The sequence below is a fragment of the Thrips palmi genome, unplaced genomic scaffold (assembly GCF_012932325.1).
Source record: "Thrips palmi isolate BJ-2018 unplaced genomic scaffold, TpBJ-2018v1 HiC_scaffold_10, whole genome shotgun sequence".
Classification (NCBI taxonomy): domain Eukaryota; kingdom Metazoa; phylum Arthropoda; class Insecta; order Thysanoptera; family Thripidae; genus Thrips; species Thrips palmi.
This window is the reverse complement of record NW_023144621.1, coordinates 5,493,403-5,563,461: the sequence shown is the minus strand read 5'-3', so window position 1 is coordinate 5,563,461 and position 70,059 is coordinate 5,493,403. Positions and strand designations below refer to the sequence as shown.

Sequence of the window (70,059 nt, the reverse complement as noted above, 5' to 3'; positions counted from 1 at the left end):
GTTCCTGCTGTTTGCTGGCGTTGTAACTGTTGTTGTTGTTGTTTGGATTGGATATTTGTTCCTCCTTCACTTCACTTCGCTTCCCGACCGATGCCTCTATCACGGAGGCGCGAGACGAAGGGAAGGATTAGAAAAAAGAGAGGAGGGAAAGAAATGCGTCAATAATCAACAATCAATCAGGCCGCCAGCCAATCGCAGCCGCGGCCGAGTGCGGTAGGTAGACGAGCCGAGCGGCGCCGACTCAGCCCAGCCGAGCCTGGCGGGGACCGACGGCGCCGAGCCGGGGCGAGTCTATAGCGCCGGCGCGGCCAGCGCAGCCCCCCATGGCGGCGAGCCCCGCTCATTGCAGTCGCATCGAGAGCGGCCCCTTCTTCTTAGCGCGCTACGCGGGACTGGGGCCCTCCTGATGGGGTTCCAAGCGCCTCAGGCACTGGCCGGCATCAGGTTGCTGCGATCATCGAAGAGGCGTCAAATGGGGAGACTCCATTCTGCGCGTGTAAAGCCCAAGGTGGCCAAAGGACGCCACAACCCGAAAGTTCCAGTGCCAAGTAGTGCTCCTTGGGCCCTGTCACCAGTACCAGCAGCGTCTGCCCTGCCCGCTGGAGGCTGGCTCTGTAATGGAGTGTCGGTAGCGATCGCTGATCACCGGATCGGAAGGGCCAGAGAAGGGCCGGAGGAGCCCGGGCGGCCAGAAGGGCGCCCTTTCCTTATTTTGGACCTGTTGGGTCGTGCGGGCCACATTTGCACACGCTATTACGGCCGCAGTAGTTTGGGGCTCCCGTCAAGGGGCGGCTCGTGATGGGTTCAGTGACGCGAGCGAGAGAGAAGCTTCTGCTGTTGTTGTTGATCATTTCACTCCGCTTGGCCGAAAACAAATACCATCTCTCGAGCAATTGAACGCCTAAACGCCGCAAATGAGAAGACTGGCAATGAATACCGTACTTTGGAAAACGCCCCGATCTGGTAGGTAGCAGTGGCAGCGCCGCCAATGACCATCATTACTGGAAAACAAAAACAAAACAACATAAACCGTGTCGGGCGCCAGATTACGCTGGCTCTGTCTTTGAGACCTCTTCGGCGCCTCTTTGAGGCGCGGCGCGCGCCCGGGCAGGTGTTGCAGTGGTCTTACCTGGAGTGGGATGCCCCCTGCAGCGCACCCTTACCAGAGCACACACACACACACACACACACACGCACATATTGGACACGCACACCACGCGTTTCCTACCCACACAGCGGAGGACGTCCGCGGCGCTTTCGCACCCCCCCCCCCCCACACACACACACAGACAGACACACAGAGAAATAGACTCGCTGATGACGTGTCAGCAGGGCGAATGAATGGTTGATGATAACTCAACAGGTACGCGACGTATGTTTTATAGAGTTGCGGTGGATCCGGCGGCGCGTGATGGGATTGGCTGTGGTGACGACAGGCCGAAGCGGGGGGAATCACTGACCGAGAAAAACAACATGACGATCGCAGTGAGCAGCAAGAGTGTGTGTGTGAAAGTCTTATGGCGCAGTGTTGGCGCAGTGGAGGTCATGATGCGAGTGCAGAACGTTCACGCGCCCATTGTTATGGCGGGCAAAATGAAGCAAGGAAAACAACAAGGATGCAATTGTGGGAAGATTAAGCATCATGAGAGGGCAGTCGAACCGCGCCTGTATCACTTGGGGCATATCGCGATGCACGAGTCCGTCAGCAGCTCGACTGAGGAATTCGCAAGGCCTGCCACTACTTCACTGGACGAGGATCGGCAGTCTGCAGTATGTTGGGTGCGAGCTGAAAAGTGTGACGAAAGCCAAGAAGGTCTGTCTTGGGGTGCAAGTTCTACTTGGTTCGTGAAATTCTGGCAGTGCTCTGGTGGACGCGGCTGACTGGATCGCTCTGGTTCATAGCCAGGTAATACCTGCTATCTCTCTTCGACTCGTCCCTTTGCGTAAGAACGGGAATCAATGGAGAAAGGGATTGGCTAGGGCAGGGGAAGGGGAAGGGGGCTGCAGTGGGTTATGGTTCACGACTTGGCCGATAGGACTGCGCTCCTCGGGACTCTTCCCATCGCCTTTTGAAATCGTCGGGCATCGTTGCCCAAGAGCGAGGTGCACGTAAGAAATCTATTCCATTCGATCACTTTCAACTCTTATTGCCAGCCCAGCTTCAGAGGAAACCTTTCACGTTGCGTCCAGACCAGGACTTCAAATCTAAAGCGCAACGAAATCCACAAGAGCAAAAGCAACTTCTTTTTTTGCACTTGCCCCTCTCCCCGACAACTTGGAGGTGAAGACGGTGGCAGCGACCCTCTTAATATTCATGATAAATTAATGTCGGTCTGTTACCACTAATATGCACTGTACACGGAAAGAACCGCGGCCCATCAGTGGCGGCAGAGAGGTGACCAATCTCATTAACTCCTTTTTTTGCTTTCATGCTGTAATTAAAACCCTATTGGATTAGAGTCATGAATTCAAGTCCATTATAACAAGTGCAAGGAGACAAGGGCAGCCCTGCTGCATTTCGCCGTGGGCGTAGCGGAAAGGGAGGGGGACGGGTGGGGGTGGGGGAAACAGGGGGCTTTTCAGGCAGCCTAAACGGCCAACTTTGCAAAGTAACCTAGATCAGGCAGTACAGTTTTTCTTCTTACACAATTCCCCATTCTTCTGTAAATAATTGCCGTTCAATGTCTCTCGAACCTGTACATGACCGTTTTCCACGATATTGGCAACGTTAATGATGCCAGGTCTACCGGAAGGTAAACACGGAGCCAAATGCGGGGGACACAGCGTTGCGCCTTTCAAACCCAAATCGCCTTTTTTCCCTCTCTCGGCCCGAAAGAATAGAATCATCCGACGAGCAGTCAAAAAGAAAAGCGGGAGATATAAAAAAGGGAGGAATTAAGGCCCCGGCGACGAGGCCACCGCACGAGCGTCAACAAAAAGATGAATGGTGCGCGACAATGACAGACAATGAGGGAAGGGAGGGCCTTATTTATTTTCGACTTGATCGCATTGCAGGGCCCGTGTTTTCGTAGTTGGATTGACTTTGCTCCGGCAACAGGGGCGAAAAAAGTAGATTGAAACTTATCCGGCGAGGCGTTTGCCAGGACCGGCACCCGTTGAGTCGGGGTACCGATCGCTTACTCCAGGAGTCGGCAGGACGGACGGTTTCGGCAGCGGCAAATCTTACAGAATAACGCTAGGAAAATGTACCTTGTCATCGGCCGGCTCATAACCAGCCACCGCGCAGCGTCGCGGAGCGCAGCCACCCCCGCGAGCCGCAGAGCGACCATTGTGTTTGTACTTTCAGCGATTATCTCATTAAGTTGCCATCTTTCAAAAGGCCTAAATGTATTACCTTAGAAAGTGAAAAGGGAGGGTGTCGCGAAGGCAATGGTGACAATGCCCCTGGGGTGCCTGGCTGCCTGCCTGGCTGCCTGCCTGGCCGCCTGCCTTTCCGGCTGCACAGCCACCAACGCTGCGAGCCTCGAGACTCAAGGCGAGCCGGCCGCCACCCCCATGATTGTTTTTTCAGGCCTCCCCTTCGCGACGACAACTTTCGCAGGACTTTCGGTATTTTCCAAGTGGTTGGAGAAGTCCGAGGAGAAGTCGCACTCGCAAAGTGGTGTGCGTGTCTTTCCGAACAATGCAAAATGCCATGCAACTGCAAAATAAAAAAAAAACATAAACACTAAAAAAAAACCGCAATTGATGTGAATGCAAAGTACTCATTCCGCCAATAAATTAAACTTTTTTTCCGGAAAGGGCTGCCACCATATGGACGCTGAATTGCTATTGTCACGTTGCCGGCCCTGCGAATAACGACGAGGGCAATGTTGGCAGTGCTGCGGCAGTGCTGCCGGCGGCACTCACGCACGCCGTTCGCATGCAGCACGACACGCAGCGGCGCACGCAGCGCACTGTAGGGGCGCAAGTGCAGTTTTGTTAAGGGAACTCCTTCTTCCTCGGGCTTCCTTAGACCGCAGGTAAGTAGCTCTGCACACAGGAAAAAATGAAAAGACAGGAAAGAGAAAAGAAACACCGAGAGCTAAAAAGGGGAATAAAATTCAGCACTCACCAAATTTGGGCCGACCCTCGGGCCAGTTCGTTTCACACATATCTCACGCGTCGTTTTGGGCGCTGCTCCGGTCAGAATGGAACGAGAAGAAAATGGCAACGTGCAACAACCTTTGAGTGTCGGTGCAGGGCATAATTGCAGCATTACCCTCTCAATTACCATACATTACTGCAATGCGCAGTGTTTCTTTGGCCCGGGGCCCTACCTTGCCTTGCCGGGCCACGCCGACAGCACTGTTTATTCGTGTGTCTCGGCTTCGCGTAGGGCTGCACAGTGGGCCAGAAGACTCGTGGAGGCGGCCAAAACTCCAGACGCGTTTTGAGCTCGAACCAAACTGACCCCACCAACGGATTTCTCGCTCGAAGAGCAATCCATTGGTGGGGTCAGACGTTCGGTTCGAGTCCCATTTAGTGACTCAGGAGCAAAATTCATCTAGGATTTTGGCCGCCTCCACCGGTCTTCTGGCCCACTGTGGGCTGGCTACTCGCTGCTAATCGTTGGCCCAGGTCATCAACGAAATTACATTCATTACGCACGCGTATTCACCGGGCACTCACAGCGAGGAAAAAAGTAACAAACAAAAACAAAACGGCTGCGACATTAAACTAGACGTGACAAATGGCATTGCATTACCCTTAACAATTATCGATTAAAACAATAACCCCCTTTTTTCGTGCTCTGTCCATCCATCTCGCCGGCCCTCTTGCACTGCCCACTTCCGGTCGGCCGGCCAATGGGTCCGTTCCACTCCGAGATGAGCTGATATGCCCCCCTCCCAAACCCCCCTCGCCCGCGCCGGCCCGCGCCGCGGCGGTACGAGTAGTAGGGGTTAGGTTCGTGTCTCTGAGTGCGCCGCGCCCCGCCACGCCCCGCCACGCCCCGCGTACACGATTCCAAGATGGCGCGAGTGTAATGCGAGTAGCATGGTGGGTGCCGTCGCCCCCTTCCTACTCCCTGCCATGGCTCTGGAGAGAGACTTTCAATGACAGCCAGCGTGCTATGTACCGCGAACGTGGTGTATCACCAGGAGGGTCATTTATGGTACGTTCGATTGCATCACTCCTTGTGATTCAGACCAGTTTGGCTAAGGCTTTACCTATGTCCCTCACTCCCTCACTCCCTCACTCACTCACTCACTCACTCACTCACTCACTCACTCACTCACTCACTCACTCACTCACTCACTCACTCACTCACTCACTCACTCACTCACTCACTCACTGACTCACTCACTCACTCACGCACTCACACGTGAGTCAATGTCCTCTGGTGCACGTAATGTCCCTTTTATTTTTCCACGGACGCTCCTTCAATGCCAGACATTTTCGTTATTGTAAAGACTCAAATTGCCGACTTGCAAACGGCCGCGGAGCACGCCAACCACTCCCATTAGCCTGGCAATGGGAATGGCGGTGGCCCTACAGGTGCGAGAGAGAGGGGGACTGCTCTGTTCTGCTACCGACACTACTGCGGGCACCCGAGCATGCTGACGTCCTCGTCTGCCGGCCCAGCCCGCACCCTGCGAGCGAGAGAGACAACACCATTTACAGCCGTAATTGTCCACTTGGCGCCGTTAGGACTGCGTTACGTCGCCTCGTTAGAGGCAGAATGTGAGAATGAGTACAGTCTGTGCCACCTAGAGAGCCTGGTTGTGGGAGGCGAAAAGCTGGAGTACAACACGTGACGTGCATGATAAGGTATCCCTGGTCGGATTTTGAGGTTATGCGAAGCTTATGAAGGTAAGGATAGAGTGGACGACTGTCCAGAGGCACCATGACGGCATCAAAACTGTTTAATAAAAGTTTAGCGTTGGGTTGCGGACATGAAAAATATGGGTGATTCTAATACTACACGCTACGCATAGCATTGCACTGAGAATTTCACTTACCTGTTGTCTTTAAGGGGTCCAAGTCACGTCTTGGTGTTGTAACAAACGAAAACGCCTTCTAAAAAAAAAAACAAACGCTGGTCGCAAACGTGGTCACTCACTCACTTCGTTCCGCGCGAGGAACCGCGGAGACGTCGAGACGACGCCGCCTCGTGGAACGCGCCCTAATGTCGTTTGTCTCCATTTTGGATTCCTTTTCTCCGTCCTTTTTTCCCCGGCTGTAATTTCTTTTTTGAAATCCCATTTTCCCTTCAAATAACATCTCTCTCGCCGCCGCGTCCGCCGCGCGTCACAACGTAACGAGGCCCTTTCGGCTTTCCTTTTGGCCTTTCGGCTCGACTTGTCGCACTTCCGGCGGAAGACGCCACGGATGGACGGAGTTTTGGTGTCGAATGTCTTTTGAGGGAAACCCTACCTCACTTCGCGCCCGGCCTATTACACTAATCGAAGCGGAACCCCCTTTTTCGGAGGTTGCCGCACGCGCATTTTCGCAGAGTACTCGGAAACGTAATTTGGCGCGGCTCGGCGGCGTTTTTCGCGGTCCGTTCTCACGGCGTAGCGAGCACCTGAGTAATGGCTGGACGTCACCGGGCGAAGCAGAGCACACAGATCAATGCCTTATTACTATGGTAACCATGGCAACCGATGCAACCACGGGTACACCGTGCCGAGCAGTGCACCGGGCATTCATCAGGCGAAATCAAGCACGGCGATCTCAGACTGTCCGTCGCTAGAAAAGGACGGTACGCCTCGGAGGAAGTCCGTTTTGGGCAATTAATAAAAGTGGCCGGCTAATTTCTCATCCTTGCCGGGCATTGACTGCGAATAGCGCGCACGCTCTGCGGTCCTTGACTGCGAATAGGCGGCCGGGCTATCGCGCGGACATCAGCCGCACGCTTGTCAGCACAGGGCAACATAACCCTGCGCGCGTCGACTCAACAGCTTCTGTGTACGAAAATTGACGGTTTCCTGCCCGAAAGTTCCCATCTCTTTCGCTGAGCGCTGTGCGCCGCGCGTGTGGGAGGCCGCGGCTGGGTATCACACTGTTTCGCCGGCCCGGAACACCTTCGTGATGTTTTAATTTGTACAGCTTAGTAGCGCGTGGAAGACGGCCTGTGTATAAAAATCGTCAGGTGAGAGAGAGGGGAACGAACGATATGCATAATTTTTGGTCCCTTTGATGGAATCGCGCCCTGACATGATGTATGGCGCCCCCGGAGGATCGCATTACCCGATAAGGCAGCAACCTGTTCACAATGGCAGGCGAACATTTGACTGATTCATCTTTCGCCACCAGTCTGACTTCATTAGCCTCTGAATCAGCGAGTCTGCACTGCGGATAGTTCTCTGCGTTCGCCTGAGCCTTCCTTGTGAGTAAAATTCATTTTTACCAAGAAGCGTTGTAATTTTCTTTTTCAGCAACGTCTCTTTTATTTTCATACTTCTAATTTTACAGAGTCATGATTATTCATCTCAATATTCGAACTCCGTGCGCCGGCCCGCGCCTTTCGTCCGCTTCACTTTCGTCACATTTCCAACAACAACAACAACAACACGAACACCGCCGGCAGCAGCAACAACAGTTGACAGAGTCTCATCTCATTTGGCGACGCGTCACACTGAGCGGCCCCCGGCAAGTGGGACGTGGAAACGAGAATCCGATTGCCGACTGCTGCAGACGGCGTCGCCAGAGGCGCGGCGTGGCGCGGCGTGGCGCGGCGTGGCGTGACGAGGCCTGGCGGTCCGCTTAGCGACGCCGCTGTGCTTTTTGCGGTGCCGTCGGTTCTTCAGAGGCGTCGCGGAGTCGAGGTGGCGGCGTGGTCGGTGGGGTGCGGAGAGTTTCGGCGGCCGGGGTGGCCGTGTTGTCGGGACCGCTTCTTGTCCTTGTGTTTGGCAACCCTTTCTCGACTCGCTCGCCAAGTGTGTGTGTGCGCGCGCACACACAGGGGGACACAACCCTTCTGAATGTGCTGCTGCTGCGAGTTGAAAATATTCGTCCCTTTTGCGCGTCAAAGCGGAAGGGAAGGAGCGAAAGTTGCTTGTCATTCCCGATTCAGCTGGACAGTCCTAATGCATTGGAAAGGGGGTGACGCAAAAACGATGGGAATAGAGTTGTTTCTTGTTTTTTGTAGTTGATTACTTTCATTTTGTTTGTCTTTTTATCAGTTCTTGACATTGAACTGGCCCGACTGCTGTCTCATCAATTGTGCTGGCACCACGTGGAATCTCTGTTTGGACCATTCCACTGTGCACAGCAGTTATGTAGATTGGATGGCGAAAATAGTCAAATCAGTCGAATGTTGTAGGCAAATTGTTGTGAGTGTGATCGAAGCCGAAACAGCGAGTTTGCGGCGGGCGATTCATCAATCCGTCTATCGAAATGTGTCGCGGCGACGTCCGTAAAAAATGAAACAAAAGATAGCGTCCGGGCCTGGCCCTGTCCCCCTGCAGACGTGGATAAACTGCAAACAAGGCGTCACTTGCAACACTTGCTTGACACTTCCCGCAGTTTCGTGACAAATGGTTCTCGGGCTCCGCGCCTCTCCCTGCCACGCCTTGGCCCGTTTTTGTTTCGTTTCTCGTTTTCCGTGCGCGGCCAGTGTGCCGCAACAGCCTGGCCGCCGAGGATGTCCCTGACCGCTGTGATTTCCACCAGTAATGCCTCCTAGGTGGACCTTTCCCCTATCCTCACCCCTCACCCAACATCCTCTTTGCCTCGTCTTCTCCCCCCTCCCCCTCCCCCTCCTTTTCCCTCTCTGCCCGTCCACTTCTGCTGATGAGACATCGTCAATCGGCGCCGCAAACACACGGGGCCGTGATAGGTGAGGTTCCATATTCACAAACACAAACAGGGGATCATCCTGTTGACAGGCGGTGGTGCGAGCACGGACACAATGCGTGCTCTGTTTCTCCTCGTGTGCCGCTGGACTCCGGCCAATCGTATCGCAAAGCGCCCCGTGAACTGCCTGCCACGCTGTTGCTACAAATAATTTTCATGTGCTTGATTTTAAAGCGTATTATCAATGTCCGGAAAAATGGCAGAAAATTAGAATTGAATCTGGGGCCGCCCAAAATGGCTGATGAGGTGTCCATACTACTCAATTTCATACAGAGATACTCCAAACTGTTTTGTGAGTGAATATGTGCCGTTCTCGAGAAGCGAGTGGCGCCAGCTCTCCTCTGCAGAGACTAACGACGCATCTCTTAACGGCCGCCCCGTCGCTAAATCTCATTACAAACGGAACGATGTTGCAACTGTTTTACTGTCCACTAAATAATTGCCTTATTGTGTTTATATATAGTTATGATTACTCTCCGCGGAGTGGCGCATATCTGTACGGCCAGGGCTGAGGTGAAGGGGGAGGGGGGTCGGCGCTTCGCCGGCCACAGGTACGCAGGGAGGTGAGTGAGTATAAATTTCGTCCAACATTTTATTACACATGTAAAAGCAGCGGCGGCCGGAATCGTAAAGGAACTCCATTTCGGCCGCGCAATAACAAGCGTTTTGTTATACTTTTGTTACGTATTCTCGTTATGCTTTTGTTGCGTTTCGGTCGTACTTTTTCCCCGCCGAGCTCTGTCGCCATTTTAATCATCGGCCGTTTCAAAAATGCAGCGACTGTTGGCAGGAGTGACAGCGCCGAATGCGGTGACTGCGTGAACGAGCTGCAATAGGCAACCCGGAGCACTCCTGTGCATCGTGTGGGAGATGTTGCCTACCCTGCACGGCGCGCTGGCTGGAGCGTATAGGTTTCCACCTGAGAGCAGTTTCAGTTTGGAAATCAGACTTCGTTTCTTGCTTAACTAAAGTTCTTTTTTTGCCAAAACGCGTTGCAGCCTGATTAACACGCCGGCTAGTGGAACACACTCTAGCCAACTTACCGCGAGGGGGAGAGAGGTGCCCGCTGAAAGAATGACGAATGTTGCCCCGCTCAGGCCGTTGTTGGCTGCCCTGGGCGGTGCGCCGCCGTTTCGGTTGGCGAAACGGCGAAACTGGACGCAGGCTAGGCTACGCGACGCTGCCGGCGGATTGCCTGGAGCCCTTCTATGCGTGCCGCGGCGCGCCACGGCGTGCGCAAAATGCTAAAATGGCGCCCACCCTTGTCGTGCTGCTTAGCGTTCAAGGAAATTCCCCATCATGTCGGATCCGTGTCGCGGGGGCAAATCTGGCATGTGATCCGATAACGACCAGACATGCAAAATTTAAGGTTGTTCCTTTTTTCCCGCGCACTTGACCGAAATACGTGTGTTTGCGCCCCTGCAAACAGACTGACGTGCGCATCTGTGCGCGTCCGTTCTTCCCCTTCCGATCCGTATCGCTCTCAACTTTGGCAGCAAACGGAAAGCGATTTACAAATCAGACAATCGACATGCAAATTCTTTATTCATAGAGCTTCAAAGGAACGGCGTCTGTTATTAACTGGAAATAAATTCCATTCCAAAAGCGTTTGACTCTCTCGCCCTTATATGTATTTCGCGCATGAGGGCTGGAGGGAGGGATGAGCAGGGAGAGAGAGAGAGAGAGAGAGAGAGAGAGAGAGAGAGAGAGAGAGAGAGAGAGAGAGAGAGAGAGAGAGAGAGAGAGAGAGAGAGAGAGAGAGAGAGAGACCAGCGGAGTGGCAGCGCCGGCATGGGCGTGGAGAAAGGCAAGAGATGACTGCGCCTCTAACTCCCGTCGGCATCCTTACCGCGCGGCCCTACCCCTCCCCGCCCCTTCCACCGCGACCTCCATCTCTATGCAAATCCCCAAGTCGGACAAATAACGCACCGTGGAATAGCAATGAGTTTTGCCAATAAAAGAATGCTCTTTGATGCCTCCCACCGCGGAGACGTCATGCTCCTCTCAAAATGATAAATAATAGAGCGAGTCTCTCCGTGTGTCGCCTGCCTTCGTCAACAACACACTCGTTTTTATATTCCTTTCGGGAAATTGCCCCGTCCGGGTTACGAGCTCAAATTGCATGCCGATTGTTGTTTATTGCAAGAGGTGTGTATTTCAGGTGGACAGGCCACTACACGCTCCCATCCGCCTCTACACGCAGAAAAAAGGGGTGTCTTGGTGAACATTGTACCCGACTTGGCCGTCCGGACAATACTTGTTGATGGGCACACCTGGAATATGACTTTTGGGGCCTAGAAATTTCATTGAAACAATGCATAAGACTCAACAGATGAAGCGCACTCCTGATGCTTTGGAACAATGAATCGGACCCAAAAACTCATTCTTGTATGGGTGTCTCGGTGTCTGCTACACTCACGGAAAGGACGAAGATTTTCCTGCCCGCTGGCTCAAGCTTCTTCGCCAAAAGAGGAATATTTTTTTTTATGTTGCCGGGAAAAAATGATTCGAGTGTAGCTGCCACAGGAAACGCAACACGCGACGCGGACATAAAAGAGTTGCCTTTTCCGAAACCGCCTCTCAACATTTTACGAGGTTGTCGATCCGAATAATTGAAACGGACTCGCGCGGCGCTTCGGCGTTTTCACTCAAAAATTAGCCGGGATAATAAAACGGGAAATGTTGCAGTCGGCCGGCAGATGGCAGTGCAGTGCTTAATTCGACCGGCCACCGCGTGAATCAAACGAAGGACTAATAGGTTAGGCAGAGGCGGGTGCGAAAATCGGAGGCAGCGACCACCGTAACCTCATTCAGGCGGCGATTTGAGTCCAGTCACTCTGCGAGAAATCTTCTTTCGCAAAGTAAATCTGAGCAGCAATGCTCGAGGCTTTCGAAAATCAACTGTCTGTCAAATAATTTTTTTGAAAAATGCAGTGTTAGTCTTTGTGGAGGGCTACATAAAAACCACGCCTTTCGAACGTGTGCATCTCACTAAGTAAGCTTTTGCCCCTTTTTCTCGCTCATTTAAATCGCCGCCTAACGAGTCACTTTTTAGCGGAGATGAAAATAAATCCTGAAGCGCGCGGCGCGGCGCCGTGCCGTCCGGCCCGTACATCACCCCGCCAGTCGACACGAGAATGCAACATTCGGTACATCACAACGCGATAAGTACCAATAATTGACAATAATGATGATAGGGCCATTACTGCTCTGTCTGGCTCATGCAGTGTTACCAACCCCTTCCCGGCCCAGCGGCCCGAACCTTTCCCGGGGCGAAAACCATGCCAGACCGCACACGCAAAGAGCAAACACACACACTCGCACACGCACGCACACCTCCACCTGATGCTCCGTCTCGCTTCCTCTTTCTCGGCTTCGGCCAGGTAGAAAACCCGGGAGCTGGTTTTCGGAGGCGTCCCGGACCGTGCATGCCGAGGCGAACGCGTGGCCCTGCCCGAGCGCCCGGCGGTCTCCCGGCGGTCCGTCTGTGATGGACACCGGGTCGCCACCAATAAATCGATTATATTCTCTCGATCTCTCTCGCGCCGATCAATAATAACAGGTGTAATTTGTTGATGAGAGAGACCGACAATTTGGAAGGGATCCAGTCCGCGGGGCCGAGACGGGGCGGCCCGGCGCCGGGGCGGCAGCTTAGGCGGACCGCAGCCACGGAGCCATATGCTGCACTGCGAGAGCCAGCGACGATTAGAAGGGCCATTTGGATTCATTTGGAGGACTAATAGGGCAGGGTGAGGCCCCGGTCGGCACGCTATGCCAACTTGTGTGAAATCGAATGGGTACGCATCTCTTGGCGTATCATCACATAGCTCTGCGGACGCGGCAGAACGGCGACGCAGACGCTCACTCTCCCGAATTTCTCATACTTCTTCAATTTTTCTCAACTTCCGTTCTAGTTTTGCTCCGTAGAACCCCATTCCCTGCGTCCGATTTTTCCAATATGAAGTGAACGTCACTCCAGATGTGGCAACGCCGGGGCCGGTCCGTCGGTGTCGGTGGGGCCGCCCGTCCAATGGTTATCGGCGGGTACCTACACTGCAGGGGTACCTTCCGCGCGCGTGACGGGAGAGTAGCGTGCACGATCCGGCTGCTGAGGGAGAGGATCAAAGTGAGGAAAGGGGGGGGGGGGCACGGCAGCGACGGCAGCTGGTCCATATTGCCTCGGGAATGAGACAGAAAAGCAGTAAGACAGGCCTTATCCACAAGCCAAGAGAGAGGAAATTCTTTGAAGACTGAGCTTCTTCTTCTCCTTGTCCCTCTCCACCGTCGCCTTTCTCTCTTTGTGTGGCTCAGGGCGCCGCCAATGACAGGAAGGCGCATATTGCAGCACCATGCATTCGAAATGCGTTTCCGGCCGCCTCCCGCTCAATGAGGTGCGCCCATCTTCGTCCTGATCTTCATTTCACTCGAGTTTGTTTCAAGATTGCAAAAGCGACTGTCGCTGATCCGTTTTGCCCGCCTGACCCAAAGGCCCAAAGGCCAATGCCCATTGGACGGGCCCGACGGGCAGGCTGTGACAGTGTGGTCGTTGGATTAAAACGCTGTCGTCGTAATATGCAAATGGGGGCCATATGGACCCATTGTTTGGGCCAGTCCGTCTGTTGGTCTGGACACAATGGGGCTCTGAGCAGCCACGCCCCGCCACGCCCCGCCTACCTCTCCGACTTTTCTCCGTTTCCATTGGCTCCACCGGATGTCGGTTCGTCCATGTTCCCCCTTTCGAAACCGATCAAAATTCAATATCGATGATCGACGCCGACTGAGACGCCGAGCAGCGACAGTCTCACGACAGTGTGCCGTCAGACGGGCCGGGAAGTTCTACATAAAGTATTGACCACATCGGCTGGTAATTAGAAGGGGGGAGAGAGAGAGACAGCAACGACGCCCTTTCCGCAATTCTTTTGTTTTCTGGTGTAGCGGCAGTGAGTTAGTATGCGAACCACGCCACGTGGTTCTTCGTGTCTATTTTCTAATTCTTCTTTCTCCCTCTTCTTCATGGCTATTTTCTTTTCTTCTTCTTCTTCTTCTTCTTCTTCTTCTTCTTCTTCTTCTTCTTCTTCTTCTTCCACTTGGTCGATCGATGCAATGTACGCATTTTGTTGGAGTGTCCTTTCCACGTTTCGCACGCATCGTGATGAACATATGCCACCCACAAGCACGAGAGAGAGAGAGAGAGAGAGAGAGAGAGAGAGAGAGAGAGAGAGAGAGAGAGAGACGAGGGCACAACAATGCAGTGCTGCCACACAGCGCGCGGGGCGGTGCAGCACTGCGAGCGCTGCAGTCCGAATTATCTCCGTGTATCGCCATTGTTGGGGGGCGACGAGCTACTGGTGGCCTTATCAGTGCTGCGATAACAACAATCCGAATAATAACGTGTGTGTGTGTGTGTGTGTGTGTGTGTGTGTGTGACTGAGTGTGTGAAGCAGGCCTATTCGACCCAGTGCCTGATTAGCCATTGACAACAATCGACGCGCCATGCGCGAAGGTCATGGAGCGGTGAGGGGGCTTCACAGGGTTTGCAGGGCAGTACACTGCTAAAAATGCCACAACGAACCAAAAAAGTAGGGGTAGAAAATTTCGCTCATTGAACCAATTTGTTTCCAACACCAGGGCGGGTAACCTTACCGCGGACTTAATTACGTCAGAGTTAAAAGTAATTACAATATTGGGTTCCGTCGATTATGACGTGATGGGATGCTCGCACTGCCTTAAATTAATTGCCCCTTAATGGAGTCGTTCACACTGGACATGGTTCTACCCGTATTGTCCAGAAATTGAATTCCGCTCCGAAAGTCACTTTCCCGACACGCTCGTAACGCGCCGCCCGTGACAGCGCATGGAGGAATTATTTAAAGCACCGCCATCTCGTTTTACGACACTGTCAGGACGTGTGTGTTTTAATTTGCGCCGCTGCCCGCGCGACCCGCCGCGCCAAATCCACTGTTGGAAACGGGGAAAGGCTCGTCGAAGTCGGCGTGTCGGCGGGACTCCCCGGCGTACTCGTTTGAAGGTGGCGCGGCTGGCCGGCGGGCCCGGCCGCCTGGTTCGCCGCCTGGTTCGCCGCCCCGCCGCTAGATGGCGACTCGAGCAGCACGGCAGCGCCGTGAGCCGGCAGCCGCGCGCACACTCACACCACAACACACGTGTTTGACACGGGCCAGCACACGCACACTCACCGGCCGGTTTGCGTGTGAAACACGCGAACCGGGGAGCACACCTTTTCGGCTAGCCACCGCGGCGCGCACTCACTCAGCAGCTCAAACCCTCGTCTCCGGCTCCAGCGAGCCGTGCAGTCGCGCACAGTGGGCCAGAAGACCGGCGGAGGCGGTCGAAGTCCTGGACGCGTTTTGGGCTCCAGAGTCGCTAAATGGGACTCGAGCGAAAGGTGCGCCCCACCAATGGATTGCTTTCCGAACGAGGAATCCATTCGTGAGGCCACACGTTTGGTTCGAGTCCTGTTGTGATCCTGAAGCTCAGAAAGGGCCTGGAATTTTGGCCGCCTCCACCGGTCTTCTGGTCCACTGTGTCGCGTACGCCCCACCAGTGCGACACAGACAGACTGCCCAACCAACCGCGTAAACCTGGGCGCATTTCTGGGCGGTCACCTTCAGACTAAGTGTCCCGCATAGAGCCCCACTAAAGGGCCTCCGACAGGGCGGCACTAGGCGCCAGTAGGCGAGTCAGTCCACCAGGCACCGCGCCACAAAGTAGTCCAATAGAATGTCAGGCACTCATTACCCTGTCGGCGGCTAATGTGACTCCGCAGCCTTACTTTCCTCCTCCTCCTCTTCTTCTTCTCCTCCTCCTCCTTTTGCCTGTTGTCTGCACAGTGGCAGCACTATACCAGTAGTGGCAGCAGTCTCAGGAGTAAATTTTCAACGCTATGTTAGACACCCATAGAGTTGTTGTTGTTGTTGTTGTTGTTGTTGTTGTTGTTGTTGTTGTTGTTCTTCTTCTTCTTCTTCTTCTTCTTCTTCTTCTTCTTCTTCTTCTTCTTCTTCTTCTTCCCGTATACCTTGGACGGTATCTCCCCGCTCGCTCCAGCTCGCCCCATCCAACCGCAACCCCGTCCCCTCCCCCTTGAGCTCGGGGCGCCATTTGATCGTCAGCGCTTGGTCCCTATTGACACGGCGGGTAGGGCCGCAATGCGCTGCGCTGCAGGCGAGTGTGTGTCTTTCTCTTTCCCCCCTCGCTCGCTCTCCGTCGCTCCAGGTAGCGTTGCGGTCGCACGCAGTCACGGCCCGCTACGCGTTGCCACGTTCCCCCTCACTCGCCACATCAAGGCGGCGGTGTATCGCTTACTATGCCGGCCGTGTCGCGTGGCGGTCGCGGCGCCGCGAAGCTCGATTTTTCATACCGTCTCCTGTCACCGCGTCTTATTGGGTGAGCGTGATCGTCTCCTGCACTCGCGTTTCCCCGACACTGTGCAGCCGCACAGTGGGCCAGAAGGCCGGTGGCGGCGGTCAAAGCTCTAGGCGCGTTTTGAGCTCCAGAGTCGCTTTAGGACTTGAACCGAACGTATGATCCCACCGATGGACTCCTCGTTCGGAGAGTAATTCGTTGTTGGGGTCACTCGTAAGTTTCGAGTCCCATTTAGTGACTCTGGAGCTCAAAACAGCGTCCGGGGTTTTGACTGCCTCCACTGGTCTTCTGGCCCACTGTGCGCTCGCCGACTTACGTCCCGCAGATTCGAGATAACTTCGGTAATTCCCTCCAAGGAGACGGCAAGCCCTTATCACGACGGCGGGCTTTCCACAATTTTCCATTTTCCCGCCCCTTTCTGAGTGTCGTTTCGTTTCCATCCGCGGTGGTCGCCACAACTGGGCGAGTAAATAAGTGTGACCTTATCTGGAGGGAGGGGCAGTGGCTAGCAGTGCAGTGGCGGAGCGAATCAACAGAAGGAGCAGGTGCGTTGCGTGTCCGCGGCAATGCAAAACAGAGCGATTGCGTTCGGGTGGGCGGAACTGTGAGTTGTATTTTATGGTTGCGTTTGCGGTGGTGCGCGCGTCTCGGCGGTAATCGGCGCCCCGAGGGGCACGCCGAAGGACACACCGCCTTTTCCCGCCATTTCGGTGCGCGTTGGCGTGGCCGGCCGACAGCAGTTGGTAGCAGTGCGGTCACGAGATGGGCTGCAATGCGGACCGAGGAGCTGCGCGGTCTCTTTCGCCCTCGCACCCGCTGGGCGCCCCGTGGACGTGAGAGAGAGAGAGAGAGAGAGAGAGAGAGAGAGAGAGAGCTGCAGAGTCTGTGAGTAGTTTGGGCGGGAGGGAGGCAAGGGAATGCCGCCAAGCCAAAGAGCCAGCAGCGCCCCTGAGTACCTCCCCTCCCCTCCGGCCTCTTCTGCTGTCACTGTCTCTATGCGTAGGAGGAAATTTTCGTACCTCCTTCCCCTTGCGCCACCGCGCCACCGCCTTGGAGTAATTCAAGTTCTCATCCCCTTTCACCTCTCCTCAAAGGCGGTGACGTCTGTCCGGCCGCCCGTCCGGCCGTCCGCCGCAGCGCCGCGTCCGGGGCGAATGGCTGCTCGCGGCGCGGCGCGGCCGAGGCGGGCTGAGGCGGCCCGACCAATGACAAGCTGCGCCAGGCTCCGCGCTCTGCCGGCCCTGCCACGCTCCGCACCGCGGGAATGACATCTGGGGTTTCCCTTTGCTCCGTATTCCCCCCCCCTCCCCCTCCACCGGCCCGGCTGGCCCGGCTGGCCCGGCCCCCCACCAGCGCGACGCCCCCCTCCCGGCAGCGGCCCCCTCCACCGCGCCTGCCCCTCCCGCCGTCGCCTCATGACGATTATTGCATCCTCTTTTATTTTATCTTTCATGCCTTCCTCTCCGCTTCACCTCTGTCTGTGCGTCTGTCTGTCCCATTCTGTCCATTCTTCGTCTCGCTCCTCCACTTAGCTGTCCAAACACATCTGTCTCTGTTTCGCGCTCCCTCTTTTCCGCGACTCTTCTTCCTCTGCCGCCGCGGCGCTCTCCACCGCTTCCCCCCTTCCCCCTCTCCCGCTCTGATGTAATGTCCGCCCGGCTTCATGTTTGTATTCATCAGTTTTGCTCCTGCCGGGCAGCCAGCGAGTCGGCCGCGGCAGCGAGCGCGGGCAGGGGTACCAACGGGTACCAGCGGGTACCAACCGGTGCCGTCGGCCGGCCGCGAGGCGGTGCCAACCTCCAAAACAAAAACAACAACAAGCGGCCGGCGACTGTCAGCTGTCCACGCGTCGTCTGCTGCCTCCACCGCCGCCTGGCGGGTCAGACCGCGCCGGCAGCCCCGCAGCGCGGCGTCACCATTCGCTGAGTCCTGAGAATAACAAGATTGAACCTCAGAGGGCCCTACACTGCAAGGACCTTCCTCCTCTACTTCCGGCTGAACAATACAGTGTGTGTTTGTGTGCGTGCGCGCTCTCCGGCTTAAGACCAGGCCGTCGTCCGTGTGTGGATGTCAGCTCAAGGAAAATAGCAGGCCGGTCCGCCCCTAGTCCGCGAGGGCGCGGCGCGGCGAGGCAGGCAGGTGCAGCGAGGCGCCCCCTCCAGCGGCGGGCAGCTACCCCCACCGGCCGCGCTGGGCGCCACCCTCTGGCAGGCGCCGCCCCCGGCGGCATCGCAACCCCACCACTTGGGCGCTAGCGCCAGGGCGCCGGCCCGGCCCCGCCGCCCCCCGCGGCCCCCGCCGCCCCCACTGGCGCCCTCCGCGGCGTCCTGCCCCTCAGTGCGAGCCCCGCGGATGAGCCAGGCAGAGTCCGCCGCGACGCCCCTGTGCCGCTTGCCGGTCCGCCTGCCGGTGCCCTCGGCCGGCGCGGCCAGCCCGACGGCCAGCCCGACGGCCAGCCCGACTGGCAGACAGCCGGACCGCCACGTGCGCGCTATGATCATGGAGTGCGCCGTGGACTTCTCGTCCAGCGAGCGCGGCAGCAACGCCTCGTCGCCGCGCGTCGACGCCTCGCCGTCGGCGGCGCTCGGCAAGGGTGCCGGGCCTGCGCTTCCGCGCGAAACCTCGCCGCCGCACACGCCGCCGCGCGACGCCACGCCCAACAACAACAACAACAACAACAACAACAACATCAACAGCAAGGACATGGAGGGCCCCATGGCGCTGATGGCGCCGCACGTGCTGGGCCCCCACGGCCCCCCGCACCCCATGCCGCCGCCGGGGCACCCGCACCCCATGTCGCCCATGCGGCACCTCGGGCCGCCGGGACTCGGGCTCTTCAACTCGCTCATGGGGTCCCCGCTGGAGTTCATGGCGGCGGCCCAGGCGCAGGCCCAGGCCCACCACGGCCACCCGCCGGGCCACCCGCAGGGCCACCCCGGAGCCCACGGCGCCGGCCACCCGGGCGGCCACCCCGCCGGCCACCCGGGCCACCCGCCCCGGTCGTACAACAGCCCGCCGCCCATCTCCAGCTCGGACCCCACGGCCAACGAGTGCAAGCTGGTGACGTACCGCGGCCAGAAGGTGGCCGCCTTCATGATCAACGGCGAGACCATGCTGTGCCTGCCGCAGGCCTTCGAGCTCTTCCTGAAGCACCTGGTGGGCGGGCTGCACACCGTGTACACCAAGCTCAAGCGCCTGGACATTGTGCCACTCGTGTGCAACGTGGAGCAGGTCCGCATCCTGAGGGGCCTGGGCGCCATCCAGCCCGGCGTCAACCGCTGCAAGCTGCTCTCCTGCAAGGACTTCGACACGCTGTACCGCGACTGCACCACGGCCAGGTAAGACCACTTAGCTAGTTGCCCGGCGCTACTGTCCCAAGCCCACTGCCAGCTCACAGCGAGCTCGGCACGAAGGCAGCTTTGTAACAATAATTGATTCCGCTGGGATTCGAACCCACGGCTGTGCACGGAGCACTGCGCGCACGCGAGGCCCGCCCGGCCAGCCACCCGACCCCACCAGCTGATTCCCTCTTGTTGTTGTTGGAAATGTTGTTTGTGTTGTTGTTGATTGTGTTGTTTTATCAGGAAGCCCGTTTTTACGTTGAATGCCTAGGCAGCTGGTCATCCGCTACTCGGTGTCAACTCGGAAATAAAAGTCGGGCCAACAGGCGGCTGGCCTGGCACTCAATTAATAAGTCCCTTGTTTATTTTTCTCTAATTTATTGGGGTGTTTTGGGTCCTTTCCGACTCCGCCCCGCTGACCGGTGCAGGAGGAGGGTACTACAGTCCGCGCCAGGAACGAGACGGGCCCAAGGCGCGATGAAGGAAACTGGGGGGAACCAGTGTCTGAATTAATCAGGGTTACCAACTCACTGGTAATTAAATTCGGGCCGTGCGGCTCGGCGCCGCGGCCGAAAAAGATATGTGAAACCCTTGTTTTGGGATGAAGGAGCACCTTAATGATATCCCTAATTGTGTGTCGCTGCCAGTTCTACCAACGCGCCGCGGTCTCGCGCGGTCTCGCGCGCAACAGTAGTGCCAACCTGTGAAATATGTAGCGGCGCTCCAACTTGTGTGATGAGGAACCTTAGGTTGGCAGCGGTGTCACTGGCGCCATTATTTATGGAGCTTAATTTGTGTGTGCCGCGGCCGCGGTGAGCGGGAGGGGGAAGGAAGAGGAGGAGGAGGAGGAGGAGAAGGAGGAGGAGGAGAAAAAGAAGAAGAAGAAAAAAGAAGAAGAAGAAGAAGAAGAAGAAGAAGAAGAAGAAGAAGAAGAAGAAGAAGAAGAAGAAGAAGAGGAAATGCCGGAGCGCACCTGCGCGCTCTGGCGGACGGAAAGGACACTGACACACGATAAAAGAGATGTCCGCGGAGTGGCGGAGCGTGGCCGTCGCTGATGAATTTCTTTGGCGGCGTAGCAGATAGAGAGAGATGGACGCAGCCAAGCAACTCTAGTGGCGGCACCATTCAACCGCAACCAACCCTCTTTTTCTCTCTCACTGTCTCCCTTTCTTTACGGATATATTCTTTCCTTTCTTGTTCGGGCGGGGCGCTACCGTCTCTGGGGAGGGCGAGTGAGGGGTGGGGGAGAGAGGGAGGGAGGGGAGGGGAGGTCGTGACCCAGTCCGCTGCGTTTTCATTCGGGTGAGATGAGGGACGGTAACGCGCTGCACTCGGGGCTTTCCGTTCGATAACTCGAGGGGCGGCTGTTCGATGTCTCCCGTTCGATATCTCGAGATATCTCGATGGCGGGGCGCGGCGTGTGTGACTGCGAGTCAAACTCCCCCGCCGTTTCCCCCGGCGGTGCTGCAGCGCTTTGCAGGCAGAGGGAAGGAGATGCACGATGAGCATCAAGAAGTGCACGGGGAGGAGGCCAGGCCAAGTCGTGCTGATAAGTAGCATGAAAAAGGAGAAAAAATAACGAAGCAAAAAAAAAATGAAACAGGGAAACAAGAGCTCGGCGGGACAGCGCCGCCACGCTCCCAGACTTCCAGGCGATCGAGATCTTCGGAAGCAATCCCCACCAGCAAATCCGCGGGACGCGGTTCCTCGGGTCGTGCCGGCTGCAGGGGCGGGGTGGGGTAGGGCGGGGCGCGGCGGCGCGGGCGGGCGGGGGGGCGGGGCGGGCGGGGGGGGGCGGGGCGGGGCGGCGGCGCGGGAACGGAGAGCGAAGCGCCGGGCGCAAAGGTAAGAGAGAGGTGTTGCCCTTTTCTCGCTCCAAGACAAAGAGGGAGTCTTCGCTACGATATCCAGCTAGGCCTTGTTTATTTTCATTCTTCTCGTTTCGAAGGCGGGATACAGCAGAGCTGGGCCTTCCCCCTCCCCCTCCCTCCTTCTCCTGCCCCTAGCGCCCAACCTCCACCCCCGCGGGCACCCCGTCCGAGTCCCTACGACTTCCGACAAGCCAAGGCAGCAAAGGCACGAACAGGGGACCGAGTCTGGAGCTGCCACAGGGGTTGCCTACCCTTTGCGAGGCGGGCGTGCCCAGCAAGACACACTGTGAGCTTTCGTATTCACCGCGACCATCTCCCCTCGGCAGACTTAGCCTCACCAACACACTCACAAGCAACCGGAACCACACGAATAACAGCAGACTTTAATTAAAACTAAAACCCTGGTCGGAACTGTGTAAATCCGGGCGCATATGAGCAGGAGCTTTGCTGTGCGGATTCATCATATCATCTTCACGACGAGCAAACAAGAAGAGCAACAACAACAGCAGCAACACACGTGTGCAAAGTCACACACACACACACACGCACGCACGCACGCAGACACGCTCCTTAGAGATTCCATAAATTCTCCGCTCCTGTGCAGCTACACCAGGAAAAGCGCGCGCATTTTGGGTCCCGCGCTGCAATATTTTTGTTGTTGTTGTCGTCGTCTCGTCTACTCCTTTTTAACCGTGCGGTGCGTCGTTCCATCCCGCCGCCCGGAAAGAAAAATACGTGAAAATAAATCTTTGTCTGGTGAATTTAAAAATAAAACAATAACAGACCAAAAAAAAGGCACAGCCCGAGAAGTTTTGCGGTCGGTGGGGGTGCGGGCGTTCCTAATTCTCAGGGTGAAACCGTGTGTGTGTGTGTGTGTGTGTGTGTGTGTGTGTGTGTGTGTGTGTGTGTGTGTGTGTGTGTGTGTGTGTGTGTGTGTGTGTGTGTGTGTGTGTGTGTGTGTGTGTGTCCGCGGGCGAGAGGCGCCCGCCTCGCCGTTGCCTTGCCGTGATCACCGCCCGCTAAAACATTCACAGTTCCATTACTGAGGGAGACAGACGCGGAATCAAGGGTTGCTGCTCCTCCCGCTACACATCCACCTAGGTGCGTGTGGGCTTAGGATCACTCTCGCGTGGCATGGGGAAGAGGGAGGGGGGTAGGGACGACGACGCCGCGGGGCAGCGCGGGGCAGCGAGGGGCAGCGAGGGGAGGGTTAACCCTGTCACACCCTGCCGGCGGCCTGCCCTCGATGTGCGGACTTGGGGGCGCGTACGCAAACTGCGAGACGGCCGTTTAGCTTTTGGATAGGAAAGGGAGGGGGAAGAGCAAGTACAAGAAGAGTCACACCTTGAACAAGTGACGGTTTGAAACGAACTGGTGTATTTTTCCCCTCCTGCACCCTCTAACTTTACGACATAATCAGGAAAGTTTACCTGACCATATTTAACTCTAGAGAGCTTTTCTCTAGGAGCTCTTAAGATTGTTTTGTTGTTGTTGAAAGAAATCGTCTGTGGGAAATATCTCTGCCCGGAGGGAAATTCCCCCTCCCTCCCCGCGAATGGCGGGGCAAACTTCCCGCCTCCGCAGACGGAAAGGTGTCGGACTGCGGAGGACTAATCCTTCGCTATGAATATGCGCGCTCGCTTTGCAAAGTACGATCCCGCGCGTGTAGTCTGGCTGTTAATTTGCAATTATATGAAACTCACGGGGCTGTGTCCTGAAGCCCGTCCACTGGGGGTGATTCAGCAAACACACCCACACGCACGCACACACACCTTCCTTCACCTCACTCGCATACTCGAATACTTATGCCAACACACACACACACACACACACACACACACACACACACACACACACACACACACACACACACACACACACACACACGAGGACTTTGCTGACAAGAACTGAGCCGCTGCTGACAGCAATTGGACGTGCATAATGTCTGCGCTTGAAGGTTCCGGCGCGGCCGCTCGCCGGCGTGACTAGTTTGAATTGAAAAGTAAAGGAAACGGTGACGGTTTGTTTTCCGAAGCTTTCCTCTCTCTCTCTCTCGTCGTAGTGCAGTTGTTTTAACAGACTCGGTAATGTGAACGCGTGTTCGAGTTTTCGCTCGCGGCACTCTGTCATCGGCTCGCAACAGCTGTCGTCGCGTTGCGGCTGTGTGAGAATTCCTGGGAGGTGGTTCACACTCTGGAGTCGGTAATTGCTGAAGGATCGCGTCAGAATATGAAAGTTTATTCACGCACAATTATCAACCCGTTTGTCAGCCTTCAAGATAACGTGTGCTTTTTTTGCTATGCCTGCGTGTTTTCTGCCCTCAGTTTCGTAGACTCCAAGCAAACCGTCTATAAAGAGAACCGAAAAGTAAAAACAGCTTTTAGTGCCGCCCTCGCGCTGCGGCAGGCTGCGGCGTGCGGATAACGACTCGACGCGTTACGGCGCTCACACCTATCAGGAGGGATGAAGAAACGTTATTGGCAGTTGGCACCGCCTGTAAATAGAGACGTGTTATTTGCACGACGCCGCTCATAAAAGCACCGCCTTGTCGCAATGAAACGCAAGCAGCGCGTCTTGTGGGAACGTAATCTAGCGGGCGGTGACAAGTACACACAGCTACTGTTCCGCTATCAATTTACACGGTGAGAAGCGGCGCAGCACGTGGGCGCTTTTTTTTGTTATCTCGGGGCTGGATTTGGGAAGCAGGGTCCCGTTTTTAAACAACAGCAGCAGCAACAACACCAACAGCAACAAGGAGACGAAACAACATTTGGTGTGTCCACCCGGTGCGACCATGCCGGACCAAGAGTGTTGACCTCATTACCTATTGGAGTGGCCGGGAAGGACGGGACACTCCCCCAGGTCGGTTTGTCTTATCTACCATCAGAGCCTCCTTGTCCCACCATCGCGCTCCCCCCACCATCACCGCCACCACCGCCCCACCACCACCACCACCACCTCGACGCGCTTTCTTGATCCAATTTCTACGTGATGATTGCCAGCCTGCAACACCCTTCGGCCTTCGTCGCCTGAAGCAGTCCGCCCTCGGGCCAGCCGTCGGCCCAGCCCTTGGAAGGCCATTCACAGCAACTAGATGGACTCGGTGACACAAATTGGTCTGCAATTTCCGGCCAAAACCCTTTGTGGATCTTGCGAAAAGAACAACAACAACAACAACAATAACCTCCCCCAACACCAACACCGACCTACCTCTTCTACCTCTTCCACTTCATCAAACTCTTCTTTCTCTGCACTTCTTCTTCCTCAACCCCGTCCTCCTCTGCCCTTACCACTGCCACCACCACAGCAGTGATTGCGGTCAACGGCGTTTCCGGGATTCAATCGAACCTATCTTTGAACGGACGTGGGAGGCCTTGGACCCAATATCCCAGCGTCCCGGAATCGGAGCTAGATTTATGTCCCTTCGAGGTCCGCCGCAGCGCCACAGCTCCACTGCACTGTGATCCAAGCGGAAGGACGCGCGACCACAATAAGTCGCAGCCTTCTATAAATCTATCGGATGAAGGGTTCCCACTGCCAAATGAAATACAAGGCGCTGATATAGTGGGCAGAGGATGAGGCGGCACGCTATCTCTCTTTCTGGTGGCCTGGCATCGCCCGTGTCGAGGTGGCGTCTAATATGTGCGATATATGGGCAATTCTTTCCCATTAGGCCACCGTCGCGGGCAGGCCCAGGCCGCCCCAGCCGCCGAGGGCCCTGCGGGGGGCCGACGCCCACAGCGAGCCCACAGCGAGGGCCCCACTTGAGGCTTTCCTCATATCTCGGGCTGAGGGTGGCTAGCGACGCCCAGGGGGAGGCGGGCAGCCACCGTCTCCAGGCCAAATCCACCAAATTGTCCCAGCTTCGCCATCACCTGCGGCAACTAGATTGGAGCTTGACCCTGAACTCTCCACAGGCCACCCAAAGGCCACCAGACCTGGCCGAGTCGTTTCTTCGATCGAAGCCTTCAGATGGATTTCATCTTCCGTGCCATTTTTAACTTGACGACGATAAAGCTACTGTTCCCTGGAAAATAGAGTGTCTTCTATCTACATAGACCGGGCGTACTTTTTATCTTTCATGGTCTCCCCAAACGACGTGCGGTGTTGAGTCCGGTGACCAACCCCTTCGCTGCGCCCTGCTTCATTTACAGAACTGCTTTTGTTCCACAATCGCGGCTTGCCTATTTCCGCACGCAGCACGGTCGGTTCTTTCCCTTCCGAGGAAGTTTACACACGTAATCTGTCTTCCTCTCATTTCTTTTTATCTTTCCCCTTTTAATTTCCACCCCGCCTTCCGTCGTAATCCCTTCCTATTGTCGCGGCTCACATGTTTCCGCTCTGTTTATCATTCCCTCTCTTTGTTCTTCTTCTTCTGGCCGGTTAATTTGATCTAGGTGGGTGGGTGAGTTTAGCCTGGAGTGCCTTGAGGTTTGCTCAACGTACTTGAACCGGGAAATGTGAGTTGTGGCCTGAAGCATGAGGGTACGTACCTACATCTCGAGTTGTTCAACCAGGTCGTTTGAAGGACGGGTTTGGTCTAGATACTCAGATACCATACATGTTGGTGATAGCCGATGTCTCAGAGGGTATTGCTCAGTGCGCATGGAGAGGGTCCATAGTTTGCTCACCAATCTCCTCCCAGTGCTCTGCCTTCATCTTAAGCGGGCAGAAGACATTGCTTAATGCGCATGAAGCGGGTTCACAGTTTGCTTTTCCTTCCTCCGCCCCGCCCGGCGCTCAACAGTGCTCCGCCAGCCCCGGAAACATCCTCCTGCTTGTATTGCGAGGGTGAGCCAGCGCGGAGGGGAGAAGCCGGGGCTTTATCTGTATCTGCGAATGCAACAGTTCCAGCTTTGTGCGTGTCTCTGTGTGGGTGTGTGAGTGAGAGGGAGAGAGAGAGAGCGAGGGGCGGTGGCGGCGTGGGTGAGCGAGACAGACACACACACCTGTTGGCGCTGCTGGGGGAAGTGCCGGCGGCCAAGTGAGGAATCACAGATAAACTGGGGGATTGTCGGAGGGAGACTGGCTGGCTGGGGCCGCGCAGCAAATGGAATCCCGTGGGGCCTAAATGAAGTCAGCGTCACCAACTTGTCTGTCGCTCACGCCTTTCCCTACGCAGACTTGCCTCCGTCTAGTCTCCCCCATCGCTCCGCCCTGGCCGGCACACAATGGGCCAGAGGCAGCCAAAATCCCAGACGCGTTTTGAGCTCCAGAGTCGCTAAATGGGACTCAAAACGACCGTGTGACCCCATCAATGGATTGCTCTCCGAACGAGGAATCCGTTGGTGGGGTCACACGTAAGGTTCAAATCCTGCTTAGCGACTCTGGAGCTCAAAACGCGTCTAGAGCTTTGGCTGCCTCCACCAGCCTTCTGGCCCACTGTGGGGCAGCAGGCCGGGCAGCAGGCCAGGCGGTCGTGCCAACTTCCGGCCCAGTGTCTCCGCCAATTACATCCAACTAAGTGACCACGCCGGGCTGCGCCGGCCGGGCAGGGGGGACTCAGGGACGCCCTCTCCTTTATAATCTTTCCTTCTCTCTTCCTCCCTCGCGCGCATCAAATTGTTTCGCGTGCGGCTTTTAAAAAGTCCCGCAGCATTTCCCTCTCTCGTCACTCTGACTTGTTCTAAAACTGAAATGATTGCATTCACTTCTAGTGGTGCCCCCTCCCCCTTTTCCAGTGCAACGAGGCCTCCGCGACCTTTATGTTTTATTCATTGTTCTCGCACAACCGAAACAGAAAGCGGTCAAACTGCGCCGCGCCGGCCATGCCGGTGCAGTCCCTTCCCCTCCCTTCACCGAGCTGCCGTGCCCCCCGCTCATTTGAGAAACGAAAAAACTGATGCATTTCGTTGATAATTTTTGAGCGTTCGCGCGCTCGCTCGCTCGACGCTCCTCGTCGCTCTCAACACGAAAATGGCGGCTGGACGCACTGCCATGTTTCCTAGTCGCACAACACGGTGACAAGCGTTCACACGCGCAGAGACGGACTGGACAGGACGCGCCTTCTCCCTTCGCTGACGCGAACCACACGCGCTGGCGCTGCCAAGGCGCTGCCAAGGCGCTGCCAAGGCGCTGCCAAGGCGCTGCCAAGGCGCTGCCAAGGCGCTGCCAAGGCGCTGCCAAGGCGCTGCCAAGGCGCTGCCAAGGCGCTGCCAAGGCGCTGCCAAGGCGCTGCCAAGGCGCTGCCAAGGCGCTGCCAAGGCGCTGCCAAGGCGCTGCCAAGGCGCTGCCAAGGCGCTGCCGAGGCACTGCCAAGCCACAGCGCGGCCCATCCTAGGAGGGACTTGATTGGCTGCCTAATCATTTCATAACGGTAGAGAGCCGCATCAAACACCTGCTATTAAAGGCTAACGGAGAGTCCATTTGTCCGGCGGAGGGTCCAACATCCTGGCCGCGGAGCAGCGCGAAGGTCACCCACCAATTTCACCTCCGAGGTATCCACACAACTTTCCTGGCGTATCGTGCCAAAGCTACCGCGGAAAAAGAACCCAGTTTTTGTGGTTTTTTTTCGGGAAAGGGAGCTGTTTTGGCGGTGGTGATGATTTAATCAGGTCTGCAGCAAACGCGATTGGCTGTGTTTGGCGTGCGACAGTGACTAGGCCCCTTGCGTGTGCACGGCCAGCCCGGCCACGCACACTTTTCAACCCTTTTCCTTTCCTTCCCCTCGGGCGGCAATTAAAGATTGAAATGGAATAACTGCTGCGGCCCTCGAACATGGCCGCGCCGACTTGACGAATCCAGGAAAGGGGTGAAAAAGAACGGCGTGCAGTCGGCCAGAAGATCGGTTTAGGCGGACTCACCCTGGAAGTGGAAAGCATGCGCGATTCGTGGTCGTCCTTGGGGTTTGTAGAACAAAGTAGTTGGAATAAGTATCTCTGTGACGTGCTACCCAAGTAGACTTTGGGGCTGTGGATCTCAAAACGTTCTTCGAAGTCCACGTGATCCGCCCAGACTGATCCTCCGGGGCGTGTCTGGCTTTGGAAAATAAATACCGATTGCCACCGTGCAGAGTACAAAAAGCGTGACACTCCGTGACGGGGCCGCCGTGCGCCGGGTTCGACAATGGGCCGGTGAAAGAAAGATCAACACTTACTCTTGTTGTCTCGGAGTCCCATTTCGATCAAAGCATAACAGTCGACAATGAGATATGATATGATTCGATTCGACGCGACGGCACCGCCGCCATTGTCTGCCCCATTGTTGCGGCAATGGACTTGCTGCATTCCAGCAGCCATCATTACGCGTTCTGGAAACACAACCCTTATTCGCAGTCCGATCTGATTATTGGCAGGACGGCCGTGCGTATAACGCCCTGCGCGCGGGAGGCCCCGCCTCGGCATGCGGCGCACTATTCAGCCGTTAATTGATTTCGATGCTGGGTTCCATTATGTGTTTTCGTTGGATTGTTGTATGCCAAAGTGTCTGGGGTTATTAATGACGCCTATTGACAAGTCCTGACGGGGCGCCGCCACCGCCTTCTCGCAGGCAGTTTGCGTGACAAAAAAAGGACACGCGTCATCAAAGATAGAAGGCGCCGGTATCAATTCGATCGCAGGTGGTTTCCACATTCCAACACGCTGTTTTCCTGGCTAAATAATGTATGCATGCCGCTGCCACTATTCTGTCGAAGACTGTGCGTTTGCAATATCGCAAGTTTGAGATTGGTGTTGCGTGGATTCAAAAGCCGCCGCTCCCACCACAGCCTTTCGAAAGGAAGGCCGAACTCTGAACCCGGCGAGGCGTCATCGAGAAGGCGTCGGTGGAAGTAGGCCAGGGCGTGTTCGACTACTCATTAATAGCCGTTGCGGTGGGAGTGCGACGTGTTACATGTGTTTGTCCTTCCGGTGAAAATGACGATGCTACTGACGTGGGTGGGATGAAGCATCACAAAAAAGCCAGTCTCATCATCGGCCGATACGAAATGGTTTCCCTTTGTTGACGACTGGTAACTGGGCCCCTCGCAGAGCCCCTGATTTGTTTGTTTTCCACGGTCAGGTGTGAATAGCCACCGGAAAAGAGTAAAAAATAGTAGAAATTTGTTAAAAACAGTCTCTGTATGTAGGTCTCTTTGTTACTTTGACACAGTAGCCTCAAAATCTTGAACAGTGTCCTGCTCTGCAGACGAACTATACTAGAAACTTTGGGTAGTGACGGAAGTCAAGCTGGAGTTGGTCAAGTTACCGAGTCAACACTCTCGAGCGAGCGGTCACCACTGGTCGGTCTTTGAGGAACCTGATCGGCGCGCCGCGGTGAGAAGTGGAAGCCACCCGGGCTCGTTGTCTCCTGTAATTTTCTCGAGGCGGGAATGAATATTTTAAGCACGTGGGAGGACTTGGGTAAAATTATAACAAATCCCAGTCGGGATTCTTGCAGAGAGGCAACTCGGTGTCACGCAATTACTTTAAAAAAGGTAAAAAAAAGTTTCTACTCCGGCTGAACATGAATCCTGCAACACTGCGGGGTAATTACCACAATAATAACACGGGACACAAAACTACTGACCCTGCTTATCAACCATCTCTCTCCCTCCCCCTCCTTTTTATGCGTCCCTCTCTTTCCCTCTCGCTCTCTCGTTGCGACGAATGGCAGGGCAGCCCACGGGAGGGAAATAAAATGGCGCGTGTTCCAAGTGCGGCCTTTCTACATGGTGACATTTTCGCGAAAAAAGAAAGGGTACTCTTTGGGTTCGGCAGTCGAACTTCCTCAATTCCTCTTGCCTGTTGCTTTTTCCCGAGAGTGTACGGCAGCTGGCGTGAGGTAGCCTGATGCCTTGCCGCGCCGCCTGCCGGGCAGTGCCCAGCCCAGGCAGTGCCCAGGCAGTGCCCAGGCAGTGGAGCCAAAAGGCCGTAACTCGAACGACCGCCCAGTCAGCCGGCACCTCGCCGCCGAGCGCCGCCAGTTGCGTGGCTTTGCAAAGGGCAAGAGTTGCAGTGACGGCCGGGGCACTGCCTGGGCTTGGCTGCGCTGAACGCCTCTCCATATCGTACCGGCGTTGTTCCACTCACCAGGTTGATTGCCGACGCACTGTCGAAAAAAGTGGAGAAATGTTGCCGACTAAAGAGCCAAAAATGTTGTCAACTTTAAGAGGGGAGCTCAATTCCTTTGCCGTGTGCTGATTATGATGAGACGAACGGCTCTGATGTTTTTCGTCTTGGCGTAACATCATTCAGTACGCTCATGTCGTCTCTCAAATAATATTCCGTCGAAAAATTTAGGCATCTTCCAGTTGCGGGTACGCACAAGGCCGTTGCCTCCCTGCGCATAGAGCACGACAAAAGTATTCGCAGACGTCCACTACGACACTGCCGCTTTCACCGAACACCACTCGACGCGCCGCCAGCTCTCTTCGATATTCGCAGGCACGCCCTGGTGGCACGCCCGGCACGCCCCCGCCACGGTGCTATTGGCAGCCGCGCGTCGTCTGCTGGTGACTGCCAATAACGTTTTGGCTCGGCCGGTTTCGCATACCACTGGCTCGGCGCTCCGCTGTTCCGCTGTTCCAGCTAATAGGGAGTGTTTTCGCAGAACAGCGTCTGCCGAGCTGTCTGCCAGGCAGCGGAGACTACACAGCCAAGCCTCGGACGTTGACTCGCGTCGCTCCCGGCAGCTGGTCGGGCACCGGCGGCGTCTTCAAATATATTTGCCATAACTTTTTAACGCTCCTACCGGGTAGAGGCTGCTGGAAGGCTTGCCAAATCCTGAAATAATTGTTCAATAAATATTTTAAATCGTCAAACAATTTGGTAATTTATCTTTAAAATCTCGTTTTTATAGTTTGTGTGGTCTTCTTGAGCGTTACATTCAGACATGTTGCGGACGACAACACAGGATGCAGAAGGACTCAAAAGAAGGGACAAAAGTACTGCGATATTTTTTTGGGCGTGTAGCCGGGCGCTACGCCGGTACGGACTGCAGACGGGTAGCCCATAAATGGCCGCAAACACATAAACCTTGCGTTGTGTCCGATCGGGGCGCTTTGTTTAACCTTTAATACGTTTGGGAGCGAAGCACTGCACAGCCAAGCTGGCACCGCGAGAGGCTTCGTCTGTCAGGGACGAGCCGAGGGGGAGAGGGGGAAAAGGCATCATCGTACCGGCCGCTCAAATACCTCGCCAAGTTTCCGAGAGCCATTCACATTCAGGTTCAAAAGCAGAGGCCCGGTCCGCCCGATTCGAGGTCCCGCCAGTCCCGCCCGTTTACCACCTATCCACAGTGGGCCAGAAGGCCGGCGGAAGGCAGCCCAAACTCTTCACACTTTTTGAGCTACAGAGTCGCTAAACAGGACTGGAACCCAACGTGTGACCCCATCGATGGACCCCATGGGGTTACATGTTCGGTTCAAGTCCCATTTAGCGACTCTGGAGCTCAAAACGGGTCTAGGGTTTGGGCCGCCTCCACCGGTCTTCTGGCCCACTGTGCGGCAGTCCCTCGCGTTTACCGCCTCTCACCCAAATCACGCGCGTGTGTCCGACACGACCGTGTCTATTAATGTTCCTGTTTATGTGGGGCGTATTTACGCAGTCAGCTGAGAAAGGGGCGAGCCGAAACACCTCCGAAGAGAACGAGAAGTACTCTGCCAAAAATAGAACGAGTATAAATGGAAGCGAGCGAGTGTCGTCGTTACACCAATGACTTTCTTTCGTAAGGGCCGAATGTGAGGCTCAACAGTGTGACTCATGAGGTGTAAACGTGGGAAAAAGGCAGTCCTGCAGCGCGCGCGCTCACACACACACACACACACTCGCACGCACGCACACACACACCTGATAACTTAGGCGCGTATAGTCCATAAAACGCGCCCATTTGAAGAAGACATTCATTCACGGCGACATCGGCCGCTCATTCCCGCGTGGGACGAACACGTTAATCAGTGGCCGAAAGTGAGAAACAAGGAAAAGAAGCCGGTGGATAAGACGGAGAGGGAGCTACGGGGAAAGGGGGGAAGGGGGAGGGGGGAGATCGAAGGTGTAAACAGTAAAGAACTTTAGGCGCCGACAGGGTGGGTGAGAGCATGGATGTTGGCACCGCGGGGGGGCCGGCCGGTCGGCCGCGGCACCGCCTCATCATTTGTATCTTTCCGCTATTTATAAAACCAAAAAACTGTTGGGCCAGGCCAGTGGCATTGTTTCAGTAACGGAACGAATGTGTATTCCAATTGTTAATCACGAGATGTAGAATCTCAGCTCGAAGCTAGTAGTCCCCCCCCCCCCCACACACACACACACGGCAGTGGAGCTGCGGACCTCCCCGCGCCCCAAACATGCACACAGATCTATCACTGTCTCCAGAGTCGAATCCACGGTCCGTCCGATGCCACGGTCCGATTAAGGCTGTTGGTTTACACCTCAGCACACGTATCGACAGATGGCCTCACGTTTTTTTTTTCGTCTGCCTTCCCAGAGACGTGGCGATGCACTTTCCTGCGAGAAAACAAAGGAAATGAGTAAAAGTACGATTGCATAAGCAAAGGGAAAGGTTATCACATACGACATTGCTGTTTATTTCTAGTCTGACTTAAGGAAAACTTACGAAACTATTCAAAAATTCAGCAAATAGTAAATTTGACGCTCTGTTTTGTTCGCAGGTGCCTGATGTCCCAGCGGGCCCCGACGGACAGGTGAGAACCAGAATTTGAGTCAATATCCGAGTGTGTTTCGACCCGCTCGTAAAAGCAAAAGCCGTATAGGAATCTTGTTACGGCATTCTTGCAGATCGACGCACTATCGTCATAAATCCTGCCGGTTTCATTCCCATCGCAATATTATTGGTTTCTAACGCTTTCCCCCTTTTTTTCCCGCCCGAGTACCTGCGATGTGTGTTTTAGGCGACGGGGCGGGGGGAGCGTTTTCATTTTGAAACGTTTCCCCTGCGCGTCGCGCAAAAATATACAAATTAGAGCGGCGCCTTCTTTTTATTTGCGACCTAATTGGAAAATCCGCGCCGGCTGAGACGCGGGGAAGATTAGAGAAGGAGGGAGTGTGACGTCGGACAAGGAGGGAGAGACACCAGACGAGGGAAAGAGCGCCGGGAATCAGACGCGAGTTTATTAGTTGGGGGTGGCACGTAACGGGGGTCTTGTTGATACCTATGAAAATACGGAGTTATGCCCTTTTTCTCCCTTTTGCTTCTTTTTTTATTTCTAATCATCTGGGAATATCTTCCAAAGCGAAGGGAGCGGTAAAGGGAGCAGCGCCTCTTTGCTTTATGCAAACGAAGCGCCGGAACTTACGACGTTTGGATTCCGTGAGCAGTACGTAGTCATTCGAATCCACTCGACCCCTTACTTGACTGGATTTCAGTGGGGGTGACTCACCTCAGCGGTATACGGGTATACGGTAGTAGTGCACTCCGTCCCCTTTTTCGTCACTCTGCCAAATGCTCCCAGGTGTGTGTGTGTGTGTGTGTGTGTGTGTGTGTGTGTCTGTGTGTGTGTGTGGTGTCACCAAGGTGTCACTCGCGTGACGTGGCGCCCTGGCGTGCCGCCGCCGGTGAGCTGTCGCTTTTCGCACGTACCTACACCGACAAAGGTGGCGGTCTCCTTGCCGCCTTTGCCGCCGCCTCACTGTGTGTTGTGTGTGTGTGTGTGTGTGTGTGTGTGTGTGAGTGTGTGTGTGAGTGTGTGTGCGTACCTGAAGACCCCGTAGGGGGCCCGCGTGTTGCCGAAGATCCTCGGCTACTGCTGCTGATTTAGCGCGCGAGCTCTCACGAGTATCGAATAGGACAGAGATGAGCCAGAGAGATAGCCAGAAAACACACTGACGGACACACACACACACACAGACTCACACACACACACCACTGGTACACTGATACACACGGTGGCACGCGGTCCTTTTGACACCGTGCTAATCCCGATCACCGCCCACACGCTTTGCGCTAACATTAGTGTTGTACGCCGCTTGTCTCTCTCTCTCTCTCTCTCTCTCTCTCTCTCTCTCTCTCTCTCTCTCTCTCTCTCTCTCTCTCTCTCCGCCGCCACGCACGCACACTGCGTACCACTACCGTTTCCCTGGAATTTGGAACACGAATTGATTTTTTTTTTCGTCCGCGCTGGATGTTGCTCTGCGACAGACTGTGTGTACAAAGGGATTTTCCTCGCCTGTCTTACAGTGGCTGCACGGCCAGGCGCGGCCAGGCACGGCAGACGAAAGGATTTACCCCGCGACAACCGTTGCGGACCGATGCATGTGCGCATGTCAACATCATCATGGCGGCACTCCGTATTTCACATTGTATTGTACTTATTTTAGTCGCCGCTCGTTTGCCCTTCTCCTTTTTGCCCGGCCTCTCTGCGCCTTTCACGTTGCGTTCGATGTATCGAAGCGCAAACCGCATGCGACAGCGGCAGGGCACATCATGGGAGGTATACAGTCACGCAAAAGTCAGGCGACAGAGACGGAGGAAAAAGAAGCAAAGGGCCCTTGAGCAGTATTCGGTTTTGTGCGGTCGGCATCTTAACATTGGAGATTCGTGCTCAAGATAAAATAAGTTCAAAAGTTGAATTTTAAAAATAAATTCACCCGGTTTTTTATTTAACGCTAACGCTCAACGTTTTGGGATTATAGACACCCGAAGTTCGTGGCGCCACGGACTACCTGTTGGCCGTGACTGATGGTACCCGTAATGAGTCTGGCCAGCCGGGTCATTTATAATGAAACAATGCGTGGAGGGCGGTGCCATTGTCTAGATATGTGACAGGTGGTGTGTGATTTGACTGCCGTGGGGGCGGTGCCGGGCGGTGGCGGGCGGTGCCGGGCGCTGCCCGGCGTCTGTAGGTTCGCCTCCCGCCGCCTCTCGTCTCCGTCGCTCCCGTGGGATATGTGGTCCTGCGAGACGAGGAAGGAAGATGCTGCCACTGTTGTAATCGTATTCCCGACTCTGATTCGACCCGTAGTGCTGCCAACGTTACTCTGTGAAAAACGTTCCGGAGCGCACGTAAGCTTTTTCAAAAAGAGTTGTGCGGCAAAATGGTCCTTCGGGGAACGGCCTGGCGGTGTACTTTGGCGGCGACCTGTAGTCACACTCGAGCGAGAAGAGAGACAGACTAAGCTGGTAAGTCTGGCAAAATGATGATCCGACCGACTCATGCAGTGAGCAGAGCAGAAGGAATCCATCCTCACCCGTCAGTCACGGTTCGAGCCACGCCAGTTGGGTGTCACTGGAAAGAAGATCAAGAAGGAGAAGAAGGAGAAGAAGCGCCTCCCTTTATTCGGATTCGCGTGGGATATTTCGGGTGTCGGGGCCACGTATGAAGCTTCTTCACAGCAATGATGAGTTGCATAATTAACGAGGTATGTCAGTGCGCTGCCCGCCCGGCCCGCCACGCCCCGCCACGCCCCGCCACGCCCCGGCACGCCCCGCCACGCCCCGCCACGCCACGCCCCGCCACGCCCCGCCACGCCCCGCCACGCCTTTCTCACTCCGGCCGACCGGACACCCGGCCCGTTTGTACGCGCCCGTTTCCCTACTTTTTGAGCTCCCTAAAAGGCGGGGAGGGGGAAGTGTCGTATTTTATGATTCTCCGCCAGACAATCCAATAATTCATATATTTATACGCGGAAGCGCCTCGCTTCGCGCTAAAAGTTTGGAGGGAGCGTAATGGCGCAGACGCTAGAAGGCGGTGGAACGGCGCGGTAAGTCCAAATGGGCCGCGGCGGCGGCAGCGAGAAGGCGGTGAGAATCACAGCCCGAAATGAATCTTGACAGCCTCGGCCCCGCGCCGCCCCGCGCCAGTCGGTCACTTTAGCTGAGAGCTAGGGTGGCCACTCGCCACTCGGACACGGAATGGACAGGACTGCCAACCTCGAGTAATTGGACAATTCAATTTGATGCTCAGTCAAGCAGGGAACACTCATTGACGCGGCCCATCAGTCGCGGGTTCGAATACTCTGCAAAATTTCTTTTTCCTTTTTAATTTTTCCTCTCTGTCGGAGCGAAAGTAGCTTGAATGACAAATCAGACAGCAGGGCCCTTGGAAGAAAATCAACACTAATCAAGGACCGAAGGGAGAGGCGCGGCTACACGGCCCTTCATAAAACACGGAGCCCAGGTGAATTTCGTCTCGGAGAAGAAGGAGAGAGAGAGAGAGAGAGAGAGAGAGAGAGAGAGAGAGAGAGAGAGAGAGAGAGAGAGAGAGAGAGAGAGAGAGAGAGAGAGAGAGAGAGAGAGAGAGAGAGAATAGAATGGGCGAGAGACCGTGTTTCCCACTAATTATGAAAGAGACATAAGCCCCGGAATGGTCGGAGGAATACGAGACTGGCGCCGCGGAGTGCCCAGGCCTTGGCCGCCTTGGCCCAGGCGGTCGCTCTGTCTCACTCGCACTCATCGGCCCCGCCGCACGGGTGCGAGAGAGACAGCGTCTCTGCCAGGCAGTGCCCAGGCAGTGCCCAGGCAGTGGGACGGAGTGCCCATTAGCAGGCATCAGGGGTGCCAGCCATCGCCGCCTCGCCAAATTTAAATGAAGGGAAAGGAGGGAAAAAAGACTAGACGGCTGCGGGAGGCAGAGGCGGGCAGAGGCCTCCCGGCGGCCCGCGGCCCGCCCCGGGTGACAACCCAATAATAGCGGAAGCATTCTTCGGAATCGCCACCCGGCCACAAATTAATTATGTTCCTCGAGATACGAAGGAGGAAACAGAGAGGGAGAGAGGGAGAGAGGAATGAATCGACTCGGAATCGGGAGCCCACGATGCGTTTCCTCTCCCCGTTATTGCAGTGTAGCCAACAGCCAATCAATGGGGCGCTGCCGTGTTGGCGCTGTTTCGTGCACGAATACTTCTTAACCGGAAACTATACGCAGATTGCGTTTCAAATTAAACTGACTGCGCTTCCGATCGCCGCCCCCTCCTTGTGTTCGTTTGTCTTGTTGGTTCTTATTGCGTTCCACCCTCGCGAATGCTCGCCGGCTCAGTCTGTGCAACTTACAAAAAATTTGTTTTTCGTTACAGGAATTTTTTAAAAGTCTCTTCAATTTTATTTCTTTGGAAAAAGTATGCGCAGGTGCTTTGAAAAGAATAGTACTCTCATCATTCAATTCAGTGTCAATAGCAAAATTTCTGGAGGTTCGTGACAACTTTTATTTTCTTCGAGCTGACTACACTTCAGGCTACGTGTGGCAAACTGGACATCATTGGCTGCTAGCAAGAGGGGGAGGGGGGAGTGTGAGTGAAGGGGTGAGTCAATATTCAGTCGCGTTTGTTTGGCAAAGAGCGGCCAGTCACGCCACAGAGCGCCTGGCACGCGAAATGATATTCCGTGTCGAGTTGGAAAATGACTTCTGTTATTGGCGGAAAACGAAGGTCCGTAATGCTAAATTACTCGAGGACACGTGAAGGGTTTTGTTTGTCTGTCCGTCAGAAGGGCCTTTACGATACCCTGCTGCAGACACTGCTGCAGCAAATGCCTCAAAATTGAATTACGGCCGAAAGTGTCTGGTGCGCGCTGCCAGGCGCTGCCAGCCACGCAACGCGAACGCTCCTACAACTTTATAACATTCATGTCGCAGAAACACGTATGCGTCATCGTGTACCTACAAATGTAAACAAAAAATCATTTATGGGAATCGGGAGAGGCTTATTTATGGGTCGGTGCATCTTGGGTCTTAAGTTACGGGCGTGCGAGTTTGTTGCCCGCAGGTTGGCAGTCTTATTGGCGCGCGGGCACTGCCAGGCACGCCATGCAGCCGTACCAACTGTCCAAAACTTTGCACCCGGTTCAGTTTCGTGGGCCACTTTCCCCACCGAAGGTGCGGTTTGGTGCGGTGCAACGGAAGGCCGTGAAAAGATCCAGCAAGTTCTCCCAGTGATCACTTCGCCCTAGGTTGGCAGTGGTGACACATTCAGGGAGTCTATCTCGTCTTTCTACTCAAAAATTATTTGAAAAGTTATTTCAAAAATATGTGGGAATTCCCTGAAAAGTGCGTTGGAGTTTTTGAGATTTTTGAAAGTTGTGTGGCAACTTCGCCCCCACAAATTCTCCAGGAATTTCCAACATATTTTTTCAGCAGTGTCGAGTTGCCGGTCAGGGGAAAAAAGACTATGGACGTCGGCAGCCAGCGGGACTCGAACCCTGGTCCATTCACTTCGGGGGCCGCCTCGGTAGCCCCGGCGTCACCTCCCATGCACACAAGTAAGAAATCCTGAGGAGCTTTGCCAGGGCTCTGCCAAGTGGTTCCCCAGACGGGCAATAAGGTGCAGGCTCTGCTCTGCACTCACTGACACGCAACCGATATTTCTCATACCTGCCAATAAAGAATTCCCACGGCGTGTCCACTCCGGTTCCATGGCGAGTTCATCACAGCGCCGCTATATTTCTCATACTCCACGACGCGAAATGAAAAAGAAGTCACGGAGGAGAGAGAAAAGACGTGACCTATAAAGCAAAACCAGAATTTTCTTTTTTTCCCTGGCACCTCCAACCGCAGCCAAGTACAAACACAACTTTGTTGAGGTCTCGCCGACTGTCAAACTCGAACACGAGGGAGGAGCCGGTAGAGAGAAAGAAAGAGAGAGGCCAGGGGGGGGAGTGACCGGCTTGAGGAGCGTCGTTCGCTTCTTTGCACAAATAAAAAAACAAAAAAGGTCAGTCTATAAAACCGCACGAAAAATACGCAGACATGCAGCTGCATAACCCATCTTTCCCCATTCTGTCCCACTCTCCGCATCCCTTCCGAAGCCACCCCTCGCGAAAGTACGACTACAAAACGAAACACAAAAAGCCGAAAAAAAGGGAAGCCACTCGCGGTGCTCTTTATGAGGTAAACAGAGCAAAAAGAATGAACGCCGCGCGCCGCCAACTGATATCAATAAATATATGGGGGTTTGAGGAGGAAATCGCCGTTTTGGGCTGTTTAGAGGCAATCGCACGCCCGACTGACTTCGTAATGGGGGAGTGAGCGAGTGTGTGCGACTGTGTGTGTGAGTGTGAATGTGTGTGTGAAGTGGCGGTACTGCTGGTGGTGTGTTTGCCCTTGCCACCATTTTCAGCTCGTTGCTCCGACTGTTTGCAACGTCTCTTGACCCACACTCGGTGGACAGTTGCGACACACTTCAACCCCTGTTTTAGGGTTTTGCAATGTGGAGTGATAGCCGAAAAACTATAGAAATCTTTTTTCGAGGTGTGAAAGGGTATGTATACTTCATAGCAACTTTGACATTGATGTTGGGTTTAGGACAAAAGTATTTCATAGGCACTCAAAGGCAGTATGATGAGATTTTTAAAATAATTTTTTAGCTTTTTCACAGAATTTGAAAAGAAAAAAAAAACTTGCCTGTCACGACGAACCTTGTCTTCCCTCCGGCTGATGACCCCTCCCCCTCCCACGGTGGTGGCCTCCTCACCCCCAGCCACCCCCGCCGCATCGCACACTTCGCCCACGCGCCGAGCCGGATGAGAGAGAGAGAGAGAGAGAGAGAGAGAGAGAGAGAGAGAGAGAGAGAGAGAGAGAGAGAGAGAGAGAAGAGAGAGGGAGAGAGAGAGAGAGAAAGAGAGAGAGCCGTATCCGCAAAAGGCGTGCGAAATCATAACGCTCCCTGATTAGCGCGTGGAGACGAATAATCAACAAAAACAACAACAGCAAAAGCACAGCGCGATCCTCATTACACACTGGAATTTTTTTCACCCTTATTTTTCATCCTTCCCTTGACTTGATGCACGTCGTCTTGTTGTTGTTGTCGTCGTCGTCGTCGCCGTCTCCCCGCACACCTTCGCACCGCTCCGTCTCACGACCAACCCCTTCTCAGTTTCCTCTCCTTTTCCCCACCCCCGCAAACAGCCGCGTCATCGCCATCAGAAGCAATAACATATCCTATTTCAATTGTCCTCATCGCCCGACGTCCCTCGCCACACGTCGTCTCTCTCTCTCTCTCTCTCTCTCTCTCTCTCTCTCTCTCTCTCTCTCTCTCTCTCTCTCTCTCTCTCTCTCTCTCTCTCTCACACACACACACACACACACACACACACACACACACACACACACAGTCAGAGTGGAGACCGCACGGCGAGCGTCTTTGCCGCCAATTACCAAATTGGTCGGAGCGTCTTGGCGCCAATAACCGTAAACTTTTACGCGGGCGATTTTGGACTGGTTAGTCGGCGCTGTGAGGCGGCGCGTGTCCCCGTAACGGCGCGAGGCCCGGGCCGCAGTTGGCAACACTTGGCTCTCGGACTGTACAACCCTTTCCCTGTAATATGACACTGTGGAACAGCGCCGCGGAGGGCGCACAGTGGGCCGAGGGCCGGTGGAGGCGGTCAAAATCCTAGCAGCGTGTTCAGCTCCAGAGTCGCTAAACAGGACCCGAACCGAACGTGTGACCCCACCAATGGACCCCACTCGTTCGGAGAGCAATCCATTGGTGGGGCCACACGTTCGGTTGGAGTCCTGTTGTTTAGCAACTCAGGAGCTCAAAACGCTTCAAGGGTTTTGACCGCCTCGGCCGGTCTTCTCGCCCACTGTGGGGCGGCTGCGGCGCGGTACAGTCCTCCCCAAAAAGGGCTGCACGTAGCAATTTAAAAGAAAAAGATGGCGTGTGACGAATATCTTGTTTCCGAAAGGTGCGGCGACGTCTTACTCTGCGAGCGTGACGATTGAAAAATAATAAAAGGGATATTGAAAGGCATTACGACAACTCACCCCCAACCCCATCGCGTCGCGTCGCCGCCACCCCAGCATGAGGTTGCATTGCTTTCTGCAGTGAAATGTAAGATAAATAATAACGAAGGGGCCGCGCTAAGCCTTGCGACCACGTACTGCACCCTGCCAGAAAGAAAACACGAGTCGGCCCCGTCTTTCTGGCAGTGTTCCACATTCGTCAGAGCCGCGCTTGTGTATCAAACGCGCGTTTACTGGACCTCTGAAGAAGCGCAGTGCCGCCACTGTGAAGTTTCGCAGAGATTATTTAGAGAGGCGTGTCCATTCCAAATGATGTTGAAACCCACAAAGTTGGAGATGAAAGCCATACGTCGAGGGCAATCTGAAAGGAATCGCCCTGTTCGTCTTGGATTCAGTCCAGAAGCCGACCAGCAGTGTTATTACCGCTGTCTGAGCCCGGCTCACTGCTCGAAAAAGAAAGAGAAAGAAGAAACCAAAAAGTGCCGCCTGACTTGGGTTCGACTCCCGCCGCCTCCAACTTTCTTTTTGCGAATTGTTTTTTGTCTTGTTTAGGGTTGTCCTGCTTGTTTGAAACTCACCGCCCGCCAGTCCTGACCGGAAATGCCCCTTTCTGTTGCAGTCGCGCGGGGCGGCCGCCCAAGCGCCTCCCCCTGGGCCTGACCCTCCCCGCCAGCCTGCAGGGCCACCCCCAGCTCAAGAAGCACCGCCTGGAGAACGGAGACTTCGCGCCCTTCGAGAACGGCCACCTCGCAGGTAAGACAAGGGCCTTTTTGGCGCACGGTGGGCCAGAAGACCGGTGGAGGCGGTTGAAACTCTCGACGCGTTTTGAGCTCCCCACAATCGCTTAACGGGACTCGAACCGTACGTTTGACCCCACCAATGGATTCCTCATTCGGAGAAAAATCCATTGGTGAGGCCACACGTTCGGTTCGAGCCCCATTTAGCGACCCTGGAGCTCAAAACGCGTGTACAGTTTTGGCCGCCTCCACGGGCCGTCTGACCCACTGTGCGGCTGTTCAAACCGCACCTCAAACAGCCACAGGGAACGCGACGTGCGCGTCGGAGAGGTCTGAATAAGCCTTTCTAAAAGGGCGGGCGCTAGAAGGAGTTGGTGTTCTAATCCTGCCAATCCGATCGTGGAAGAGGGTGGGAGGGAGAGAGGGGAGGCCGCACCTAGCCCGTGCGTGCCGAAGTCAAGTAGCTGGTTGGGGTGGCGCGCTGCCGGCAAACCGCACACAGACAGACCGAGCGCGACGCGGCGCGACGCGTGCAAGCCACTTTTCCCTTTTTTCTGCGGCACCCAAAGTCGAAAATCAGATGAAAACACTTGAAGGGATCGAGGAGGCGCCGCGTATTTGCCCAGCGCGTCTCCCTGCGGGGCTGTAAAGACGCCCTCGGGGCGAGGGAGGCTCTCTCTCCGTCTCTCTCGCACCCTGCCGGCCGGCCCCACGCGAGCGAGAGAGACGGAGAGCGGTGCATGAGCGGCCTGGGCGCGAAGCCGCGAAGCCGCCAAGGCGCCAAAGTGCAAAAGCCACTCGAATTCGGGTTCGAGGTCGCCGACGACAGCGATCGGCTCGACGCGGACACTGCAACAGTCCGGGGGGCGGAAAGGGGTTGGGTGCATAAACAATGAGATGTATTCCATCAGTCGGCCATCTGTCCGGGAACTCACGTGGAAAGTGTCCTCAGCGACTCCCTTTGAGACGTTGTGGCGACCTGTTCCAGGCTCCGACAAGTCCCCCCTGCTGTCCAACGGGTACAACGCGCCGCCCTCGCACCTCCAGGCCATGCAGCAGTTGTACCAACACCCGCTGCTGTCGCCGGGGCTTCCGCCCCTGGCGCCCCAGGCGGGGCCGCACCCCAAGCCCCCCGCGGGGCTCCCCGGCATGGAGGCCATCGCAAAGTGAGTGTGTTGCCACTTCTTTTTTGGCCCCCAGTGTTGCACTCGCCCCCTAACCTCATTCGCCTTTCGCCGCAGCTGGGAGAACTGCCGCGCGGCGTACGAAGACATCGTCAAGCACTTGGAGAGGTGAGTCTTTCTTTTTCTCTGCCTTTAGTTTGGACGCAAGCTTTCCCACGTCAATCACACTAAAATGAAGTTTTTGTCACTGTCCCCGGCGGTGCGCAAGTGACGCAATAATTTTGTTATTGGCCAACCTGGCGGGGGCGCCGCGTTGTGTTGGGTTGGCAGTGCTTCATGCATTCCGCGGATGATTGCGCGGGAATTCAAAAAGGGGAGTGCAAAACTAAAAGCAAAGCCAATACGTTATCGCGGTCGGCTTGTCAATGCGCTTTGAGGGTGGTCACGCAGGCCGCGGCGCGAGTTCAACTCCCGCCAGGATCCGCAGATTTTTTATAAAATGTTTTGTTTTGCGCTCGCTCTTTGAGTTAATTGCAAACGAACGAACCTGTTGCAGGATGCAGCACGAGAGAGGGGACCCCGACGGCCTAGACAACCGGCCGCGGAACCTAACCTCACATAACGGTGAGTTTTCGTCGTACACCGGAAAACTGTGGAAATTGTGGGAATTTGGTGACGAGACGTGGGTGTTCGACAGGCTCCCCCAACGGCCACAGCCCGGTGCTGAACCTCTCCAAGGCGGCGGGGGGCGGCCCGGGCTCCGGCGCCGACTCCAGGGGCTCGGGGGCCGCGTCGCCCGCGGACCAGTCCGACAGCGACCCCGGGGTCTCGGACAAGGACGACGACGAGGATGACGTCATATCGAACCCCGAGGACGACGAGGAGCCCCGACCCTCAGGTGAGAACCAGGCAGTAAACGGACCCGCAGGGTACTTTTGCCGTCGCGGAGATGTAAATGTAAGCCTTTTTCTTTTTGCTCACTTCCACTCAGTGTGGCGACCGTCTCTTCCAGACCTGGCCGACGGCCACGCCGCCAGGGTGGGCAGCTCGCCGCCGGCGGCGTCCCCGCCCCCGTACGGCTCGGCGCTGGGGGCGGCCGCCGTGGGCACCGCGGCCGTGGACCTGGCCGGGGGCGGCCGCGGGGACAGCGACGACGAGAGCGGGGGCGGCAGCGGCAGCGGGGGCGGGGGGGGCGCCCTGGGCACCACGGCGCTGCTCCGCAACATCCAGCGCCTGCTCAAGGTCGCCGCCGAGAACGCGCGCGCCCAGGAGCAGCAGGTGGACCTGGACAAAGGTGAGTGTCATCGCGGAGACCTAAACGCAAGGCAAACGCGCGAAAAAAATTCTCTCCGGGCGGGAGTAGAACCCGCGACGCCCGCGCGCCACTTGCCAGCCGCATGACAAAGGACGCGCTGACGTTTATGGCGCTGGACCAGCATACGTCGACTGCAAAGCGTCCTGGCCGCGCTAGCCGCGCCGTCCCCGGAGGCCGCTCGGAATACATCAGGGGAGCCACCCTCCAGATCGTATCACAGCCACCCCCGTTGACATCCGCGTCGCGTCGACACCCCACGCCGCCCCGCCGCCCCGCCGCCCCGCAGACAGCGTGACCAACATTTTTGTTGTTGTTTTCATACGTTTTAATTTTTTATGTCCGGTTGGATCGGCGGTGACTCAAAGCGGTCAACAACAAGTTCAAAATTTTCACTCCGCCACAGTATTTTGCAATTATTTTTTTTCTAACAAAACCGTCGGTAATACAAGTAGTATTGTCACGCCCGTTCCAATGGACCTTTGATGACAATGTCATAGATTTAGAGGTAAAAAGGCGGCTTTCGATTCTCTCGATGTTCCCCCTCGGCATCGATATCTCGAATCGGCGCTCCAATTTAGCGCCTTCGAGTAGCGTCCGGCCCGACACCGCCGAACACGGACCGCGTTTCAGCGTCCGAGAAATACGGGCGCCGTCGCGACTTTATGGTGTGGGGGTCAGGTCGGCGCGTGAGAGCGTCTCTCTCTCTCTCTCTCTCCCTCCCTCCTCTCTCTCTCTCTCTCTCTCTCTCTCTCTCTCTCTCTCTCTCTCTCTCTCTCTCTGTCTCTCTCTCTGTCTCTCTCTGTCTCTCTCTCTCTCTCTCTCTCTCTCTCTCTCTCTCTCTCTCGCTAATGTGGCACGGGGCGTACTCTGCGCTCCATAACCGTCCGTCTCCTATGTCGGTTGCTAAGCGATGCGCGCCCGCCGACACCTGTGTGTGACCATTTTGCGCGCCCCTTCTTTTGCTCCTCTTGGTTTTCGTTTGTGTTCCGACACCGACAGCGACTTTGTGAGTGTGAGTGTCTGAGTAAAGCGTGTGTTTGTGTGTGAGAGTGCGTGTGTCAGTCTGTCTATATGTCTGTCTGTCTCTGCTGAAAAGTGCTGAAAGAAAATCACGGACGTGTAATTTCGAAATGCCGCAGAAAAAGTCCTCTCCGCGCCGCGACACGCCGAACGGACTGAGTGGCAACCCTATCTTGACCAACACACACACACACATACACACACACAAGTCCATATCGGGTGACAGTCGAACAATAAAGGGCAACCTTTTAGCGGCTCCGATGCGGCCCTGACCACTGATGGTCGCTGCGGACCAGAGAAGCTGGACTTCCCCCTCCCCCTCCACCCCCCTCTCTCCCTCCCCCTCTCCAGGCCCCCTTTCACGTGTGCGACAAAGGGCCTAACTCAACCCGCTGGAATGCGAGGCACACGCGGCACTCCGCGCGATTCGTGTTGCGCTCGCCGCGTTTTATTGTTATTACTATTGTTTGTTGTTGTTGTTGTTGTTGCTATTTTTGTTGTTATTGTTGTTGATGGTTGACTCATGGTTGCGCTGGCAAACACGGTTCCCGGTTTTCCTCAGGTAGCCTGTGGCGATCATTGGCTATTTCCATGGGTTTCCAGGGAAAACCAGGAACCGTTTTTTACCGTAGTCTAGCGGAAAACAAAGCAGTAGCGGTCAGTATTTTAGTACTAGGAGTAGACGAGTGGCATTCGTTCAGGTAGTCGGCGAAACGAGAGAGGGCGAAGTTAGAAAAGGGAGGGAGGGGAAAGAGGGGGGGGGTACTGGGCACTCGCCTGTATTGCACGGGTAGCGCGCTTTGATAGCGCCGAGTGAGAACTCGAGTACCTGTGCGAGTGTCGCTCGAGCCATTCGGACACGTGCCTGCCCGTCTGCCCGTCTGCCTGTCTGTCTGTCCGTCCGTACGTTTGTCGGCCGGCCAAAGCAAACAAGCGAAACATGCGAAGCGCGCGCGGCCCCCCAATTTATTACAATTGTTTGTGCAGGACGCTGTCACTCAGACGGTCAGTGTTTACTCAGACGTTCGCGGCCTCGGCAAATAGTTCAACCCTAATTAAAAACGCCGCTCATTTTTAATCGAACGCATTCTTTTTTTGGTTGTTTCTGCGGTTATCTTTTTTTTTCGAAAAATTTTGGTTGTTTTTGGGTTTGCTTTTTAGTAATAAACTTAAGGTGTGTGTGTGTGTGTGTGTGTGTGTGTGTGTGTGTGTGTGTGTGTGTGTGTGTGTGTGTGTGTGTGTGTGCAAGAAAGAGAGAGGGATAGAGGCCTGAAGATGCACGAGAGCGAGGCAGGCAGAAACATTGAGAACAACGCGTGTGTTCCAACGAAGCAGCAGTAGCAATTCGTCCAACCTCCCGCTCCCCCCTCCCCTCCCCACTTCACACATACACGCACACACTCACACACTCGCACGCAGTGGGCTCGTGCGCGCGGCACTGGTGTCAGCTCCGTAAATCCGTACAAAGTGCTCAAGTAAATCGGTCCAACGAGGACCGGCAAGGCTCCTCCGCTAAAGTGGTACCGTCTGTCTCAAAAAGGTAGTCGACGTTTTTTTTTTCACCGCGCACCAAAGGCTGCAAAAAGTTCGTGATTTTGTCTTTTTTTGTGAGGGTGGGGATCTAAAGTGTTTTTTTAGTTTTTTATTATTGTTGTGTTTTTTAGGTCTTTTTTATTATTTTAAAGTTGTTTTTTTTTTAAAAAATTTTTGTTTTTGTTTAGTTTTTTTGTTTATTTTTGCGTAGTGAATGTGAATGACACTGCATTCCTAGGCGCCCGTTCCCATAAGGCCTGTCCGCTTCTCCTAACGGCGCGTCGTGCCTGATTACTTTCATGTATTCATTAACGGACGCGAGTATCATTTGCCAGGCGCATGTTGCCCGCTGCTTTCCGTTGTTGGAAGATGATTTGTTTAATCAGCCGCGCTCGGCCAATAAATCGAAAGGCTTGTTCGCTTTCCAGTCCGGGAAGGAAAGGACTTCTTTTATTGATGCGAGATTCAAATCAATTAACCACTGGCCGGGGCATGGAGACATCACCTGTGGGAGAGGAAGCACCCACAGCCAGCGCTGCTCTCATAGCCACAGACATTAAACTCAAATGCAAATGCCCTTTTGCACTGGCCTCGCACCAACCTTGGGCCAGCCTTGGGACGGACATTGCCTGGAGAGAGACCGAGTCTGAAACTGAACTAGGGCTTGCGATACGTAAAAATAAAACTCAACAGTCGCAGCTGAAAACTAAAAACTAACGTTTGGTTCATTTCAATTCGTGGATTAAGATCTGCAGGAAAAAAAACCCTGTTGGATTTTGCAGTACCCGCGATCCATGACCCGCCAGACCTTCACACTGCCTCCCTTGAATGACTGGCGCCCCTCTGACCCCCCCCCCTTTTCCCCCCTCCCTCTCGCTTCCTCCGCCCGCCCCAGCGATAGGCTGTCTTTGTGGATGATCGGTTTATCTACAGTGGGGCGTTGCCGAGGAGAAACTGTGTGTCCGTTCGGGTGCATGTTGCGTTTCCCGCTTGTCGTCGGCGTTGTTGTTGTTGTTGCGGCTGCTTGTTGTTGTTGCCGGGTCGCTGCAACACTGACTCGTAAAGCGATGGCTAGCGCCGCGGCGCGGCCGAGTCCGCCACGGCGGGGCACTCAACTGCAAATTTTATTCGCGCACAGACGTGTTAAGTTGTTCAACTCCCGCACACGCAAAGAAGCGCAGACAAAGCGCCTGCAAGTGTGTAAATGCGCTTGTGTGTGTGTGTGTGTGTGTGTGTGTGTGTGTCTGTGTGTGTGCGCGTGCGTGTGTGCGCGCGTGTGTGTGTGTGTGAACGTGGGTTACTGAGTGCGTCCAAGTTGCATGCAAAGTGCCACACTTTGTCCATCCTGTTTTTCGTTATTTAAAAAAAATACAATGCTCACATATTTTTTCTTTCTTTCTTTCTTTCTTTCTTTCTTTCTTTCTTTCTTTCTTTCTTTCTTTCTTTCTTTCTTTCTTTCTTTCTTTCTTTCTTTCTTTCTTTCTTTCTTTCATTTGTTTGGGAACATGATAGTTTTCTGAACGATACTCGATGCGACGTGCAACGACATTTCTAGCTGAGTGACTGACTGATTACATCTCTGCCGTCCGGCGCACGCTCAGACTTTTGACTGCACATTGATCGGAATGGACATGCAGACAGACAGACAGACAGACAGACAGACAGACAGACGAGCAGAGCGACAGGCAGGCAGACAGACAGACAGACGGCACGGGTGCATCTGCTGCTACCTGTTGTCGGTGGACGCGTGGCTGGCGTGGCTGTCCAAACAGGTGCCCGGGCCACGCCTTCGACGGGGACGTCAAGGACACACGCTCTACAAATTGGTGGTGCTTCCCTGTGTTGCAGCCGAGCTCAAGATGGACGTGCTGCGCGAGCGGGAGCTCAAGGAGAGTCTGGAGAGGCAGCTCATGGACGAGACGAGGACGAGAAGTGAGTACACAACTTCTCAAAATTTGAAAATCTCGCATATCTGGTTTGTTTTTTAATCGAATCGGAGCAGCCTTGTTTCGATTCGATTCCGTTTCAAACGATTGACAAGCCTGAAGTCTGCGCTCCAGCGCTACTCGCCTCGCGAAGCCGCGAAGTCCGCCTTTGCAGTGCAGTGCGGCGTGTTCGGACGCGCCTCGCTTTCTCTTCCGGTGTGCGTACAACGCGTGTGATTGGCCGCGTCACGCCCCATCAGCCCATCGGGCACACTGCTAAACACGGGGGTCATCTTCTGGCAGACTGATTCTGTAGCGGGTCGCCGCCGTGGCGATACCGTCCCGTCACACAGAAGTGCCGCCGGGTTGCCTACCCTCGCCACGGCAGGGGCGCTAGAGCTCGGCTGAGCTAGGCTGGTGCCCAGTGGGCCAGAAGACCGGTGGAGGCGCTCAAAATCCCGGACGCGTTTTGAGCTCCAGAGTCGCTAAATGGGACTCGGACCGAGCGTGTGACCCCACCAATGCGGATCGCTCTCAGGACGAGCAATCCATTGGTGGGTCACACATTCGGTTCGAGTCCTGCTTAGCGACTCTGGAGCTAAAAATGCGTCTGGACTTTTGGCCGCCTCCGCCGGTCTTCTGGCCCACTGTGCGGTGGTGGGAAACCCGAACCGTGCCGTGCCGCGGTCTCGCACATCTCCCTCCTCTCCGTCGTCGCGCTGCGTGACCACCGCCTTGCAGGAAAAGGTTCCGCTCGGGCGGCGGCAAAAGTCGGGGTTGTTATTGACCGTCGAGGCAGCCAAGGCGGCGCTGCCCGGTCTATTTCACTGTAGCAGCGCGCTGGCCGCGCCAGCGCCTTCTCGTTTAAAAGCACCCGTCATTTCCGCAGTCTGTCATAGCGCATCCGGCTGCCGTTTCAATATCTTTTTGCCACCAAAGTACCAAAGGACACCGACCTGGACGACTTTTCTTCTGTCTCGTTAGCCGCAACGGACCACATCTCCAAGCCGAGATGGCCGCCAAGTTATTGTTCCGTTTTTCTGCTTCCGGTTTCGATTCCTCCGATCTACACCTTTTTTTTTCGGGGAAACATAACGGACGAATTGATATGTCATTTTGGACGGTTTATGGCAGTCACGCAAATTAGGCGGCGGGGCCCAGCAGACGACATTTCCGGAAAAGGTCGCGATGGCTGTCTCAGAACTGTTGTTGTTTTCGTTGCTGTTAGTTGTTGTTGTTGTTACCTCTCAGGTGCCCGCGGAAGATAAGGCGCAGCACGTGCTTAAAGCGCACAAGACCATTTTCAATTCGACGTGTGTTGTGTGTGTGTGTGTGTGTTGTGTGTGTGTGTGTGTGACCGAAACGCGCACTAAACTCGTGTTGCTGTGTTATCGCCGGTGGACAGACAGACAGACAGACAGACGGACAGACAGAAAATCAGACCTAAACAGCCAGCCAGCCAGACAGACAGACAGACGGACTAATTTCCAGGCGACACTGGAAGGACAGTGCCGGGCCGGCCGCTCCCCCGGGACGGCCTGGGTCTCGGTCTGCATGTCTTAGACGGCGCTTGGTCGCCGCTACGCCGCTACGCTGCTAATCAGCGTCTGGATGTGGATTTCATGGCGTCCCCGGGGACACACTGCACAATGGCCTTCCCCTTCGAGGTCTTCCCCGACGTCCCGGACTACTGGCTCCACTGACGCGGTTTCCTAATGGCGTCGCCCAATCTGACCTTTCAGTCCCAAATGCCTTCAGTCCCTTCACCATATTTCATTCCGGCCGGCGTCTGCAGGGCGGCGTCGCCGTGGCCGCGCGGTCAACGACGCAGACCGCGGGGCCGAAAGGTCCCGGGTTCGAACACCCGCGCCGCGCGGACCACACGCAGTGCCGCGACGCGCGCTTAGCAACGTTGTCACACTCTCACGCGTTTAGCGCTAATTTGCGCGTCTATAGGCACGGTGCGTTCCCTACCAATTCGGTGTCGTGAGGCTGCAGACGCCGTCGACGGGCACTGGATGGCCTAGCTTTCGCACCGAGAGGAACGATGCTTCACGCATAAAAATCCAGAGCTGGGAAGACGCCTCCCAGAAATATTAGTTTGGATCGGATAAAGTGCGTTGACGCGATTTCTGACCCAAGTGATCTTAGAGGTTGCCTTGCCCGCCCCAGGCCCGCCCCAAGACAATGGCGTGCGGCGCGGCCTCGCCCCTTCCAGGGCCCCTTGCAGGCCCCTTGCAGGCCCCGCGCTAATGCGAACCCGAATCCGAGTCAGCTCCCGTTTCTCCCCCTGGATTTAATTAAGTGCGATTGCCACTAAGAAGCGGCCCGAGACTCGGTCCAGTTTACGACGGACAACAGACGCAATGCAAAGGGAAGGGCTGCAGTCCGAGCTCTCTATCTCTCTCCCTCCCTCGCGGCCCTGCGGGACGCCCCGTGGGTGCGAGAGAGGCGGCCCGCCGGGAGGCGCTGTCACCGGACACCGGGGAGGGCTTGGCGGGGTGTGTTGCCGGCGTTGCTGTGTTCCTGCTGGTGGCGCGGCCTTCTCATTGTCGAGATGATACAGTCCGGGCGACTCGGGGCTTAGGGGGCTTTGCTGGACCAGCGAGCATCAATATTCCAAGTAACCAGTTGGTCCAGGCTGTCGTGTTTGCTCCTTGTTTCCCCCTGGATTTCAAGGGTATCATCATTTCTCCAGGCACAGTTCAGCACTGTTTTACAACTTTGAAAAATTACTAGTGGTGTTAGAACTTAAACTTTTGGCGGTAAAACCAACAAGAATTGAGGCAATTGCAACGCCCGGTTGTTGTTGTTGTTGAGTGACCGTGACGCGTCCTTCCGTTCCCCTTTCCCCACCACGCTTCGCAGCTGTTGCCGCCAAAAGCCAGCATCCCGCCAGTTTTGATAGCTCAGGCGCTAAGAGTGTGGGTCGGAGACGTTGAGTGCCCGGGTTCAAATCCTCCCAAACTCAATGTTTTTTTGTTTTTTTTGTTGTTGTGACGATTGTGACGACGGCGTGACGACGTGACAGCGACGTGACAGCGACGTGGCTGGCGACACGGCGGGCGACACGGAGGGGCGACGTGTGACGAGGCGCATTCGAAACCGGATCCCCTTGGCCACGACCGATGTGTAATTGAATTAAAGAATCACTCAGTCAGTCGAGAGCCGTTCCGGAGAATCGTTATTCCGTCGGCCCGTCTCTCTCGCGCGCTCACGGGGTTGTCCCGTATGGGTGCGAGGGAGACAGAGTGACGACACGAGTATTTCGGAATCAGTCCGCAGGCAGAGCAAACGCGGAGGGAAAAAGACCCTGCTGTGTCAAATCAACAATCCTTCGATCCAGCCACACAGAAAGCCGGCAAGCGGACTACCTGACATCGCCCCGGCTGGATCGAATTTAAATGTCGTCTGCGAAACACCGAGCACTGTAGGGTGTTGTTGTTGTTTTTTTTCCCACTCCGAGCGGTTTTTCTGACTTCCTCCGTTTTCCGTGTGTTGCAGTGTTGTGGCAGAAGCGACTCCAGAAAGAGAGGAAAGCCCGGCGGCGCCTCCAGGAGCAGCTGGAGCTGGAGATGAAGCGGCGCGCGCAGCTGGAGGACGCCCTGCGCGGAGGCAACGGTAAGGACCTCTCTCTCGCACTCACGGGGCGGGACGGGGCGATTAGAGTCAGTCTGTTGGAAGGCATGCAGATGCAACCTACGTTACGTTCGGTCACAGTGCCCCCCGGCAACCCGACGGCAACCTCACGCACTCCCCGTGCACCCCCGCCCCCAAGTCTGCTGCAACTTGAGCCCCAGTGGCCTTGCACGCCGTTCGGACGCTTCGGGACGCGGCTGATCCGAGGCGACGGAACAGAACCAAGCCTGTCATTCCAACTCGTCTTTTCTCTCTCTCTCTCTCTCTCTCTCTCTCTCTCTCTCTCTCTCTCTCTCTCTCTCTCTCTCTCTCTCTCTCTCTCTCTCGTTACCTCGCCTCATCAATCAGAGTGTACTTTTAGTCGATCACGGGCTGCATTGGCGCAGTGCGGTGCAAGCGAAACCCGATCCCTCCAGGGCGATTCCGCACAGCGTCGCTCTGTCTCTCTCGCACCCCCGCGGGTCTCGCCACGAGTGCGAGAGAGACAGCGGCTACGCCTTGACCGTTTTGTCCGAGACACTAAGCAGAAATGACCGTCATCAAAGGGCACCGTAAGGACCAGCCTTGCCCTTTCTGGTAATGATACTCTTTTCAAATTGCCCGCCGACCGCATATTCATTTTGTGTCAAATTGTATCGAAGATGGCGGCGGTGCTCTGTAATCAGCCGGGACGGTACAGCATGGCCGCGCCGTATGGTGACATGGAAGGCACTGCGAAAAAAATGGTTAAGGAATTGGATTGTTACGCTAAGAGCTGAGAAGGAGTTCCCCCTGCGGTCATCCAATCGGTGGGGGGCTTGCGGCCGTTGACCTTGCACCAGCTGTGAGTTTGCACCGTTCTGCACACAGATGTCGTGCCGAGGGAGCTGGACCTGGACCGGAAGTCGAAGCCTGGGGACCAGCAGAAGCTGGAGCCGCAACCGGAAGTACCGAAGCAGGGCTCGCCGTCGCCACAGCCGCAGCACCACCAACTTCACCACCACGGCCAGCACCAACAACAGCAGCAACTGCAACAGCAACATCAGCAACAACATCAACAACAACAGCAACAGCAGCAGCTTCAGCAACAGAAACACCAGCAGACCTCACCTGTGCCCGACAGAGAACGCCAGTCGCCCGCTGTGCTTGGTAGGTGTGGTGTGATTCGAGTTTGATATTCGGTCGACTTTATTCGACATTAACGTTTCTCTTTCGCTTTCGATTCCAGATTCGCGGGCAAGCTACTACAAAAACTCGGTGCTCTTCGGAGGGGCGTCGTAAGATTGCCCAATAAGAAACCCGTTTTCCTTCTCTAGAAAACTAAGCCGGTGTAATTTAGTGAACGGAACTGTTGGTATACGTGTGTAAATACGATGGCTTCTTCTTTCAGTCGTACCTAAGCTCCATCTTTTATAACTTATTTATAGAGAGCCCATTTTGAGGGTGATTGAAGACAAATTGTACAAAGTAATTTAAGTGTGTACAGTGTAGATGTAAATATAATGTAACGATCCAGTGTTAACTGTACAGTTTTCGTGTGCACTGGCATAATTTATACCCGTTCCCATATCGCCTAGCAATGCTACATTTATGAAACAGTTGAACCAATTGGTTCATAAAAACCACTAAAACTACAGCGTCGCTTCCGTCTTAGTCGAGCCAAACCTTCCCACCGAAAAAAAATGCAGCTCTTCACTCAGCAATGCACTGCCCAGTTTGTGTTATTCGATTTGCGAAGTAGCGATCGTTGTCAGTAATCGTGTACATGTCGCAACGGAATGATTTTAAGTATACTAGTAGCTATTAACGTGGCTCGAGAGCCCTTTACACTTTAAGAAATTTTTGTGATACTTCATGTGAATTATATATTATATCTAGCATAAGCGGATCGTCGTAGAATCGTTGGCATAAGTCAAAGCTTTGTTGATAACGCCAGAGACCTCGCCTGCTTCAACAAACTTTAGGTCACTTCCTTTCGCTCCCAACGAGTAGCGCCGTCACATTGTTCTTAACCCCTTTCCTTGGCATAATTATAGTAGCTTTGGGAGCCCTTTTTACATTGAAACTACAAGCTCGAGGCTGTCGGGCGAAAAGTCTCAGCAGTTTGATGGCGTCTTTGAATAAACCTGTACCTTAAAAAATGAGTCTGTGTTGCTGTTCTTCTTTTTTGTAACCCCAACAGACCAAAAATGGTTCTGCGCACTCTTTTCCTCCACAACGTGTTTGCTGAGAGAAATGGTAGACACTTCTCCTTCCAAGGGGGCGATCCACTCCAGTGCCGAAATGGGCGGTGACACTGCGTGGGGCGTGGCGGGGCGGGGCGGGCGGGGCGGGGTGGGGCGCCTCGAGGGGCGTCGTGGCGCTGCCGAGTGGAGGGGGCAAACAGACAGACATTCAGACCAATGCGCGGGCAAAGCCGGGCTGAGCCCCGCCGGGGGCATTCCGTTGGGCCACCGCGACGCCGCGCCGCCCCCACGCCCCCGCGCCGCCCCCGCTACGCCCCCGCGGCTCCCTCCCCCACTCCGCGGAGTCCGCGACGACGACGGCTGTGTCAGCCGGATCCTCGCTGTTCGCGTCGCGGCGTCCGCGCCCGGAGGGGGAAAAGGTGTTTGAAAAGGCAAAGAGACGCCGGGTGTCACACGCTGGTCTTCAGAGCTCGAAACCAACAGACGCAAAAGACCCTCGCGTGCGTGGCAAACCAAACCGCTGCCGCAACACTCCGAAACAACAATGGCACAAAGAGACGGAAATTTGCATGGGGCGCGAGTGCAGTGCTGGGCGCGCCTGGCTGGCCCCGGTCAGGCAATCCACAGGTCAATCGGCTGCAATGTCAACAGATTTGCACCGTAACAACAGTCGTGATGAATCCGCGGAGGGACACACGAGTTTATTGCCAACACACACACGCGCACACACACATGCACACACACATTCACCTGCACACGCACGTACGCCCCTGGCCCCACGTCCTGTGTCATTGTTGTCGATAGCGCCGGACTATCTGTTATCTACCGGGGGGTCAGCTAACAATGGGACTCAGCCTCGGTGTTGACGAGGGCCGAACGCAAATCTCTGACCATTCACCATCGCGGGGGCTCGGGTTCCAATCCCGGTGCCCGCTCCCGTTTTTTTTCTTTCCTCTTTCCTCTCAACGGCACTGCACGGGAAGTGACTGCTCGCGCCAGCACTTGGGCAATGGTGGCTAGTTTCCTCCTCGTGGTTCCTCGTCGTTGAGTCTTTTTTTTCTGACCGGACCGCAAAGAATCCGACCACCTTGCGCTCCTTTGTGCGACGCGTTGCACAATCCTCAGCTGGACGACTGGAGCCGACTGGAGCCCTGGACACGTTGGTCACACCGCGTCACGCCGCGGAGCGCGCGGCAATGCTAGCAGCGCCAGCAGCGCCAGCCGGCCAAGGTGACGTCACGCCAATCGAAACTGTCAAAAAACATTTCCTTCTCACTTCAACCGGTGTCTACTTCTTCTCCTCCTGTGGTAATTTATAAAATTTCAGTTCTTCTTCTTCTTCTTCTTCTTCTTCTTCTTCTTCTTCTTCTTCTTCTTCTTCTTCTTCTTCTTCTTCTTCTTCTTCTTCTTCTTTCCGGAATAAGAAGTGTACGACTACGTGAGAAAAAGACTCGCACAAAGAAGACGAGCAATAACTGTGCTGAGAGGAAGGGCGGTGAAACTAATTTATCTTTCATCTCGGCTTCTGTAGACAAGGCGGCGGGCCGGGCGGGCAGGGCCACCCCTCGCAACCAAATAGGCAAATTTCGTTACAAATCCGCCAGTCACCCCGGCGGGCCACCGCCTGGCTCCGCCATCAATCATAATAAAAATCCGCGACCGCGGCCGATAGCCATGCGCGAGACTTATGCAAGGCGCTGACTTTTCTCCAGTGAGTGACACAGGCGTCGCTTTCAAAAGGGCCGCCGTAATCTTTGGGCGCAGTTGAATGGGAAATAAAAATGCATTAAAAGTGGCCGGGCGATGAAAGGGACGTCAGCAGAGGACGTGATGGAGTGGACGAGGACTTGCCATTGCTGCGGACGAACTGGTCCGCCCAACCCGATCTCATTTCCAAAGTTACCTTTTGCGCTGAAAGAAAAAAAACAGCAGGAAAACAAAAAAAAAGCGCATGACCACCAGTATTATTAAAATCATTTTTGAGAAAATTTGATTCCTAAAAAAAATGCCTACAGTTACCGTGACAACTCTTTTAAAAACGTGAAAATCAATTATTTATTTGATTTTACTGTCGTCATCTCTTGCGTATCATCATTGCTGTCTAAATCATAGACATGACTTGGCGCCTTGCTAAAAAAATATAAATAATCAATTGATTTGAAATAAAAAGAAATGTGATTGACTGTCGCGAGGGTCAGTGCCAAGATTTCATTCTGGAAACGTCATGGAGTGTGGGTATCGCAGCCATGAAGCCATTGAGGGGCACATTAGGACGTCGCGTTGACAATATCGCAGTGACTCGGCACAACGGTCGAACAACGGACGCGCAGCACCGCGCAGAAACGCGCAGCACCGCGCAGCGCACGGCGAGGGGAGTGGAGGCAGACGCCACAATACAGACATGAGCCACCGCGGTCGCGATTCCCGACTGTGAAAGGGAGAGTGTTTCCAATTCCAAGGAGAGCCAGCCGTCCGAAAAGGACACTTCTGGAGATACACGCCGAAGGGGAAAAAATCAGCTCCACGCAGTGACCCACTTTCCGAGGAGAATCGTACTCAAGTACGTAAGTTGATTTGTACCAGAGCCAGGCTGGTTGCTTGCATTTGATGAGCTTAGACATCTCCGAGCAGACTGTTGGGCATTCCCTGCAGTCCGTTCCGCCTGCAGAGAAGAGACATGACTTTCGTACGTAACATGAATCGAGTAGAACCATTCTCACTGAGTGCTCAAACGCGAAAAAGATACTCCGAACGGGTGCTGTTATCCGCGTGCAACAAGTGAGCGTTGTTCCCCGGCACCTCCGGCTCACCCGCGACACCGACTGCCTCGCGACACACTTTGCCCTCCCCCTTCTGCCCCAGTTGCGCACCACGCCGTGAGAAATTCACAGTTGCAGTGGACAACTCTTTCGGCACGTCCTCTGTGACGAACGGCAGACAAGTGACGACTACGTTACGCTGCATGATGGATAAGTGTCTGTCTGTCCGTCCGTCTGTCTGCCTGTTGGTCCGACAAACGCTGTGTCGGTGTGTGCCAAAGGAGTCAGTCCTGGGAAAAGCAGAGGGAGAGAGAGAGAGGTTTGATAATAACGACTGATCACCTCGGCGCGTGTGTGTGTGTGTGCGCGTGTGTGCGCGTGTGTGTGCGTGTGTGTGTGTGTGTGTGTGTGTGTGTGTGTGTGTGTGTGTGTATGCGTGTGTGCGCGCGCGGGTCGGTCCTGGGATTTGCATCCCTCAAAATCTCGCCTTTCAGACAGCAGCATGATTATTTCCAGACGTCCGCGGAAGACGGATCGCGGTCACGTGAGCGGCCCGGCGGCACGGGGATCATGTCCTTGTTGTTGTTGTTGCTGCCATTGCTGCCGTTCTCGTTGTTGTTGTTTGTGGTGCAGAGCCGCGTAACTGACCGGCCCTCCTAGCGACAGATAGCCGGTTGTTGGTCGTGGCGTCACCAACGCGGCCTGCTGCAGTAGGGTCCGTGGCGGTGACACAGCAAGACACCATCGAGAGTCAGTCGGAGACGATTTCAAAGTCATGCTTTTGGACCGTTTGCAGTGCGAGAAAGTACTGTGTCTCTCACGCGCCGGAGAGCGAGGGGGGATAAAAGATTCGCGGATTTTACATCCCTGTGAGTGTCGCCGTTTTCGCGGAGTGCATGCTCTGTGTGTGTGTGTGAGTGTGCTGGCGTGTGTGTGAAAAAGCATCTGCAGCGCCCTCTTCACTCCACCAACATACATTACACTCACCTTAGGCGCCCCCCGTTCAAGGTGCTTTTTCGTCAAGAGGACACGTGTTTACCGCAAGCTCGACCAAAGAAAGCAGCTAAAAAAAGCCAAAAAAAAGAATAAAGAAAAAACTGGAAAAGTGTTGACGCCATCACACCTTCACCCGCTCGATGTGCCACCTATTCAGGGCCCCTGGGGGGGCTCACACGTCAGCCGCGTGGTCTAAGGCTCCGGACTTCGAGCTCGCAACCTCAGGTTCAAATCCTGGTCGTTTTGTTCTCCTTTTTCCTTCTTTTCCGTTACATATTCGAGCGCCCTCAGCGATCCCTCCGCTGCGAGGCGAGAGGAGCGGCAAGCACAGAGAGCCTCTTCGTCGAAGGTCGAGGAGCCTGGTGCAAGCATCGACACGCAAAAAGTCCCACACAAAACGTCGGCACGAAATAAACATCTCACTCGCGCCTGCGGCTAAGATTGTCGCCCGAAAGGTAAGTCTGCTCCGTTGCGCAGTGGTGTGTGTGTGTGCGCGTGTGTGTGTGTGTGTGTGTGTGTGTGTGTGTGTGTGTGCACTGGCCATAGTAAGACCCATCGGCACACACCACACAAAGCAGACAGCGCCACAAAGCGCAACTAGAACTGGCAACAATACTTCAAAGGTGCCGAGTGCGCGCCATCTTCTCCCCACGTGAGCCCTGAGAGTGTGTGTGCGTGAGTCCGTGAGTCGCGGTCACTCCTCTCGAAGCACAGACCCAGATGGACGGTCGGCTCTGATTTTGATTGGATCACGGTTAAATGGGTCCGTTGTGTGTGAGACGGTGCCGCGCCTCCTACTGCGCGCGGGCGCGTGTCCCCCGACAATGGGATGAGTAGCACATTGTAGTGCCGGGAGTGTTGTCACGACACGGGCAGTGGCCACTGCCAATGCGTGGTACCCGCCGAAAAGAAAAGGCAGCTCAAAAACAACCACATTTTTTGTATTTTAAAATTTTTGTCGACTCGTTACGGAAATACAGATGGCACGGCAGATGGCTGCAGCTGCAGATTACGGGTCCTCCCGCTGAGGTAATCCGGATTGCGACTTGATTAGAGATGAGTTCGTCAGACAATGTGTCTCCACTCGACGAAGGGGGCAAAGGGGTGCAGAATAAGGCACGCCTGACGGGGCCGCAACAACGCCGGCAACACAGCTGCGTATCACTGCGGCCTTTTAAGCAGATGATACCTTTTTTTTCGTTTTTCGGCAGTGATCTCCGCGTCATTGGCGTGTTCAAGAAGCTCGCTGGGTCTGCAAGCCCGCGAGAGTTCAATTTCGCACGAGTCAAGTTTGTTTTGGAGAATAAAGGCAACCTATATACCTGTCAGGCGCAGTTGGCACGAGTGTTGCGACTCGGGGCACTACATCACGTCGCTCAGGCTGCCGCTCTGGCTCTGCCTGACCACGGCCCGGCCTGGCTGCGGCCTGGCTGGCCCCTCCGTGGGCGTGGGCGAGGCGTTCAGACCGAGCTTCGGGCCGAGCTTCGGACCGCCCCCGACAAACTGAGTGGTACCCGTATTCAAAACGAGCTGACGCCCGTCCCGACGCAGTCCTGGCGTAGCCCTGGCGTGCTCTGGCGTAGCCCTGGCATCCGTTTCCCCCATATCTCCGAATATTTCTTTTTAACAAACGCGGCTGAAATTAGGTAATGAGTTGAATTTTAAATGAGTATCTCACGAAGTGCTGTTCTTCTCACGAGATGCCAACGAGTGTATCAGTCAGTCACCAGCAGAAAAGTCCAACCAGTTCGCCAAAACTTGCAAAATAGACGAAAATCGGGGGTTTTACGAAATGTATGTCACATGAACACGGCTCCTCGAGCTCCGGGTGTTCTCCTCCCAGAGCACGAATGTCTCTCTCTGTCTCTCTCTTTGCGGTCAAGGGGGCGTGGCCTGACCTGCGGAATGGGCGTACCTCATACTGGTCGTCTCCGCAACACACACACACACACACACACACACACACACACACACACACCACACAAGTGGAACACTCGCGCGCAACACCTGAATACCATGCATATACAGTCGGTCTGTCAGAAGGAGTAACACTTTAATTGCTACGTTCTTTTGTTTCGGTGAAGTAGTAAACGGGAGGAAGAAACGAGTTCAATTGTCTCTCATTATAATTCTCTGACACTTGTAGAGAGTCGCGGCGTAGCGGTCCGGCCCGCCTTCCCGGGGCGAATCCGACAACTGGAAACGAAGTCTGACAAAATAACACCAGGCTGTCGAATGCGCTCCAAATTACACTTTATCGTAAGCAAATTTATGTCCCTATTTGTCTCTGAGGGGCACTGCCAAGCAGGCTGGCAGCCAGGCAGGCACTGCGGCCCACCTGTGCGCAGTGTAGGCACCGCCGGCCTCCAACTTCTTCAAAATTATGACGTTTAATTTGGACTAAATGCAACTTTGAACGACGACGCTCGCGCGCTGTGTCGCGGCAGCTGCTGTTTCCTGACATAACAGCGGAAAGAGACAGAAAAAAATATAAAAAGGCGTGAGTTTTCCGGTTTGGCTGTGTAGCCTTCCGTTTGCGCCTCGCGCGTCGGTCAGCCATCCCGCTGCCTGACCGCGCATCGCGCTACCCTTTGTGCATCGCGGTGAAGGGTGCACCTGCTGTGTGTGTGTGTGTGTGGTGTGTGTGTGTGTGTGTGTGTGTGTGTGTTGCATGGGGAGAAACACGAGGCTCGTCGCACCGGAAAAGCGTACCTCGCACACAGTCAAAGCCGCGGCCTCGCGGTTCGCGGTCGAACAGACAGAAAAAAAAAGCAAAAATAAAACACCAGGGGGAAAAAAAGAAAAGCTGTAAGTCGATCCGATCAAAGCGTCTATAACTGGAGTCTGAGCTTTACGCCCGCTGGTTCGTAAGTCGGTTTTGTTCTGCAGGGTGCACTTACTTTATTTTTCGCCGGGTATTTCAGCCGTCCGCTGACACGGGCACAGTGGGCCAGACGACCGGTGGAATCTCAAAATCTCGGACGCTCTTTGAGCTCCAGAGTCGCTAAATGGGGCTCGAACCGACCGTGTGACCCCACCAATGAATTGCTCTCCGAACGAGGAATCCATTGGTGGTCACACGTTCGATTCGAGTCCTGTTTAGCGACTCTGGAGCGTCCGGAGTTTTGGCGGCCTCCGCCGGTCGTCTGGCCCACTGTGACGCGGTCGAATCTTTCCGGGTTGTCGGCGACGAGATGTAATAGAATCGGCGCTATGATTGCAAGGGCGGCCAAAGGGCGGGCCGAGGCGCACGCCACACTGCCCAATTTCGAGTTTACGTCTGGCCCGGCCGATAGGTGTGGCCACACTGCGAGGCGGAGGCTGTTAAGAGACCTAATAGTTGTCTTTACGAGCGGAACGGCCCGTTGTGGCCGCGATAGCGCGTGCAAGCAACTCGCAAAAAAAAAAGTTTGCTTTCACTTGTTTTTTCGCATTCGGATGGCGCTGTAGAGGTCAAAGTCACACGTTTTTACCAAAAAATGAATACAAAATTTTATGGACATTTAGAACCGTATACTTCGTAGCTCAGTTTTAAATTAACATATTTTTATTCTTTTGTAAAAATTCCAAAAAACTTTTTTTTTTTTTTTGGTTACGTTGGTTTTCACTCAATAGTTTTGGGTTCCGTTGCCGACATGCACTTCCTGATTCGGCCGGCACTGGAGACATCCGCGACAGGACAACACCGGCATGATCACGGCGATCGGACCGAGGAGAAAGGCAGTCTTCCCCGCATCCCCACGGACAGTCCCATAAACATAAAACGCAATAGCCCCGAGGATGAAGGAGAAGGAGGGAAAATAACGGAAAAAAGGAGAAGAAAGGGAAGAAAATCGGGGCTGTTGCAGAGGGGGCGACTTTTCCACTCCACATGGAGCTTCGCAGAGCTTCGCCGAGCTTCGCGGTGCGGCCGCGCGGGGCGCTAGAGGCGCGATAGTCCGGGAAATGAAATGGGCGAGGCGTCAAAAGCGAGTGTCCATATACTTTTATATCTCGCCCGTCTATGCGGAACGGATAATAAAATTGGCAACACTGGGCGGCGGGTAGTGGCGGAACATTGCGATTGGGAGTAGAAGTGTCCCGTGCGAGGTTAAACTGCACTGGAGACAACTCAGCCAAGTTTGTTTCGTTGTTGTTGTTTATTGTCAATTCTCTACTTGTTGTTGGTTTTCCTTGATGTACGAGCGATGACGCTCAACCGTATGTCACATGACGGGCTCGTCCGTATCCCAGCCAGTGAAAGGTCGAATCTGAAGGGCCGGCAGGACAATTTTGATGTTATTGTTGTTGTTACTGTTGTCATTACAGTGGACGTGTTGACTGAGCGCCGCGTAATAGGCCGTCTTTATCGTGAATACGTGAGCGGAATAGTGTCGCGTCCGTCAAACGGCCCAAAACGCCATTCGTCGCAAAACGACACACACACACACACACACACACACACACACACACACACACACTCACGCACTGTCACACACTCACTCAGTGGAATGGTTCAATCAAGTCTCGGAGGGACCATCCCTGCGCCGCCGTAAAACAAAAACATCCTTTGCCATATCCGGCCTTTACGGCAGCATATCTATTTCATTGCGAGCGTAAGTGATAATCCCTGAGGCCCGCGCTGGTTCCGGTGGTGGCCGTGGCACGGCGGGCTCTGCGGCCAGAATGCTGGACGCGTTTTGAGCTCCAGAGTCACTAAATGGGGCTCGAACCCCACCATTGGCTTGCTCTCCGAACGAGGAGTCCATAGGTGGGGTCACATGTTCGATTCGAGCCCCATTTAGCGACTCCGGAGCTCAAAACGCGTCTGGAGTTTTGGCCGCCTCCACCGGTCTCCTGGCCCACTGTGGGCCCGGTGCTCGCCGACTGGTTAATAAGCTAAAACTAAGTCAACACTGCGCTGCGGCCTGGCGGCAGCCCAGCCCTGCCTGTCAAACGCTACCCGTGTGGACGCGCTGCCGCGCGCTGCCGTCTGTTTACCGAGCCGGCCGGGCCATTGGTAGAGCGGCGGAAGGGTTCCAAGCGCGCCTGTCACCCTTTCCCTGATGCTCCAGTCCTATGGATGACCTGCCAATTCAAGAGCCTCTTCCATTGAATAACTCGCGAGTGTGTACTTCTGACATGTGTGTGGTGGAAACCGGCAGGTGCGAGGCTAGGCGTTCTTCACATACTGGAGGCGCCGGCGGGGCGTGCATTGCTTTCCCGCTGTTTTTCACGGCCAGGTGGTGGCCATCCTGACAGATTGATTGGCCACTGAAATTTGGCAGGTCATCCTCTCGCGCTGGGTGGCCCCCCTGGGGCTCTAGCGGCGGGGCTCGGTGTGGCACGCGCGCCGGACAGGACGGACCGGTCACCGAGGCCCCCCCCCCCCCCCCCCCCCCGGGGGGGGGGGGGGGCGTCGGCGCGCCAGGTAGACACACTAAGTTGATAACCACGGCAGGTGTCAACACACTCCCCGCTGCTCGTCCTCACTGTCCGCTCACCGATGCGGTCGCTTTGTCGTTCTGTGCGCTATCCCTTTTTAATGGCGAGTCTTTCTCTCCCCTCTCCTTGTCTCGCTCGGCGCTAAGATTTCATTCAAAGTTTTAATTTGAGTTGCCTCCATTTTTCGCGCCAACTTGATTAATTAAATATTTACAACAATTTCATCGGCCTTCGGCTGGCCCGCACTGGCAGGCCTGGAAGAGCCGAAAGGGGTGAGGACGTTTCACGCTCCGACTGCCCAGTCCGCCAGTCCACCAGTGCGAGAGAGAGAGAGAGAGAGAGAGAGAGAGAGAGAGAGAGAGAGAGAGAGAGAGAGAGAGAGAGAGGCCCGTGATTAATTCGGCCCACTTTTCTGCTTCGCGATTCGCGGGCGCCGCTATTACTCTCTCTGTCTCTCTCGTGGCGAGCCCGACGGCCCGGCGGAAAACAAAGCAGCCAACGCACTGCCGCCAACTTACGCCCGCCCCCACCACTCGGTGGACCAGACACCAGACGGCTGGAAGACTTGCACCCACCAAATAGTTTTCTTCATGTACAGAAATTTCTCTATTTCTCTGCATAAATTAGAAACACACACACACGCGCGCGCGCGCACGCGGTGACAACATTTTGTCTTCGTTTCCCAACGGCGTAGGGTCCAGCTGATGCAGCGAAATCTTTCCCTTTGGCTGGTATTTATGTTGGCAGTTCGGCCGGCAACCCTGCGGTTCTGAATCGCATGCGAGGACGCCATGAATCACCTCGGCTTCGCGGACTCCGCGGGTGTCCGATCCGGCGCTTGGTTCGCGTCCTTGCGGAGCCGTTTTCTTTTCTTTTTTTTCTTTTCTCCGTTGAGATGCGTGTTGAGGGGACAATTCGCTCGCGTTGCGGGATGTCTACTTGTAGGAGGTGTACGAACTCTTCTCTCTTTTTTTATTCCATTTTTATGTCGGTCTGGCACGCGAAACTGCAGCCGGTGCTGGATGTATTATTTTTTGGCAGTTTCGAAAGGAACATTTGAAATCAGCCGCCGGTAAAAAAATAAAAAACAAAGCAAAAACAAAAGAGTCGTAATGTAAACCGATACCTTTAACCTTCGACCCCCTCTCGCGCGCAGTAATAAGGTAATAAAAGCAAGTGCGTTTTCTGCGGGTGTTTCTGCCGATTGTTTTATTGGTCTTTCCCGGCAGTGTGCCCACACTGCGAAGGATTCTGTGTTTATCTGGGTCGAGTTTCAAACAAGCTCCTGGCAAAAATTTACGCCACAACAACGGAGGGCTACTAATGAAGCCAGACTCGTTCTATGATTTGTTTAGTTACGTTTCATGTTGCGTTTTAATTTTAATTAAAGGCGAGCGCTTTTCCGCGAGGAGGGAAAAGGGCCAACCAACTTTATTATAAAAGATGTACTCCGGAGTTTGGCTGGCATCATAATAATTCTCGGAGAATGGTAGGAATGAATTAAGACGCGGAGAAACGAATTTCTCGCCGAACTGACACCCCCGCTAGGGGTTGTTAGCCCTGCTGGTGGCTGGCCTCGGGGCGGACCGGGGTGGGCCAGGGCGGACCGGGGAGGGGTGGCGGCACAGAAAGTGTTTGATTGATGGAAGTCCAGCTGGGAAGATGCGGTGCCAGTGTCATCCTCGTTTTGCATTCCCAGACAGACGGACGGACGGACAGAGACAGACAGACAGACAGACAGACAGACGGTCAGACAGACGGACATACATTGACAGACGGACGGACAGATGGACTGAGACAGTTCATCGGATCTCTGTAAAGCAAGGGATCGTAAACAGACATATTTGGTCTTTTGTAGAGAATTCACGTCCCTGTAAGTCGTGAGTAGATTAATCGAATAATGGTAGGCACTGTCTCTCACAGAGTATGGCACGGGGCACATCCCCACTATTATGTACTGCACGGGCGGCAATGGAACTTAATTAGCAATCTGAAACTGAATATTAGTCGACTCGCGCTGAGGGAAATTAATTGTTATGAGAAATGTCACGAGCACAGAGCAGCACAGCGCAGCACAGCGTCGCCTCGGAAGTGGGGCGGGAGGCGTCGAAGTCGCCCCCACCTTCATTCAATTGATTCAATACCCCACTGCAAAGACTGTCGCATCAAAAACGAAAATTACAACTTGAGACCTGAGCAGACAGACAGACAGAGGCAGGCGGGCAGTGGCGGGAGCGAGAGGCAACATTTTTAATAAACGCGCACCTAGCGATTGCTGTCTTTGCGTTGATGGATGGCGGGGGGGGGGGGGGGGGCTGTCCTTATCGCGAGGCGCCATTTGCATAATTCTTGGGATTCGGATGAACTCACCACAAGGCGCTGCTCTGTCTGTCCGACTGCTGCAACCAACCCCCTAACATTGTTTCGTCCGGGGCAAAGGAAAAAAAACTGGCTCCCCTAGCGGTATTTGAACCCCCGTAAAAGGAAAGCGCGCGCAAAGTTGCGCCAATCAGGAGGCTTAATTCGGTGTGAAAATAGCTGCCGGCCGGAGACGCAAAGACAAACAGCCTATCGAGACAGTCAATTCAGTGTGAAAAGACCGAGGAGAGGATTTGGGCCTCATTTCCGCCTGGAGGGAAGCGGGGGAAAGGTGGGGGAGAGGAGGGGGAGGGGTGGGGGTGGGGTAGCCTAGTCCGCATGTCTCGCGCAATGACTGACTCGGCGTCGCGTTGGATCAGAGATCAGCAAATGAGTCGACAGCCTCTCTGCTGCCGACAGCGAGCCGCCTTGGCAGGGGACCCTGCAGGGGACCCGACCCGCGAGCCCGCGAGTGCCACAGGTGCCGCCGACTTGCCTAGCCCTGTACGCGTCCTGTACCCCCTACTGATCCTATTCTCAAACCGAGGGGCTGAGGAGTCACTCTGTCTCTCACTTGCGCCCCCACGGAACGCCCCGAGAATGGGAGAGAGAGAGAGAGCGTTGCTCGCAACCAGCCTGCTGGCGACAAATGACTGATGTGATTGCTGGGGACGGGCCCTACTCGAGAACAGGGAGAGAGGCTGGTGATGATAGTGAGCAAAGATGCTCCTTGCCCCAACCCCAGTCCAAACGCTACACCCCCAACCCCAAACCCCCGACCCCTACCTCGATGTAAGTGTGAAAGTCCGCAGGTTACTCCTGCGAACAATTGACCTGGATTGCCTTTCCGGTTGGAGCTTCCGATTATTCTCTCGAAATTTCATCGTTTTTCTACATATTTGTCATTTCTGATCATCATTTTGCGCGACGATGACTATTTTACAGGCGTCGTGGAGCCATTCGCAGGGCCAAACACACGCCCCTCCCAGAAATATGGTCCGACCATTGAGGCGGGGCGTTGGAATTTACAGCGCATTCGCCCCTCGTTCTAATTCGTGCCACTCCTCCCGATGAGCCCCATCAAAACGCAATGCAATGGCGCGACGCCACAGCAAATGGCGCGACGCCACAGCAAGAAGTCATAAGTTTTTATCATGCGGCTAGGAAAGACACGGGGAGCATCTGGTGCGACAGTCATCGAGGATGCTCGGGGGTCTGGGGCGGGGCGTGCCGCCTAGGCATGCCCGGCCGCGCCGCTGAGGACTCCTTTCGGAGATGAGCGAATAATACGCCACCGCTGCCGCGGCCCTGCGGCCCTGCGGCCCGGCCCGCGACACTTTCCGGAACTTCTTTCTCTCCTTGTTGTTTTTGTTTTCGAAAAAGCGGCTTCCGTTTGCGGATGTGACGTGTTACTTTTGCGCCCTTTCCCGAGCTGCTCTGTGTGCGCGCGGCTCGCCAAACAGCCAAACTTGGTGACCGCAGACTGCCGCTGGAAGACCGACCTCGCTGCTGGAGGCGGGGCGGTCGGGGGCGGTCGGGGGCGGGGCACTTTGGGTCCCACTTGGCCCACTCCGGCCCGACAATTACATGATTACGTACAGCTATCAGCGGCCCAAGTCGCCTCCCGCAGGAATTGTCGCAGAAACTTCGCCAAGATTACAGAAGCTGCCCGAGTTTAAAACGCGCGCCGCGCAAGTCACGCCGCCAGGGGACACGCTTCCGGGCCCGGATATAGCGGCAATTTTTCCTCTCTCTTCTCTCTCTCTCTCTCTCTCTCTCTCTCTCTCTCTCTCTCTCTCTCTCTCTCTCTCTCTCTCTCTCTCTCTCTCTCTCCTCTCTCTCTCTCTCTCTCTCTCTCTCTCTCTCTCTCTCTCTCTCTCTCTCTCTCTGGCTGAGTGGGAGTAAATAACCATTTTTCTTTGAATTTTTCTACAACAATAACAAGGGAATAGGATCGCCCATATTTCCGCATCTCCCGAGTGCTGAGGTTGTATTTCATTTCGCCAATGGTTCCCCTTCACACGCGGAAAAAAGTGACGAGTGCAAGCAGGACAAAATGATCCTGATCAAATATTTAAAGCACTTCATGTGCCTCGGTGGGACAATTGCCGCCTCGTTCTTCTTCTTCGTCTTCTTCATCTTCTCTGGTGGCCTCTCCGCTTTCCTTTCACCACCCCGAGACGCATAGCTGGGTATGAATAAAAAAAGGAAGAAAAAAGTGTCCCCGTGGGGTGGTCGCGAAAAAAAAAAGATGTTTGTAGGGGGTGAGGCTGGTGCGGTCGCAGTATCACTTATGTAATTCGAATTTTAGTGTGATTGCTTCGACTTGGAAGGAGGCCATTTTTCTTGCCAAAACGGTGGTAATAGAGACCGAGAAGGAGGAGGAGAGGGACCGTCGGCACACGCATGGAGTTCTACATCAATCAGAGCACGCTACTGCGCACTGCTCACCCCTTCTGACTTGGGCCCCGGGGGCATTCCTTGCTCTCTCTCTCTCTCTCTCTCTCCACTCACGGTCTCCCAGTGCCCGCTCTCGCTCCAGTTCTCTCCCCTTCTCAACTATAACGTCTTGAATTTCAACCACATAATTCGGCTAAGAAATTCCAATCCGACATGTTGATCCGACTTCGACATACCGCGCTCAACTTCTGAAGGAGGAGCACAAGGAGGAAGGGCTGCATGCAGCAGAAAACCCCCTCCACCCCCATCCCCTCTCTCTCTAACCACCCTCTAAAACAATCACCCCGCGTCCTCGTGTGTGTGTGTGTGTGTGTGTGTGTGTGCGTGCGTGAGAGTGTGTGGGAGTGAGTGTGTGCGGGGGGGGGGGGGGGGGCCACTGTGGACGAGCGTTGACGGACGTCTCATAGGGGCAACGTTTGGCTGCTGTCATATGCCATGGTGACCGAAACTATCTCTTCGATTTAAAAAAAAACGAAAGGTTCCACTAAGATACTACAGGAAAAAAAAGAGGTAAGGACCTACGGGTTCTTCCTCGCCTCTTCACCTCTTTCTTTCTCTCCCTCTCTCTCCCGCTTCTTTCTCCAGGCAGCCGTCATCCCCGAGCTCGACGGCTGCATAATTTGATTCGCGCAGTTGGCAGCGCTGTACACATATCCGTCGCGAAGAACAACACGGCACGAAATCTTCTTACTCTCACGTTGGCACCCCTGGGGCAGACACACGCCCGCCGCGTGCCGGCTTCTCCGTGAGAACGTTTGTGTTTGTGTGAGTGCGTGCGTGTGCGCGTGTGTGCGTGCGAGGGAGAGGGTCCGTGTTTGTACATTGTGATTTCGTAATATCATCCGCGAGATCGACGTCTTGCGGTCGGCGGCGGATTTCCGCGAGGACGGTTTCGCGATTTCCTGTTGGTTCCGACTCACCTGGCTCTGGAGGCAAACCCAGAGTTCTCCCGATGCTAGTGCATGTTGCTCTTTGTCTCCCACCGCCTGAATCCCAACACCCACGTTCATCTGCACGACGAGCCGCAGCCAAATGCGCAACGAAAGTGCAAAAAAAAAAGGAAGACGCAAATTACATTGCTCCATTGCTCAATCTAGCCACGGCGTCGGCTAAACTTTAAAACAACAACAACCGAGCCACCCCACTCACCCCTGTAAGACGTCGCCCGGGGCGCCACGCACGGCAACTCGGTACACAACAAAAATACGAGAAATTAAACTTCACCGTCGCCCAAAGTCCCTCAATCTGCATACGAATGTCGCAGTGCACGCTGGAATCGTCACCGTGAAACAAAAACCTTCATCGACGAGGAGTAACCAGAAAAGGTGCATTTCCGGACGGGAATTGCGAAGACCAATTTGGACGTGTCGGAGGAGAGCTATGTGATCGTCACCCCTCTGGCACAGTCACTGTTGATACGATTTAAACGAAACGCTCCAGGGGGAAACGAGATGTGGACCTGGCGTGACCCTCAAGAAAAAAAGAAGAAGAAGAAGAAGAAGAAGAAGAAGAAGAAGAAGAAGAAGAAGAAGAAGAAGAAGAAGACAGTCGTTCAAAGGCATTATTTGTCCTGCATTTCATGCTAATCAGCCAAAACGAAA

General features: G+C 54.9%; 2 protein-coding genes across 2 annotated transcripts; both read left to right on the top strand.

Moving 5' to 3' along the window:
- Positions 1–18,885: 18,885 nt before the first annotated feature.
- On the top strand, positions 18,886–46,956 carry LOC117654496 (dachshund homolog 1-like). Its single transcript, XM_034401163.1, has 9 exons — positions 18,886–19,520; positions 32,982–33,014; positions 41,623–41,756; positions 42,729–42,906; positions 42,982–43,032; positions 43,421–43,488; positions 43,562–43,762; positions 43,856–43,928; positions 46,944–46,956. The coding sequence occupies exons 1-9, from the start codon at positions 18,886–18,888 to the stop codon at positions 46,954–46,956; spliced, it is 1,386 nt and encodes a 461-aa protein (XP_034257054.1).
- LOC117648445 (putative cyclin-dependent serine/threonine-protein kinase DDB_G0272797/DDB_G0274007) lies at positions 44,055–54,419 on the top strand. Its single transcript, XM_034390951.1, has 5 exons — positions 44,055–44,158; positions 48,581–48,664; positions 52,162–52,278; positions 53,146–53,424; positions 53,504–54,419. The coding sequence occupies exons 2-5, from the start codon at positions 48,592–48,594 to the stop codon at positions 53,554–53,556; spliced, it is 522 nt and encodes a 173-aa protein (XP_034246842.1). The 5' UTR covers positions 44,055–44,158; positions 48,581–48,591; the 3' UTR covers positions 53,557–54,419.
- Positions 54,420–70,059: the final 15,640 nt, after the last annotated feature.

What these genes read in the sequence shown, in the direction of transcription:
- LOC117648445 (XM_034390951.1), top strand. Translation starts at nt 48,592, where the DNA reads ATGGACGTGCTGCGCGAGCGGGAGCTCAAGGAGAGTCTGGAGAGGCAG. An exon ending in CGCCCTGCGCGGAGGCAACG is followed by an intron (nt 52,279 to 53,145) that starts GTAAGGACCTCT and finishes TTCTGCACACAG; the next exon opens with ATGTCGTGCCGAGGGAGCTG. An exon ending in CCAGTCGCCCGCTGTGCTTG is followed by an intron (nt 53,425 to 53,503) that starts GTAGGTGTGGTG and finishes TTTCGATTCCAG; the next exon opens with ATTCGCGGGCAAGCTACTAC.
- LOC117654496 (XM_034401163.1), top strand. Translation starts at nt 18,886, where the DNA reads ATGGAGGGCCCCATGGCGCTGATGGCGCCGCACGTGCTGGGCCCCCAC. An exon ending in GGCATGGAGGCCATCGCAAA is followed by an intron (nt 42,907 to 42,981) that starts GTGAGTGTGTTG and finishes CTTTCGCCGCAG; the next exon opens with CTGGGAGAACTGCCGCGCGG. An exon ending in GAACCTAACCTCACATAACG is followed by an intron (nt 43,489 to 43,561) that starts GTGAGTTTTCGT and finishes GGTGTTCGACAG; the next exon opens with GCTCCCCCAACGGCCACAGC.